Source organism: Equus asinus, chromosome 8 (genome assembly GCF_041296235.1).
Source record: "Equus asinus isolate D_3611 breed Donkey chromosome 8, EquAss-T2T_v2, whole genome shotgun sequence".
In the NCBI taxonomy this organism is placed as follows: domain Eukaryota; kingdom Metazoa; phylum Chordata; class Mammalia; order Perissodactyla; family Equidae; genus Equus; species Equus asinus.
This window is the reverse complement of record NC_091797.1, coordinates 36488923-36561011: the sequence shown is the minus strand read 5'-3', so window position 1 is coordinate 36561011 and position 72089 is coordinate 36488923. Positions and strand designations below refer to the sequence as shown.

General features: G+C 35.6%; 5 protein-coding genes and 1 pseudogene across 5 annotated transcripts; 4 read left to right on the top strand and 2 right to left on the bottom strand.

Moving 5' to 3' along the window:
• Positions 1 to 13557: 13557 nt before the first annotated feature.
• Positions 13558 to 14478, bottom strand: LOC106843507 (olfactory receptor 2G3-like). Its single transcript, XM_014860539.3, has one exon. The coding sequence runs from the start codon at positions 14476 to 14478 to the stop codon at positions 13558 to 13560; it is 921 nt and encodes a 306-aa protein (XP_014716025.3).
• A 12939-nt stretch (positions 14479 to 27417) lies between these two features.
• Positions 27418 to 28380, top strand: LOC106843467 (olfactory receptor 10C1-like). Its single transcript, XM_014860499.3, has one exon. It carries the CDS (start codon positions 27418 to 27420, stop codon positions 28378 to 28380), a length of 963 nt encoding a protein of 320 aa, XP_014715985.3.
• Positions 28381 to 31611: 3231 nt separating this feature from the next.
• Positions 31612 to 32437, top strand: LOC106843466 (putative olfactory receptor 2B8; annotated as a pseudogene).
• A 12182-nt stretch (positions 32438 to 44619) lies between these two features.
• Positions 44620 to 45573, top strand: LOC106843506 (olfactory receptor 10C1-like). Its single transcript, XM_014860537.3, has one exon. It carries the CDS (start codon positions 44620 to 44622, stop codon positions 45571 to 45573), a length of 954 nt encoding a protein of 317 aa, XP_014716023.3.
• A 6365-nt stretch (positions 45574 to 51938) lies between these two features.
• LOC106843505 (olfactory receptor 2H1-like) lies at positions 51939 to 52871 on the bottom strand. Its single transcript, XM_014860536.3, has one exon. It carries the CDS (start codon positions 52869 to 52871, stop codon positions 51939 to 51941), a length of 933 nt encoding a protein of 310 aa, XP_014716022.3.
• An 11511-nt stretch (positions 52872 to 64382) lies between these two features.
• On the top strand, positions 64383 to 65321 carry LOC106843504 (olfactory receptor 10C1-like). Its single transcript, XM_014860535.3, has one exon. The coding sequence runs from the start codon at positions 64383 to 64385 to the stop codon at positions 65319 to 65321; it is 939 nt and encodes a 312-aa protein (XP_014716021.3).
• The last annotated feature ends 6768 nt before the right edge of the window (positions 65322 to 72089 follow it).

Here is a 72089-nt window from a genome sequence, read left to right as displayed (position 1 = left end):
GTTTTTTTCAATGTGCTGCCCAGATAATTTTATCAAAATCAACACTTTTCTGTGTCACTAGCACCTGAGGATAGATGCATCTTACTCACTGTTGTGTGGCCAGTGGCAAAATGTCTTAACATATTGATAAAGCTGTTGACTTAAACTGTAAGTAAGAAATCCTTAAAAAATGGAAGATGACTTCATTGAATAGGAATTATAAGTGAGGAACCTGCAGTTTCCAGAGGTCTATATTTTGATCAGAGAATAAGATATAAATTTAAGCCTGTTGCTAAGTCTTGATTCCTATGTCTTGTTCAATATGCTCCAAATGTAAGTATTTTGGAAAGGATGGTGACAGGTAGGTTAGAAGACAAATAGGTAATGATACCAGAACCTCTCAAAACATAAATTTCATTGCTAAAGATGAAAATTAAAGAAACAGTGAAAAAAAACCTGTATGAAATCAAGAAATAATGTTGGTTTTCACTTGTTCATAGTGTAGCCTTGAGTTGGGTTCATAGTCTTAACTTCTCATATGTATACAAGACATGATATTCCTCCATGTACACAATTCAAACTCTTTACTTGAGGTATATTTATGTTCAGTTAAATTCTCATATACTAAGGGTACCATGCAATAAAATAAATAAAAATAAAATCAGAAAAAAATAAAAATAAAAACAGAAAAAAATTCATATGATCACCTCTGTGGAGGAAGATAAAACATACGATAAAATTTAGTACCTTATGAAAAAATTCGTTTTTAAAATAGAAAAATGCTTTAACACAAATCTGTAGCAAATCATTCAACTCAAAGAAGAAATAGTGAATGCTTTCCTCCTATGTCAGTGAATGGCAAAAGGACCATTAGTATCACCTCTAATCAGTATTCTACCGAAGAACCTGGTCAATTCACTAAGAAAAGAATGTTAAACTAAGAAGAAAGTATTCAAAAGGAAGAAGTAATTTGTCATTTTTTGCAGATAGCATGATAAAATATATATAAAAAATCTAACAGGATCTACGGCTAAATTATTAGAATGGACAAATTAGCTTAGCAAATTTATTTGGTACTAGATGAATATACAAAAAACATATTTTTTATACACTAGTAACAATCAATTAAAAATAAAAAATTAAATTAAAAGTAAAAATTTGAAAAAATACCATTGACAATGGCATCATAAAAATGAAATTCCTAGGAATAAATCTTTATAAAAAGAAAATGTAGGGATTCTACAGAGAAACTACAAGCATTAATGAGAGAAATGGAGGGACATATCATGTTCATGGATTAGAAGACACAATATTGAAAAGATGGTAATGTCAATCTTAAATTCTTATAGTTTATAGAAAAAATAGGGAACTCCACTCATTTTATGAGTCCAACATAACTTAGATATTAAAATATAACATGGAAATCAATAATTACAGGCCATTATCACTCATGAGCTTAGGTGAAAAATTCTCAACAAAATTAATAAAATAAATCCAGAAATGTATAAATTAAGGTAATATATCTGGGTCCAGTCAAGGCTTTTCCGTAAAGTAAAGTTTGTATCACCTTAGAAGCCATCAATAAATGTAATTTAAAACAGAATAAAGCAAAACTGAAAACATCACACAGTCTTCTCGATAGATACAGAAAAGTGTTTCATAAAATTTAATATTTAGTTATGACAAAAAACAAGCAGTCTTGTAATGTAGGAAGCATAAAGAATATACAGCTAGGAAAAAGCAGCAATGTAAAACCTGCCACAGTCATTATGCAGGAATAGTGAAATAATGAATGCTCGCCTATTAGAAACAATGAGCATGCTCACAAATCGATTTTTTTCATTATTCACAGTTTTAGCTAGTATAGGAAGTTAAGTAAAAGAAATAAAATTTATTTAAGTTGAAAAGAAAAAAATAAAACATTTTTACAGATAATGTTGTATAGTCATATGCCACATAATGAGATTTTGGTCAGTGACGAACTGCATATATGACAGTGGTCCCTAAGATTAGTACCATATAACGTAGGTGTGCAGTAGGCTATACCACCTAGGGTTGCATAAGTATGCATGTTTACACAATGATTAAATAATCTAATGATGCATTTCTCAGAATGTATCCTCATCATTAAGCAACACACGACTGCATATATAGACCACTTAGGAAAAAAATCTATGAATAAATTATTACAATTAGTAAATATGTTTGTCAAAACCTTAATATACTGTCAATATGTGAAGTCAATTTCATTTTAGTTCAAAATGAAATAAAAAATTTTAAAGATGTAATTTACAATAGAATAAAAATGTATCAAATATCTAGGAATATGAAATAGAAAATATGAACAGATTGATAGGTAGTAAGGAGATTGAACCAGTAATCAAAAACCTCTCAACAAAGAAAAGTCTGGGACCAGAGGGCTTCACTCGTGAGCTCTACCAAACATTTAAAGAAGAATTAATACTAATCTTTCTAAAACTCTGGAGGCAACTCTTCCAAACTCATTTATGAGACCAGCATTACCCTGACATGCAAAACAGAGAAGGATACCAAAAAAAGAAAAAAAGAAAAAGAAAATTACTGACCAATCCCTGATTAACATAGATACAAAAATCCTCAACAAAATATTAGCAAACTGAATTCAACAATACTTTGAAAGGATCACACACCATGATCAAGTGAGATTTATTCCAGAGATGCAAGTATGGTTTAACAGCTGCAAGTCAGTTAACGTGATACAACACACGTTAGCAAAATGAGCGATAAAAGTCATGATTATCTCAATAGATGCAGAGAAGGAATTTGACAAAATTCAATATCCATTTATGATAAAAACTCTCAACAAAGTGAGTATAGAGGGAATGTACCTCAACATAATAAAGGCCATTTATGACAAGCCCACAACTAACATAATACTCAATGGTGAAAAGCTGAAAGCTTTTTCTAAGATTAGGGACAAGACAAGGATGCCCACTCTCACCATTTTTATTTAACATAGTATCAGAAGTACTAGCCAGAGCAATTAGGCAAGAAGAATAAATAAGAGGCATCCAAATTGGAAAGGAAGAATAAAACCATCAAAATTTGCAGATGACATGAATATATAGAATACCCTAAAGACTTCATCAGAAAACTGTTAGAACTAATAAAAAAAATTCAGTAAAGTTTCAGAATACAAAATCAATGTACCAAAATCTACTGTATTTCTATACACTAATAATGAACTATCAGAAAGAGAAAATAAGAAAACAATCTCATTTACTTTCTCATTGAAAAGAATATAATACCTAGAAATAAATTTAACCAAGGAGATGAAAGACTTATGTATTGAAAACTACAAGACATTAATGAAAGAAATTGAAGAAGACAAATAAATGGAAAAATATTCACGTTCATGATCAGAAGAATTAATATTGTTAAAATGTCCATACTATCCAAAGCAATATACAGATTCAATGCAATCCCTATCAAAATTCCAATGACATTTTCACAGAAAAAGAACAAATAGTTCTAAAATTTGTATGGGATCATAAAAACACTCAAATAGAAAAAGCAATCTTGAAAAAGAAGAACAAAATTGGAGACATCACACTTCCTGATTTCAAACTATATGACAAAGTTATAAGAAAACAGTGTGGCATTGGCATAAAAACAAACATATATGTCAGTCGACCGGAATAGAGAGTCCAGAAATAAACCCAAGCATATATGATCAATTAATTTACAATGAAGGAGCCAAGAATATACAATGGGAAAAGGACAATCTTCAATAAATGGTGTTGGGTACATTGGACAGCCACATGCAAAAGAAGAAAACTGGACTACTATCTTACATTATATACAAAAATGAACTAAATGGATTAAAGACTTGACAGTAAGACCTGAAACCATAAATCTCCCAGAAGAAAACATAGTTGGTAAGCTCCTTGACAAAGGTCTTGGCAATCTCTTTTTGGATCTGACAACAAAAGCAAAAAGAACAAAAGCAAAAATAAACAAATGGGACTAAATAAACTAAAATGCTTCTGCACAGCAAACGAAACTGTCAACAGAGCTAAAAGGCAACATAGTGAATGGAAAAAAAAATTTGCAAATCATATATTTGATAAGGGGCTAATATTCAAAATACGTAAAGAACTCAAACAACTCAATAGCAAAACAACAAACAATCTGACTAAAAAATTCGGAGAAGATCTGAATAGACATTTTTCCAAAGAAGGCATCCAAATCACCAGCATCTGTACATGAAAAGGTACATGAAAAGATGCTCTATGTCATTAATCATCAGGGAAATACAAATCAAAACAACAGTGATATATCACACTTCTGTTAGAATGGCTATTATCAATGAGACTAGAAATAACTAATGTTGCCAAGGATGTGGACAAAAGAGAACTCTTATGTACTATGGTGGGAATGTAAATTGGTGCAGCCAGCATGGAAAACAGTATGGAGGTTCCTCAAAAGATTAAAAATAGAAATACCATATGATCCAGCAATTCCACTTCTGAGTATTTATTCAAAGAAAACAAAAACACTAATTAGAAAAGTTGTATGCACCCCCAAGTTCATTGCAGCATTATTTACAATATCCAAGATATGAAACAGCCTAAGTTTCCATCAATGGATGAATGGATAAAGAAACTGGTACATATGTGTATGTATGTGTGTATATATATACATATATATATATGTATGTATGTATATGAATATACATTTATGAATACTACACAGCCATAAAAAGAAGAACAATATTTTTGCCATTTGCAACAACATGGATGGACCTCAAGGGCATCAGGCTAAGTGAAATAAGTCAGACAGAAAAAGACAAATACCGTATGATCTCTCTTATATGTTAAATCTAAAAAAATATGTTAAAAAGAAAAAACAAGCTCATAGATACAGAGAACAGATTGATGTTTGCCAGAAGCTGGGGTTGAGGGGTAGGGGAAATGGGTAATTATTTTTTTTAGTTTAAATAAATTGAATAAAAAAATAAATCTAGCAATAAATCTCACAAAAGCACTTTGAAACATATATTACACATATATAATTATATATTATTAAAACTGATTTTTATGTCAGCAGAATGGATAAATTATACATGTATATTATGAAATAGTACATTAGTAAAAAAACGAAGTGTTGAAATGTTCATACATGAATGAGTCTTCAAAATGTTTTGTTATCTGAAAGAAGGCAGGCACAACAGAATCCATTTATATAAAATTGTAAAAACATTAAAGTTACTGTGTTATTTAGATGCACATGATTAGGTAAAGCAAAGGGAGAAATTGAAATCCATATATGGAAGAATGATGATTACCACTAGGTAGGAAGGATGAGTATTATAATCAAGAAGGGGCACTTTGGGCACCTCTGAGTAGGTTTTTCTAAAATTTGACCTAGTTGGGTTTCACATTAAAGTTTATTGCACAATAATTTTTTAAACTGTAAATTTATGTTCTTTTGATCTGAAAAATTTCCTTGTATATGTTTAGTAACTTCCTCTCTGCTTTTTTCTCTTCTCTCTTTTTTATTTTTCTGAATACTTATTCTTTGGATGTCGAAATTCCTGGTAAACATGGCATACTTAAAAGCCCTAAAAGTGCTAAATATATACTACAAAATGCTAGATGTCTTTCTACTTTAGAGATTTAGAAAAACTTCTGAAAGCGGTGCCATCAACTGGGAAGCTGGGATGAAAAGAAAAGTCACAGCAGAGTTTAAATAATTACTATAAATATCTCAGAATTCTTAATGTTTCAAAATAGCTATTGAAACTGTTTCACTTTAGCCATTCTAGTTGGAACATCCAGACTTCAGAATTCTATTAAATTCATTTTTCACACTCAAGAACTACTAAAACGACAAAACGAAATATTCTTAATTTTTCACTCTATTTAAGCTTTCAACTTTCTCAAGGGAGAGAGGTGTTTGAGAAATAGAATGAATCATTCTATCCTTTTTTTTTTTGATCTGTTTCATGTGAGAGGCATTGTATGTGAGTGTGATTACCGTGATATGATTAAAGACGGAGCAAGGAAAAGTGGTATTGAGTACTGGACCAGAAATATAAAGCAAGTCATCAAAAAGTCTTAAATTTTTCAAGTTATAGGCTAATAATATAATATAGCTCTGAACTATCCTCTGTGTATCAACATTTATCTTTCGTACTAAATGTGGGGAAGATTATAATTTGACCATAATGATGGAGAAATTATTTAAAAAACCACACTCTAGAGAAAGACAAAAAGAGGCCATTTCAGTGGCCACTAAAATCATCTTTCCATGTGCCAGTTTTTCCCAAGCACTCAGAGTAGGAATTTACTATTTTTCAAGCCAGGCACCATGGTAAGACCTTATGCTCAGACTCACAAGCAGTAAAGATTTGGAAGATGAAGACGAACTGGGAAAAAGAAAAATATTAATATCTTAAAGTTGGTTACCAGAACATGATATAAAATGTTTTTCTTTCTGTGATCACAAGAGTGGAGTTCTTTTTTGAAGAATTATTTGGGCAGAGGGAGATATTAGAGGAAAAAAGTTTTCAATGTGGTCAATTAACATCACATCTTTGTTAACGTGATTAATGACTAGAAGTCTTGATCTTCTTGGTCAACAAGTAGTTTTACTGCATTCATCGTCAAGCTGGAGAAATTAGGCAAGAAAAAGAAATGAAGAATCCAAATTGGAAAGGAAGGTGTGAAACTCTGGCTGTTTGCAGATGACATGATTCTCTATGTAGAAAATCCTAAAAAATCCATCAGAAAACTATTAGAAATAGTCAACAACTGCAGCAAAGTTGCAGGGTACAAAATCAATTTAAAAATCAGTTACATTTCTATACACTACCAATGAACTAGCAGAAAGAGAAATCAAGAATACAGTCCCATTTCCAGTTACAACAAAAAGAATAAAATACCTAGGAATAAACTTAACCAAAGAGGTGAAAGTCCTGTATGTTGAAAACTATAAGAAGTTATTGAAAGAAATTGAAGAAGACATAATGAAATGGAAAGATATTTCATGCCCATCAGCCAGAAGAATAAACATATTTAAAATGTCCATACTACCTAAAGCAATCTACAGATTCAATGCAATCCCAATCAGAATCCCAATGTCATCCTTCACAGAAATAGAACAAAGAACCCTAAAATTTTTGTGAAACAAAAGGCCCTGATAATTCAAAGCAATCTTGAAAGAAAAGAACAAAGCTGGAAGCATCATAAGCCCCCTGACTTGAAAATATACTACAAAGCCATAGTAATCAAAACAGTGTGGTACTGGCGCAAAAACAGACACACAGATCAATGGAACAGAATTGAAAGCCCAGAAATAAAAGCACACATCTATGGGCAGTGAATCTTTGACAAAGGAGCCAAGAATATATAGTGGATAAAGGCAAGTCTCTTCAATAAATTGTGTTGGGAAAACTGGACAGCCACATGAAAAACAATGAATGTAGAACATTATCTTTCACCATACACAAGAATTAACTCAAAAAGGATTAAAAATTTGAATGTAAGACCTGAAACCATGAAACTTCTAGAAGAAAATATAGGCAGTACACTCTTTGACATTAGTCTTAGCAGCATATTCTCGAATACCATGTCTACTAGAGCAAGGGGAACAAAAGAAAAAGTTAACAAATGAGATTACATCAGACTAAAAATCTTCTGCAAAGTAAAGGAAACCGTGAACAAAACAAAAGAAAACCCACCACCTGGGAGAAAATATTTGAAAATGGCTTATCTGACAAGGGGTTGATCTTCAAGATATATAAAAACTCATACAACTCAACAAAAACAAAAAACACACAACCCAATCAAAAAATGTGTAGAGGATAAGAGCAGATCCGTTTCCAAAGAAGATATACAGATGGCCAGCAGGCACATGAAACTATGTTCAATATCACTAATTATTAGGGAAACGCAAATGAAAACTACCATGAGACATCACCTTACACTGGTCAGAATGGCAACAATTACCAAGACAACAAACAATAAATGTTGGAAAGGATATGGAGAAAAGGGAATGCTCATACACTGCTGGTGAGAATGCAAACTGGTGCGGCTGATATGGAAAACAGTATGGAGATTTCTCAAAAAATTAAAAAGTAGAAATACTATACTTGGTATTTATCCAAAGAACTTGAGATCAATGATGCAAAGAGCTTTGGTCACCCCCATGTTCTTTGCAGCATTATTCACAATAGCCAAGACTTGGAAGCATCCTAGGTGCCCATCAAGGGATGAATTTATAAAGAAGATGTGGTGTATATATGCAATGGAATACTACACAGCCATAAAAGCAGACAAAATTGTCCCATTTGCCACAACAGGGACGGAACTTGATGGTATGATATTAAGTGAAATAAGCCAGACAGAGAAAAACCAATACTGCATGATTTCACCCATATGTAGAAGATAACAAATACACGAATAAAGAGAATGATTAGTGGTTACCAGAGGGGAAGGGGGTTAGGGGTGGGCAAAAAGGATAAAGGGGTACATATGTATGGTAATGGACAAAAATTAGACTACTGGGGACAAGCATGATGAAGTGTACTCAGAAATTGCTAAACAATAATGCACACCCAAAATTACACAATGTTTTAAACCATTATGATCTCAAGAAAATTACTTGAAAATAAAAATTTAACATGAGAGGAAAAAGAGAAGGAGGATTTAAAAAGAAATCTAAATCCAAAGTGGGGATTTACTGTCATGATCAAGGATCTTGAACCAAAGGTTTGAGAGAAAGCTATATTTACTTAACTTGCAAAGTCATTTTCTTCATCCATGGAATCTTGAGAGGAAGTAGTGTTCTTCTAGAAGTAATCTGCTTTGGAAGCCCTTTTAGTGAATGTTAAAGTCAGACTTCCACTGGGATTAGATATTCAGATTATAAAATTCTAAACGTGTTTACAACGAGAATCATGTATCCATGTTCTTGGCGTCTAAGAGCCGCATTTGAGACTAATGGTACCTGAAATGATCTTCCAGTATGTTTTCAAGGCTGACCTTTTCGTTAAATGTTTTACTGTGTTTCATCTTTCAGTTCTACAACATGTAGAGATATATCAGGTGACATCCTCTTTGGAACTGTCTCGTGAATCTACTTTGTATATTGCTTTGTATATACTATTAGTTACTTGAAAATATCTGGCAAAATCAGAATGACTGAGATGGAGTCTGTCAGAAGAGAAACCAGGACAAATCTCATGGCTCTTTCAGTAATGATTTCATAAATGAGAGTTTATGAGGATTTAAAGGTACATTCACATCATTGTAGTCATTTGGGCTGGGGCAAAAAGGCAGGCCAGAGATGGTGAAGGGCTCTTAAAAAGTTAGACAATTTAATTTTAACATACTATTAGCACATTTCATCTTATTAGAGCTTTGGGAATATGTTTCTTTTCAATGAAAGTGTCTTTCCTTCAGTGCGTTGAAAGTATTTTACTTAGAAACTATTTTGTTTACAGAAAGCATTGGGGTTCTTCTTAAGTAAGACAAAATCCACAAGCTTTGAAATGAATGAAATTTATTTTTAAGTGATTAAATGGTCCTTGAGGTGGGGATTTGAGCTTTGATCAAGCTTTATCTTTTTTCAGCTTATGATAATTACAGATAAAGTAAGATTTGGTAATTCATTATGTCAAGTAGGTGAAAGAAAATCCCATCAATATTTTTGTAAAATTTGAATAAATTTGATTTGACTTTATTGAGAGTATTTGTCTTGTTGTTCCATGAGTAAAAACTCTGAAAATGATGGGGCCTGGCCCAGTGGCATAGTGGTTAAGTTCGCGTGCTCCACTTCAGCAGCCCAGGGTTGGCTGGTTTGGATCCCTGGCGCGGACCTAACACTACTTATCAAGCCGAGCTATGGCAGGCGTCCTACCTATAAAGTGGAGGAAGATGGGGACACATGTTAGCTGAAAGCTAACCTTCCTCAAACAAAAGAAGTCTGAAAGTGGCGTGCAGCAGCTCCAGGCCCTATGTGGCAGTTTTGAGATAACATTAAGCTTTTCTCGTGGGGAGTAAGTTTCTTGTGTTTGAACAAGCTCTTTCTATTTTGAAATCAGATTAAACACTGTGTTTATAGGATTAGTATAAGTAAAGCCATTAAAACCACTTGTTCGTATAACAGAGTATTTCCTTTAGTATAGGCTTTAGTTTTGATAAATGAGTTGAGTTTTTTCTTTGGAAGTAGCCTTGTTGCCAACAGTCATTGCATTGTTTTCAAAATTTTAATCAAGACCTCTGATTCATAGCTGATACATGATTCATAGCATGTAGAAATCAAGAACAAAACCTAGAGTATATATACATATCAGTGTAGATGTTCACTTTTAAATCTCTAGCAAAGTAATAGCTATTTTCATACAATGAAGCATTGGTGGGACAAAATATTAGAAGTTATGGTAGAGTTGTAAAATATATGCTTTAATTATTAGAATTGTCATCAGATTTGAACATTAGTCTAATTAGAACACGGCATGTTTAGAGTTTGAGTAGCTTTTAGATGGTTGTGATGTGTCTATTATGTAAGAAGAAGGCAATAAAGTATATAGGGGTACAATAAAGAATATCAAATATATATGATTATTTTAGAATTATTTATTTTATAAGGTGAGGTAATGTAGCTTTGTGGTTACTTGGTGGCTATTCAAGAAATCCCAGCCCCAAAGATAGTTTAGATGTAGAAGACAACTTACTATTTTTTTTTTAAGATTTTATTTTTTTCCTTTTTCTCCCCAAAGCCCCCCAGTACATAGTTGTATATTGTTAGCTGTGGATACTTCTAGTTGTGCATGTGGGATGCTGCCTCAGCGTGGCTGGATGAGTGGTGCCATGTCCTCGCCCAGGATTCGAACCGATGAAACACTGGGCCGCCTGCAGTGGAGTGCGCGAACTTAACCACTCGGCCACGGGGCCAGCCCCGACAACTTACTATTTTTGATAGAGAAAATTTGTATTACACTGATACATTAACATTATCTGTAAACTATTGTAAATTTGTTTATGCTGGTAAAAAAGTCATCATTCTATAATTTATAAAAATAAGAGAAAAAAGTAGATTTAAAACCAAGTTTAATTACAAGTGTTCTGCATTCTCTACTTAAAGGTTTTCCAGGTATCCAAAAACTCATCAACATTAGTTTAAACTTTTAAAGTTAATTAAATATCTTTGAAGTCATCAATTAAGCTGATACACTGAATTCATATAATTTGAAGCATTAATACATTCTTTTGTAATTAAAACATTACCTATGATAATTTCAGTTAGTTGAATGCATACTTTTATAATTTTATAAAGTTAAACAAAGTGATATTAGATTAAACTCAATAAAACTAGTAGGTGATATTTACGAAATTCAAAATCTGTAGGCTTTTGACACAAAAATAAACTCAAGATTGTATAAACTAAAACATTATGCTAGCATTTTTACAAGGAGGGAGACAGAGAGAAGTTTCCTTGTTAAAATTATTAAGCAGCCTAATATTTCAAAAGAATCACCTAAGTAATAATAATACATATATGTTTTCTCTTTAATTATATTTATTTCGATTTAATTATATGTCTGTGTCATAAGAAAAACTTTAAAATTATTTGAAAATAGTGTTTTGTTGTGCTTCTTATCTTTAGTCAAAGAATTAAAGCCATTAATTACATTCAGAACATAGTTTTTAACTCTGAGTTATAGTTTGAGCAAAAAAAATTCTTAAGAATCAGTACTTCATTTAAAGTATAAGGATATATGATCTTAGGAATCTAAGTCTTTTTCATTTTAACTTGATCAAGTGAGTATTCAAGAGCTTCATTATATTTTAAGAGAAGTTGTATTTAATTATCTCCCTCTATATGAAGACAAGGAATACTGATTTGTTCGCTAAAAAATATTTACATTGATAAAAATTGAATATGTTATTCTCTTTTGCAAATTAAATAAGTAAATATAATAGATCATGATTTAATTTAGAACCAGACGCATTCATATATATTAAAAAAAATAAAGACATACAGTTAAGTACCATTAGATCTCTTCAGAGGCCTCATTGATGAGAAAACAGTACTATTGTGATTCCCTTTTGAAATGATAGGATATTCTCTTTCTTCAATGTTCACATCCCTTAAGAATAACAATAATGTCTTCCATCTGTTCTTCTTTAACAGATTGTTTTCTCCAGGTTTAGGAAATACTAAATCTTGATTTATACAGCTATGGGAAACTCTTGTTTTCCTGAATCAATTTGTCTAATTTGCAAAAGAATAAGTTTTTTCTCTCTGCTTTACTTAGCCTATTTAAGGAGTTTTGAGGGAAATTGATTTCAAATTCTTCAGTTGTTTAACACTTTTAGTAAACCAGTCAAAGAAGGCTAAGCGTGAGAAGCTAGAGATTCAGTTCTCTTTTATTTTAAGGCACTCCATAAGTATAAAATTTATTAAAGCCAAAATAGCTGTAGGAGAGTATGGTTTGTTAAGATCATCTTTGGTACATAAATTCCATTTTTGCAGACTCTGACAGTTATTAGGACTGCAACAGCTGTAGATTTAAAAGGCCAGAGTGTTGGGAGCAGGAAGAGAGTTCTGACATGTAGAGCTAGGAACACTCATACTGGTGCAAAATGCACTGAGAGGATTCCATTGAAAGGTAGAAAGACAAAAGACCAAAAACCTCTCAACTTTGCATCTCCTATGCCAGAAAATATAATTCTTAGAAACATTAGAATCCTTTAACAAATAAATATGCACACACACACGCTCACCAAATGAATTAGATTCAAATTCCCTGTCACTTTTCACCTGGCAGAGACTGGATTCATAAGAACTGTCACATGACAGAAATCACAATAATCTAAATGTAGAAATCAAAACTGGAAATCCACCACTGCTAGCACTGATGTGGAGGCAGTTGGTTCTGAGCAATCAAAATATCAATGAAAAGCTAACTTGACAAATAATCAGATGTAGAACATAAGAACCAAAAAAAGCTCAACCATGAGACTTACTGGAGCAGCCAAGAGAGGGTGAACTGCAGCCAAGGAGTCCAGTGCGGATGAGGTACACTTTCAGGTGACATGTTTCTGTTGGTCCAAAGGTGGGATCCAGATGAGTAATATCTCAGTGGACCTCCAGGGAGAAACTGCTAAAGGTTAACTCAGAGACGACAAGCTAGTTTGTGGCACGTTGTTTATTTATACAAGAGAGGTAGATCCATAGATTGATTTCATTAAACACAGCAAAGTCAAGATTTATATAAGAGAAAGGGAAGAGAGGGAAGAAATTAACAACAGAGATTTTGGAAACTGTAAGTCGTGTTTGCACTTTATTGGGTAAACCAATCTGCTGACAGATAACAAAGATGTTTGTCTACACAGGCCATCCTTAAGTATGTTAAGTAGGGAGTTGAAAGAAAACAATTTCAGTTTCTTATAGATTCTCCAGAAAGTCTCGTGAGTTTGATTTTGCAGTGCAAATGTCAGGATGTCTTGAATAATGCCTCCTAGTATCTTTTATTTGGCACCTCCACCTTAGTTAAGCTTTACCTCGTTAGAATTTCTCACTCTGCTCTCATCTTCGTACCAGCCTCTTCAAAGCCCCCTTTACATCTTTGTTTCTCAGAGTGTAAATGAGAGGGTTGAGTGTGGGAGTTAGAACAGTATACAAAAGGGTTATGAACTTTCCTTCCCTATGGGCATAGGAGCTGTTGGGCTGGATGTAGACAGCTGTGATAGTGCCATAGAAGAGAGAAACTACCAACAGGTGGGACCCACAAGTGCCAAGGGCTTTTCGCCAGGCTTGAGCTGACCTGATCCTCATTACTGCTTGGACAATGTACCTATAGGAGATCAAGATGAGTGCCAGAGGGAGGAGGAGCAGTACCAAGGAAGCCATGAAGAGCTGGACCTCATTGGCATGAATGTCTACACAGGCCAATTTGATCATGGCAGGCACTTCACAGATGAAGTGGTAAATCCTACGGTTCCCACAACGGGGCAGCCAAAGGGTGATGGTGCCCTGAATTAGGGTGTTGCCCATTCCACTCAACCATGCCATTCCTGCAAGAGACTGGCAAAGTAGTGAGTGCATAACCGTGGCATAATGGAGCGGTCGGCAAACAGCAGCATAATGATCAAATGCCATGACAGCTAGGAGAACACATTCAGTGGATCCCAGTGCCAGCAAAACATAGAGTTGAATGGCACAACCTACGGGAGTAATTGTCTTGGCTGAGCCATGGAGGTTCCACAGCAGCTGGGGAACAATGCTGGTGGTAAAACAGAGATCAACAAAGGAGAGGTTGGTAAGAAAATAATACATGGGTGTGTGGAGCATGGGATCCAGACAGGAGACCAAGATGATTGCTGTGTTGCCTACCAGGGTCAGGAGGTAGGAGATTAACACTCCCACAAAGAGGATCTTCTCAAGCTGCGGCTGGTCAGAGAAGCCCACCAGTATGAAATCACCTGCCAAACTCTCATTAATCATCATAATCACCCTACTCATGCAAAGGAGAGACACACATATGAAAATAAAGATGTTAGATAGTGAGAAGCAATTAAAATCAGAAACACAGAGAAAGTAACCCTGAAGGTATGGAATGAGGGTGTGTGTCATGTGGCAGTGCAGAGGAGAGAGAGAGAGCTGTACGTCTCAAGGAGGAAAGTAAAAGTATGCAGAACATATAGAGAACTGTTAAAACATATGGTGACATAACATATACCATAGAAGAAGCAATTAATAATTAATTATTGCTCAGTTCTTCCAAATTGTTTCTTTTTTTTCTGGAAATCCGCCTTCTTCTTCAACATCATCTTGCGAGATTATAAGTAAAAGAAATAAGGAAGATATTGTTCAATCAACAAACATCTTTTTAGGCTTCTATCAGTTGTCAATAGTAAAATTAACAAATGAGGATCACGTATATTTGTGAAAATAAAATATATGATTATTTCAATCCTCTAGTTGACACACGTTTGTTAATATCATGCTAAAGATACAATGAAAAATACTCAGTCATCATGTTGTTTTAATTAGTTAATAGATACTATTTACATAATAAATAGTTTTCTTTCAACATTTCTCTTGTAATGTAAAAGTGAACAGACTTGCTGCGCCCACTCCCTTTATTATTTAGACAAGAAATTTCAAATTCCCAAGCAAAATTATCAGATCAGTTTTTAAAAATGTAATCCTGTGAAACATACTTCTCAGAAATCTTAAGGGGTTTTCTTAAGGTAACTACTACTAATTAGAGAGAGAAATATATATATGTACCTCCAAGCATTTCTTCTGATACAATTATCTTGTCTGCATATTTTTAAATCACCCCTCAACCCAGTTGCATTCATTCACTTTTCATTCACGTGTTCCTAGGAAAATAGAACCCATGAACATTCTACATTTTTAATTGCATATATTTGAATATGAATAGAGTCTCTTTAATTCTCTACCACTCTTGAGAAAAAAAATGATTCAGAGAGTAAGGGGAAGAAGACACGTACATGCATACATAAACAAACACAACATAAGAATACATAAATGTATGTATTCAAAGTTATAATTACATCAGAAATAATTCTTACCTTCTGTAACTTAACAAACTGTATAATTGGAAAGATTTTAAGAAAGCTAAAAGTGAGACGGGAATTCCCCAAAATATAGAGAAACCATCCTTTTTTTGGGTTTCTATTTCATTTTCCCCTTCCTTAATATACATTCTTCAAAATTAAGGGACGTATACAAATATAGTCCATTTCAAAATGAATTCCTTCCTAAAACAGTAAGAGTCAATTTAGCATGGTTCAGAAATAAAACCCCTTCCTAGAATGTAGATGTGAAAGCTAGGTGAATTAATGGTTGGTGTAGTTTGAAAAGACTGACATGAGCAATTGAAGAAAGCAAGAATGTCTTCTCCATACAGATAATTTGTAGTATACCTAGACAGGTAAGAGAAAAGATGTGGTCGTCATTATTTCCTCACCTCTGAAAATTTTGTTCCTTCACTCTTCTGGTTAGTTTCCTAAGCCAAGAAAGTGATGTTTATGAATGAGCTTTCCAGAACCATGAGGTTCTGAACATGGATTTGTAAATCCAAGATCAAGTTTAGGGTGGAAGTGTTTATTTCTGGAGCCAAAACACACTGAAGTTTGTTACCATAGTAGGAATTGATATCAAGCCCAGAATCGGACCTTGGGGACCCTATATTCCTAATAAGGCAATTATTACCAAGCACAGTTGTGACCAACAGCCAACTTCCTAGTGAAAACACATGGAAATAATGACTTCTGATCACATATATTCAATCTTGAGGATGTATAGATTCTCAGTTCATGTGTTAAAATAAAATCTTGGAAAAGTGAAAATAAAGGTCCAACCCTCAGCATGGTACATCTATACAGGCATGGTTTCCAGGAATTACTACCATTATTTCCATATTTACATAATCACTATATAATCATTACATAATTATCAATACCTCATAAGCCAAATACACACACATGTGTCACAAATCACAGTGTGTCAATAGGCTAGGTTTCCAAGTGTGGGTTCTGTTTTAGGAAGGCTACAACAAAAGATTTGGTAGTCGCATATTTACCTTAGTCAGTATTTCCCAAACTTTCAGTAAGCTTTTCTGGTCAAATAAGTTTGAGAGATTCAGCATAACATTTCTTAGAAATTCACAAAGTACATGGGTGTAGCAGAGGCTATATCTGCTTACTTTAGATTTCTTCCAGAACATCCCCAAGTCATTTGCCCACAAAGCATTTTATTGAGTAACACTTGATAACATCTTGTCTAAATAGGACAATAGAACAAGTTTGAGAGAACTTGTCATAGAAACACATATTTTAAAATAAAAAGGGGAATTAGATATTGACATCACTTATGAATCACTAGTTATAAACGTGAAAGAACATGGATTTTATGGAGAGTAGTCATGAAATTTCTGGAGTCCAAATCAAGGAGGACACAACAAACCTTTCTCTCACTTGTGACTTTGAGAGGATCCTAAAATTGGACCAAGTTCATTATGTCATACCTAAAAACAAACCAAAAGCAGATATTATATACAAAGATGGGAAAATGATGGATAAAAATGAAAAAGAGTGAAGAAAGCCTACATGAACTATGGAATATGGTTAAGAAAAACATCCAAACATTATTGGAGTCCTAGAAAGAGAGAAGAAAGGAGTAAAAGGCAGAAAGATTATTTAAGGAAATATGCCTAAGAGCTTCCCATATCTGAGGAAAGATTTGAACATCCAAGTCCATGAAGCTCATAGCTTCCCTTCAAAATTTCATAACAAAAAGTTCTTCTCCAAGGCACATTATAATAAAACCTAGCTAATATCAAATACAAAGAGAGAATTTTAAAAGCAGAAAGAGAAAAGAGAATTTCTCACCTACAAGAGAACCCCCGTAAGGGTATCAGAAGATTTCTCAAAAGAAATCTTGCAGGCCAGGAGAGAGTGGGATGATATATTCAAAGAACTGTAAGAAAAAAAATAAATGGCTCCCAACCAAGAATACTTTAACTGGCAAAGCTGTGCTTTGAAATGAAGGAGAGATATTTTCCCAAATAAAAACTGAGTGAATTCATCACACTAGAGCTGCCTTCCACAAAATACTGAAAGGACTTCTTCAAGCTTAAATGAAAGGATACTAATTAATAACATTAAAACATATGAAAATGTATAACACGCTGGTAAAGTTAAGTATGTTGTTACATTCAGAATATTCTAATTCTGGAATATGGTGGTATGTCAAGCACTTAACTCGAGTAAAAAGGCTAACCCTACAAAGTACTAAAAATAGCTACAGTTGCAATAATTTGTTAATGGATACACAATACAAAAAGTTGTAAATTGGGACATTAAAGAAATAAAGAGTAAAAGGAGAGTAAAAGGGTAGAATTTTGTATGCAGTTGAAGTTATCATCTTAAAATGAACCTTTATCAGGTTTTTGTTTTTTTTTTTTTTGAGGAAGATCAGTCCTGAGCTAACTACTGCCAATCCTCCTCTTTTTGCTGAGGAAGACTGGCCCTGAGCTAACAGCTGTGCCCATCTTCCTCTACTTTATATGTGGTATGCCTACCACAGCATGGCTTTTCCCAAGCGGTGCCATGTCCGCACCCAGGATCTGAACCACTGAACCCTGGGCCACCGAGAAGTGGAACGTGCACACTTAACTGCTGTGCCACCAGGTCAGCCCCTATAACGTGTTTTATAAAGCCTTATGGTAAACACAGAACAAAAACTAACAGTAAATACACTAAAGATAAAGAGGAAAAATTATAACACTATGGGAAATCATCAGTTCACAAAGGAAAACAGCAAGAGAGTAAGAGAGAAAAAAGGGAACTGCAAAGTAGCCAGAAAACAACAACTCAGGTGGCATTAGTAAGTCCTTGCCTACCATTAATTACCTTAGATGTAAATGCATTAAATTCCCCAATCAAAAGGCAGAGTGGCTGAATGGTTAAAAACATGAGACCCAAGTATATGCTGCCTAGAAAGAATTCACTGCAGCTTTAAAGACAGACATAGACTGAAAGTGAAGGGCTGGAAAAGACATTCCACACAAATGGAAACCAAGAGAGAGAAAGGGCAACTATATTTATTTCAGACAAAATAGACTTGAAGTAAAAAACTGTAATGGGAGAAAAAGATCCCTATACCATGATAAAGTGGTAAACGTTATATCATCTAAATATTATATTATCAGGGGGATATAGCAATTGTAAATATTTATGGATTTAATATTGGATCATCTAAGTATATTAAGTAAATACTAACAGAGCAGAGAAATAACAATGCAATAATTGTAGATAACTTCAATATCCAACTTTCCATAATGTAGAGATCATCCAGACAGAAAATCAATAAGGAACCATTGGATTTGAACTATAAACCAAATGGAAATTTCTACTGTTTTCATGTAGGATTAATAAGGGAAGTTAACTTGGCTCTACAATGTTTCTGTAAAGTGAGGATATACAGACTATGAGAAACACCATGGGTCTAAACATGCATATGTTACATTAAATGGGTCAAACAAATTAGAGGTAAGATTGTACTGATTCTGACCAAAGTTGATCTCTACCCTAAGAGTGAGTAGTATCTGCTATGGCAAATTCTGCACAGAAAATAATAAAGATCTGCCTTAGTACATCAAATGGATCAATAAAAAGAAGATATTCCAAAGCATCCCATGCCCAAATCCTCATAATCTTCCATTTTTCAGACTTGTTTCCTATTTACCGCAAATATATTTAAAAACTAGAGATCATGGAGTAATTCCAAGCAGCTGAGCTTGAAACAGAAATAGCAGGGGCTGCCTGTACAAATCATAAAAATGATTATGTCCACTGCTTTCCTAGAAAGAGACATGAAAGGGTCTTCATCTCATGTGCCCACTGGGGAGGATTCTGAAAGAATGCCCCTATTCAATAAAAGAGAGGGCTGGGATTGGTTAACTAAGAATGCTATAAGTACAGGAGGAGAGAATGCTAGTGGGTGTGCCAGGGGTTCCTTCCTTTTCAGTGGCATATTCCAAAGAGAGTGTGGGGTTAGAGAGCTTCAGATTTTTCCACACTGCCTTTGGCAGGAAAATAAACTTAGTGGAATGACAGAATTTCTAAGATGTTGAAACTTGGCTGTAGTGAATTAATGGACGTCCTTGCTTTTGGAAGTGACAGGCTGTGGCTGAGTACTTGCCCACAAATGCTTATCCAGAAAGGTTAGCATGGTCCCTTGGAGCTATAACTAGCAACATCACAAAATAAACAAATACTCGTTAATTAATAATTTTTTTATGAGTATTGCTCTTTTTCATTGAAAAGTATATTACTTAACAGTTAAAAAACCCTATTATGAGAAAGATTTAAATGCATTATCAAACAAATAAGTGTAAATGGACTCTACCACAACATAATACTCTTAATTGTACTTATCAATGAATGCACCAAAGTATTTTGGGGAAAAAAGACAATGATAGTACTTCTCTTAGCCAGATGTCTCTTAATTAGGCAACTTTGTGGAATGCTCCAACCGCAGGAGCATATTCAGCAGCTCTGAAAATTTGCCTTTATTTTCTTCTCTCATCCTTTTGCTCTCAGTCCTCTGCCCTTCAAGTTAAATTTTCCATATTAACTTGCTACTGACCATTTCCTGAACATTCCTTCAGTACTAAGATAAATCATTTACTATTACATAAATTAATGTACTTGCTTTAGAAAGCCATAACCAACACACTTGTTCTTTGGTGCTGCCTGATGGGAAGAGGTAACTTCCTGTGTCAAAGAAAGAAAGTATGCTCAATCCTGATAGCTTTCCTCAACTTAATTGAACCACTCCCTGAATCTGTAAAGATTAGGTTTGGGGGCATATAATAAAAAGTTCCAAAATACCAATGACTTTTAAAAAATACAAGTTTATATCTCCCACACAACAAAGTCCATTTTCTCTGGAATACAGGCTCCTTCTATCCTTCTGTTACAACATCATTTAGCTTTGGCACTTGTCCTTGTTGTGCAAGCTGCAGACTAGGGCTTCAGTCAGCCATCACATTGAGTTCCAGGGAAGTTGGATGGATGGAGGATGGTGAAAACAGGCATTCTCCTTCCTTTTGAGGAAACATTCTGGATATCTGAACTTACTTCAGTTTACACCCTAGGACAGAATTAGCTGTAGAATACACCTAGCTGCAAGAGAAGCTGAGAAATACATCCTTTAAATGAGAGCATTTGCCACAATAAATATCTTCATTATTGTGCTATTAAGAAGGTGGAGAATGTTGAAGAAGATAACCGTCTTGTCCAGTACTTAAGAACCTAATAAAAATCTGCTTTGCTCCACATCTGATTCAGAGAATGATAACAGTAAGAACTATGTTTCATTCATATTCAAGCAATCAGGTCCTAATCCAGCAGTACTAAAACCAAAAAGTATAAACAGGATATATATATTATTGGGACAATAAGTTCTTTATGTCGAATTCCAAAGAGGACATTGTGCATATTTCATTTAAGGGGAGTATGATAAGATAAATTTTCTAACTGAATGACACCTTCCTCTTCCCTATTCTTTCTCCTTTGCCTTATGTCATGCCTGTGATAGGTATTCAGTATCTTACCCACATTTTCATATCATTTAAATAATAAGCCTTCAGTATCTTATAGCTTTTTGACTATCCTAATATATAATTTTGACTCTCCATTTTGTTGATTACTTTTTTCTTTTTTGCTGAGGAAGATTCACCCTGAGCTAACATCTACAGCCAATCTTCCTCTTTTTGTATGCAAGCTGCCACCACAGCATGGCCACTGACAAAAGAATGGTGTAGGTCCATGCCTGGGAACCGAACCCAGACTGCTGAAGTGTAGCGCACTGTACTTAACCACCAAGCCCCTGGTACTGGCCCTATTGTGACTACTTTTTATAGCAACAAGAAGGTACCTTGCCAAACTCACATGTAGCTAGAAGATTATTATGATTTATTAGTTTGAATCTTTTATAATAATTAACTGCCTCAATATAGTATGACATCAAAGTTTCTTATATAGTTTTCATAATTATTTTTCATGACTTGTTTAATTCAAACAAAAAGTTAAAATCTGAATTACCATATTGTCTTGGATAACAGTTACCTATAATATAGGTTGTTACACTTAACTGTTGATTTATCTTTTACATTTACTTCTTTTGCCTTAAATGTTAACATTTACCAACAAATGGAGACAGACTGGTCCATGACAATTCTTGAGAGGCAGAATCAAACTGCTTCCTACACTCTCCAGTGGGAAGAAAATATGTCTCCTGGGGGAGGGAGGCAGGACAAAGATTTATAACAAGAAGATATGAAATATAGCATATTCATATTCCATTGTTTTTCAGAAAGGAAGAAGTCTCAAATATATTATCATGTAATCACTGCAGCCTTGCATGCTTCTGTTTCTGCTTGTGGGTGCGGGTGTGGAGTGGAGGGCATTTCCAGGAGGGACATGATGCTCTCTCATGAGACACATGATCTTCCTGAGATCAGATGCGATGCTGACTACAACAAAAGCTTCTCAGTGCGTGGTCTTAGAGGTGAGGATCAGGCAGATTTACACCCTCTGGATTTTGGGACACTATAACAAGAGTTTGCAGAGAATATCAAGGAGTGGCTCACCAGAAGCAACAACCATCTACATTTCCCCTCAGATGTTAATGATCAAAGGTGTGTAATATAACTAATGTCTCAGGAAGAGACGGTTGTGGAAGATGGTAGATTAAAGTGTGAAAATGGATAGTCAATACCCAAAGCATTATTCAATTCTGGACATTGTTTTAATTAGTTATTTTCTGCTTATCTGAAGAGAATGGCAATGTACTCAATTTGCCAGTATCCCTGTCATAAAATTGCTGTAAGTTGTTCTAAATTAATTATTTCACAGGAAATAGATATATCTCTATTTTGAGGGAGTGGAAATACCTAGATTATCCCGTACATATTAATCCAATTAACTCATAGAATAGTTTCTGAAGGGTTATATTAAGTCATCACCTTATTTTACTTATTATTATTACTACTTATATTACTACTACTTATTATTACTTATTATTACTCCTTGATGAAGTGATTGTGGGAAAATTGTGGGAAGGAATGGGCAATCATTTATGTAATCTTTAACGATCAAGTTAATAAATAGTATCTATTATTAAAGCATTTTAGAAATGGATATTTCATAATAATGAAGGTTAGTATTTACTGAACGTTTCTTGCATGCAAGGAACTGTATTAAGTGTTTCAGACACAATATCTAATAATGTATAACATGCTTTCCTTTGGTTGATAGGAAATAAGGAAACATTTCTTTATCAAAACAGAGATCAATAAGGGACTGAGTCAGTCAGCCAACATTTCTAATTTGTGGGGCTGACCCAAAATAAATTACTTGTGCTGGATTATTTCCAAAGCAGACTATAGAGTGTGCTTGTCTTAGATCTTGGGGCTGAGAAAGGTGGCACATGAAGCCAAGCCTTTGAACTATTAAAATTATCTTATCTCCTTCATCTGTTTCTTTCATATGTCTAGCTATCACTGAAAGTCCATTTCCTGATTTAAACCTTGAGAATCTTACTAATGTTCAATGGTCACTTAATCTTTTATTACATTAAGTAGGAATCTATACATATAATTTATCATTGGGCATGAAACTCCTTTATCTATGGACTATATCACAGTCTATATTTGCTTGATTATTGATTCTTAATATAGGTTACTTTTTTATTTTATTTTTGTGTACGTGAGGAAGATTGGCCCTGAGCTAACATCTGTTGCCAATCTTCTTCTTTTTGCTTGAGGAAGATGGTCGCTGAGCTAACATGTGTGCCAGTTTTCCTCTATTTAATGTGGGAAGCCACCACAGCAGAACTTGACAAGCAGTGCTAGATCCATGCCTGGGATCTGAACCTGCAAACCCTGGGCAACTGAAGAGGAGTGTGTGAACTTAACTACTATACCACCGGGCCAGCCACTTAATATAGGTTATCTTTAGAAATTGAAAATAATAGAGAATATTCCATACAATGTCCTATGAGTTCATTAACATGAAGCTTTAAAGGGCAAGAGGTTTTGAAGCTGATAAATTGAGTTTTAATGGCTGTCCTTTAGTTTTTATTCATGGCTTGCTTCTACAATATTTGCATTTTTAACTCAAAATAACTCAGCAAGAAAGATAGAAAGGGCTTTGTCATCCTTACATTATACAAAAATGATGGATCAGAAACTTTAAGTCAAGAAAATGTACCAGGTGAGAAACAGAAGCAATATCCATGCCAAATTGTTCTACCGCCTGTGATGCTCCTTTAAGCAGATGCCTGACACCTGCCTTGAGCATCTTCAGTCTCTTTCCAAAGGCAATGATTAAAATTAAATATTCTTGGTATGTACAAAAAGCTGATTTTCACTACATAGATCTCAGGGTCCCCAGATGAAGGCCAACCTGAAAAGAACAGAAAGTGCAAAAAGAAAAAAATCAAATTTTACCTAGTTCAGTATTATTCCAAGTGATAGGGAGAGAGAAGAGAATTTGACTATATATGTTTGTATTCTCACCTCCGGTGTGCCCTATGCATTTATTTTTATATGATTTAGTTTTTATTTCTAAGCAGAGTACTCTTCTTTGCCAGTTTAAATATTTAGAAGCACTGATTCACCTTCACTACTTCTTATATTCTATTTTTTCAATTGTCTCTGAACTTTGTGAGGTTTTCAAATGTATTTCTCATGGGATGGCTGTTCTATTCATCCATTTGAGTCTAAAAGTATCAAATGATTAACAGCATGTGTGAGCCCTTGCGCAGTCAGCCCTCACCCTGTGCCATCCATCAGGAGGTTTCTGCCATTCCCAACAATCTCTGATTCCCATCCCTATTAACAGGCATCTTCATTTGCTGTCTACAGTTTAAATGGGATAAGAGTATTTATGACAGGAAATCATTGGGATGTCACTACTTAAGAAAGAGTCAGACGTGCTCCTTTTCTGGTTGGGATTTCCCCCTTGGTCCCTCCATCAGAGTCACTGAGAAAACTGCAGTTCCTCCCAAATACAAGAAGATGTCACGAGTAAGACACATATTTGTATGTTTAACTGACAAATGGGATGACAACTTCTCCACAGCCAGAGTTTTTGGTGCAAATGCATACACTAATATTAAGAAGTCAGGATATTTAAAAAATATTTTGGGTTAAAAGACAGGTAAGCCATTGTCTCTGTTTTCTTTACCTCAGACTTAACTGAATTATGTTGCCACATAAATATAGATATTAAAATTAATTAAAATACAAGGGAAATGTTTATAAATGTTTTATTATAAGTGTAAATCCTTTCTAAAAGAATACAAGGGAAATGTTTATAAATGTTTTATTATAAGTGTAAATGCTTTCTAAAAGAATACTTAATGTGCAAGCACATTTTCAATAGTAATATGCATTAAGGGTCTCTGTAATTGTACAGAGTTGCTATTTCACATTTAATGAGTTTTGAATCAGTTCACTTGTTTCCATACTTAACTTTTAGGAAATTTGCATAGTTCAGTGGATACCCAAATTAGTAGATTAAAATGATCCATAATACACAACTATTTTTTCCTAGGACACAACATTCAGTTGGCATTTGTAGGTGTGTACGTATGTACGTATTTTTTACTTTTCCTCTCTTTATCATGGCAAATGAGTAGAAAAACAGGAAATGGAGATGAGAATAATGAACAGCAGGAATGATTAGAGATTCTGGTGTAAAATTTCAAAAAAGGGAGCATACAAGAAGATAAATCTATTGTGACAGAACATATGTATACAGGCATTGCTGTAGCTAATATTTATTGAGTGCTTAATCACTTTTCGGGAATTAAACCACTTAATCCTCACGGCAACCCCTTTAAGAAGGTACTACTGTCACTCCTTTCATACTGGGAAAATTGAGGAAGAAGTAGTTTCAGTAAATGTTAATTTTCACCCAACTTTAGATGACTCTACTAGGTTTGAACTTGGATATAATATCTCCTAAATACTCAATTACTATGCTACTCAGTATGCATATGAATGTGTGTTTTTCCAGCTGTGGGTATACAGATGCATATGTACATGCAGACATGTATATTTCTGTACATGTGTTTTTGTGAATGCATCTAATGTTTGTCTATTTATCCTAATTTGGAACCTCAACAAGCATACCCTTTTTAGATATATACTGGTATCAAATGCTAACGTGGAGTAAACAATGATGTGTTATAAACTAATATGGTATAAACATGATCTCAGGTTATGCTAATGAACAGATAGAGTCCAGAGCAATGGAAGTTAAACCTCCACATTCTTCTGCCCTTTTCATGACAAACTTTTAGAATTTTGGTTGACTACATTTGAAGAGAACAATCCAAACTGCAGGACATCCACAAAAAAACCAGGAATATTTTGTCAGGAATTAATAATTATTAGATTGAAAGAAAAATAACTCACATTTGAGATATTTGAGGGAGATTAGATTTATCAAATTAACTCAGAAAACAAAACACGCACCAATGGGCAGAATGTATAGGAAGCCAGAGTAAAGCTTAGCATTCAAACTTTTTTCATTACATGAGAATTTATTCATTGCTAATGATGGTGGATATAATGGTAAGCAAAAGTGAATAAAATTCTGCACTCTGTCTGTGTCTGAGGCTACACTCAGGAAGAAATTAACAACTAATTATCCTTAGAGTGGCGTAAGTGCCCTCACAGCTGTTGTAGAGTCGGGGAAACACACAGTGGAGGGGCATGTAACTGACTAGCACGGGGGTGAGAGAAGTTGGCATCGGGAAGGAGTTTGCAGAGAGAAGAGGAAGCTCTGCTGGGACTTGAACATAGAGAGGCAGATCAGTAGGTGACAATCAAGGAGGCAAATGTCAAACCCCCGTAGGAAAATGAGCACAAAGAAAAGGAAATATCCGCAAGCAATTTATGTACTAAAAGATACAAGTAGTTTGATATGACTGTAACATGAGGTCCATTTGAGTAAAGGGTGAGAAAAAGTTTCTATCAATAGTCAGCAAACCGATCCAAAGGTTTTCACGAATTGTATTAAGAAATGTGAATTTTCATATGAGGCTATGGTTAATTTTCATTTAGTAAAGAACACTCTGATGGAAAAGGTATGGCAGATGAGAAATATTAAAGGTAAAGGAATTTGTTGCAATGACAAATTATCTGAGCAGTACAATCGAGTATGATATGAATGACGATACAGTCTTCACATGGCTGCCTCTTCACATTTACCTCTCAGCTCACGCTTCTCATTGTCAAGAACTCTCTCTGAATGCTGAATATAATTGGTCAGTTTTAGGACATATTGTGGTTTTAATTCTCTGCATTGCAGCAATTATTTATTTATTGAATGATTATATAATTTCTGACTTCTTCCACCAAATAAATTCCATTTAGGAAGAATATTTTTTCATTGTTGAATCCCAGGCCCTACCACAGTAACTGCAAAATACTCTGTGCTCAATAAACACTTGTTGAATGAATGAGTGAAGAAAGCAAGTCAATGGCAACAAAATAGAAAGAAATGGATAGATATGAGAGAATCTTTATTTGGTAGCATTTGACAACTTATTGAAGGAAGGGACGAAGAGAGATTTCAGCAAAATTATCTTTTTCCATTTGATGCTTGGTGACTAGGTATATTTTGGACAAATCTACTGGAATAGTGCACATCGATAGGCATCTGTTTGAAAAGATTTAAGAACGAGTGTAATTTCTGAACTTTTTGAATTTTAGAATTGCAGGTAAGAAGTTTGTGTCTTTGACTTACTAGACCTCATTATCAGTAATAAGAAGATTTCTATTTATATCTGAAAGAATCTTTCTGATGATTTTTCCTTTCTCCTTTTCAGGTAATGAACCTCAATTGCTCCTTGTGGCAGGACAATAGCATGTCTGTCAAACTCTTTGCATTTACCAAATTCTCTGAGGTCACTGAACAATGTTTCCTTTTATTTACCCTCGTCCTACTCATGTTCTTAACATCACTGACAGGCAATGCTCTCATAGCCCTTGCCATCTGGACCAACCCAGTCCTCCACACACCCATGTACTTCTTCCTGACCAACTTGTCTCTCTTGGAGATTGGCTACACTTGCTCAATCATACCCAAAATGCTGCAGAGCCTCGTGAGTGAGGCCCGAGGAATCTCTCAGGAGGGTTGTGCTATGCAGATGTTTTTCTTTTCATTATTTGGTATCAGTGAGTGCTGTCTTTTGGCAGCCATGGCTTATGACCGCTATGTGGCCATATGCTCCCCACTTCACTATGCAGCACGAATGAGTCGTGAAGTGTGCGCTCAGTTGGCAATGGTTTCTTGGGGAGTGGGATGTGTGGTAAGCTTAGGGCAGACCAACAATATTTTCTCCTTGGACTTCTGTGGCCCTTGTGAAATAGACCACTTCTTCTGTGACCTCCCCCCTATCCTGGCACTCGCTTGTGGGGATACATCCCATAATGAAGCTGCAGTCTTTGTCGTGGCTGTCCTTTGCATTTCTAGCCCATTTTTACTAATTGTTGCCTCGTATGGCAGAATTGTAGCTGCTGTGCTGTTCATGCCCTCACCTGAAGGCCGCCAGAAAGCTCTTTCTACCTGTTCTTCCCACCTGGTTGTAGTTACACTGTTCTATGGCTCAGCTTCTGTCACCTACTTGAGGCCCAAGGCTACCCATTCACCAGGAATAGATAAACTCCTAGCCCTCTTCTATACAGTGGTCACATCCATGCTCAACCCCATCATCTATAGTTTAAGGAACAAGGAAGTCAAGGCAGCTCTACAGAGAACCATAGCTGGGAAAAAAGTTTTGACTCCTGAGTAGATACTAGAGATCCATGCAAATCTGCTCTTTGGAAAAGATGCACACACAACTCAAGAGTAAAGCAAGAAAGAAACAAAAAGTGCACTTTCACCTGTCTTGTAATGTGATTCTTTAATAACCATGATTGCAAATTTTGGGGACATCTCTGTACTCAGAGCTAAAGTTCTGACTGCCAAATTCTGGAAGGAAGTTGTTTACAAAAGAGTTTTATAGGTGAGTCCAACACTAGACAGGTTTTCCAAAATATTTTAGTCTAGGCTTAGTGTATAAATTGCCAGATTATATCTCAGAAGCCTGGCAAATTCTGAATCTGTACTTTTAGGAATTTTCTAGCCCCTGAGGAGCCAATCCAACTTCTGCCCTGGTCACTGAGGGTAGTGTTCCCACATATGTCTGTCCCACATGAACCTTAATTCCCTACTAATTCTATGAAGTGCATTGTTTCCTTCCATAAAAAAATATTTTAATACTTCAACATTAATTATTGGTTTGTAGTATGTGGTTAAATTCATTTAGTGAGTATGTGTACTGTTAAAAAATGTAAACATTCAAAAAAACAAACTCATGTTTCCTAGGTGTTTGTTGCAGAATATTAAAAGAAATTTTTATTGAGAATCTCCATGGTGAAAATATTTTTAATAACAAAGAGAAATCATATTTAAATTTAAGAATGGAAGAAGAAAATTAACTAATAATATAAATAATTTTAAAGATTTTTATGTAATTAAAAAAATTTACATATGTGCAGATGAAGCCTGACTCAATATTTTTGGAAATCATCCCAAAACTTGCTCTTAAAAGAAATGAACATGGTTACAACACAATCCAGTAGCCCCTATAGAGACGTTGCCTTGGAATAGAACATCTACTTCTCAGGGAGGGGCTGTGTTAGCACTTGATCTATGAAGGATTAATAACTACTCCTACAGCAGTTGTAATGTGAGAAAGAGTGGAGAACTGTGACTGCTACATGACTTAATATTATCCCCCAAACGCAGAGTTAATCTTCTCTTACTGGTCAAAGGGTAAAAACTTCCAGTTATAAGATAGTAAGTTCTGGAGAGCTAATGTACAGCATGCGACTATAGTTAATTATACTGTATTGTTTACTTGAAATTCACTAAGAGAGTAGATCTTTACTGTTCTCATTACACACACACAAATGATAACTATGAATGTGTCTTTTAACTTGATTGTGGTAATCACTTCACAATGGATATGTATATCAAATCATCGTGTTTTACGCTTTAAATATATGTAATTTTATTTGTTAATTATACCTTAATGAAGCTGAAAAGAAAAAGAAAAGACTGGCATAATTCTACTCTCAGGAGATAGTAATGATGTTCACTAATGACCAAGATGTGTGTTTTGCCAGATATTACTATTTTACCAAAAACTGTTCAGTTCATTCATTTAAACATAATATATTGTGATTTTTATTTACATGTGCATAGTGTAATTAACAATGGAAATAACCTTAATGTGCAAAAATAACTTATTGGTTAAAAATTATGTTACAGGAACAGGCGAGAATTTTAGACAGGCACTAAAGATGATAATTTGTAAGTGTGTTTATTAATCTAGAAGAACTATTTATTAAGTATTAAAGCAATTTAAAAATAATTTGTATACTATGAACACTTTCCTTTAGTTTTATAAGTTTGAAAGGATGAAAATGAAATATTAACAGTATATTCTCTAGGCATTCATATTACCAGCAATTTTTTTATTATCTATTTCTAAGGTTCATGTATTTCATGTGTAATACAAATATTAAAGTATTTAATGGTAAACGTTTTTCTTAAGATAAATATAATACATAGTTTTCACAGAAAATTTATAGAACAGAAGTCTAATTATTAAAATTTAATTTACTTATGTTCTTTCAATCCAGAATAACCAATGAAAATACTTAATTTATTTTATTTTAGCCTTTTTATTTCTGCTAACCATATACACACAGTCACTTCTCCTGACAGATTATGTTATGAAAATATATACTGTTTAGAAAGCAGTTGAATATATGAAAAGCACCAAAAATGCATCTTTTAGAGTATCTTGTTTACTGTATTAAATAAGTACATTACCATTAATCAACTTTCCTTCAATATTTTCTCTATGAAATATTCCTGACTATTGATAATAGTTAGAAATCCCTTACTAACTTTGATCTTCAAACTCTGTCCCCTTTGGTTTCAAAGAGCCTTTGGAGTACATTTTCCTCAACGCTAGTTATAATTACACCAACAACAGTAATGATAAGTACCATTTACTGAATTCTGAATACATAAAAAGGACAGTGCTAGCTCATTAAATGTATTGTCTAATTTGACTTTCAAAACCATTGTACTATTATTGTCTTCATTGTACACACGCAGAAACCAAGGAACAGAAGCCTGGAGCAGCTCATCCCCACTAGTGAAATAGGGACCAGTATTCAGTCTAGGCAATCTGGTTTCCGAACCCAGGATGTGAGGCTCTATTCCATGATTTCTGAGAAGGCTTATTCCTTTAATTCTGATTCCCTGCATTTTTTGTCCTCAAGATAGACAAGACTGAAAAGGAGCAAATTGATCCAGAGAATGTCTCTATTAGGAATATGCATTGCTAGTTTTAGGCTTCTTTCTAACCAGTGAGATTTTTTTGGCTGAGTTTATTTTTCTTTTTGAAAGTCTCTCCTTTGGTTTTACTATCTTTACTTTTATAACCTCTATTTAGTTTTAATTTTTTTTTTTTGAGGAAGATTAGCCCTGAGCTAACTGCTGCCAATCCTCCTCTTTTTGCTGAAGAAGACTGGCCCTGAGTTAACATCCATGCCCATCTTCCTCTACTTTATATGTGGGACGCCTACCACAGCATGGCTTGCCAAGCGGTGCCATGTCTGCACCCGGGATTTGAACCAGCGAACCCCGGGCTGCTGAAGCAGAACCTACACACCTAACCGCTCCGCCACTGGGCCGACCTCTCTACTTAGTTTATTAAACTATGAGTTTACCAAATGAAAATCATGGATTAATATATGGTTGTTAAAATCGAAATACTTAGTTGTTAATTCTCACTTTTCTTGCTAAGGTAATAAAAGGAAATATATTAATGATTTTGTTTCAGCATCCCATATCCAGTTCCTAGGTTGCACACAGGTACTTGAACCAGGATAAGTTCTAAGCACAGGATAATCAGGCTCCCCAAATTCTGACTATGTTGTTTCCTACAAGTAGTGTCACAACAATGAGAAGATTCATTAACACCTTTCATCACCCCAATAGCTTTGTTCTGGTGGGCTTCTCTGAATGGCCCAGGCTAGAAACAGTTCTTTTTCTGGTCATCTCTGTTTTCTATATATTGACTCTCCTTGGGAATTCAGCCATCATTATCTTGTCGCGCCTTGATCCCAGACTCCATACCCCCATGTATTTCTTTCTGGCTAATCTCTCTTTTTTGGATCTCTGCTATACTAACTCCACTGTCCCCCAGATGTTGGTAAATGTACAGAGCCACCAACCACATAGGATGCATAGCTCAATCTTCCTTGGTTTAGGATCCACTGAATGTGTACTTCTCTCAGTAATGGGCTTTGATCGTTATGTAGCTACCTGCCAGCCTCTCCATTACACAGTTATCGTGCATTTTTGGCTATGCCAACAACTGGCAACAGTGGCTTGGGTAACAAGTTTCAGCAACTCCCGGTGCAAACGGGTTGACTTTCTTGTTACCTCATTGTGGTCAGTATCAGGTGGAGAATTTCTTCTGTGAGATAACTGCCATGCTTCAATTATCATGTGTTGACACATGGATCAATGAAGAGGAGATATATGTGGCCGTGCTGGCCATAACAGTTATCCAAGATGGATTAATTCTATTCTCGCACATCAACACTGTCAGAGCAGTAGCAAGGACCAAATCTTCTGAGGGTCGCAGGAAAGCCATCAACACATGTGGGTCTCATCTGCTGGTGGTCATTATGTTCTATGGCTCAGCCATTAGTGGTTATGCATATATGGCACCTAAGAGCAACTCAGCCAAACTGAAGGGCAAGCTTCTTGCACTCTTCTAGGGACCTATAACTCCAATGCTCAACCCCCTTATCTACACCTTGAGAAATAAGGATGTTAACAGAACAGTAAAAAAGCTACTGAGGTGAGAGCAGAGCAAAGATGGAACATGGCTTAGGAGAATGTAGTCCTCTTACAATTCAAATTCCAGACTCTCAGACTGCCTATGGCCAACTGCCATCATTCCTCTCACTCCCAAATAACAATGGTTGATTGTTACTATTATTACCTATGTAATTCATAGGATTTAAAGTATTGATTATTATAGTAACGAAACATTATCTAAAAATAGATAATGAATATTCATAGATTTTAGTAAAATAATTGCATTGTTGTTACTGTTGTCTTTTCTAATGAAGTTTTAAAATTAATGACCAAATAGGATTTCTTGTCACACAGCACATTAAAATTGATGATTCAGGGGCCAGTCCGTGGCCAAGTGGTTAAGTTCTCGTACTCCGCTTCTGCGGCCCAGGGTTTCGCCGGGTCGGATCCTGGGCACAGACGTGGCACCACTGAGGCTTGAAATTGCTCAATTATGCTACAAAATTAGCAAAATGCACTTATAGAGAATCAAAAGGAAACTTCATTTCTTCATTTCACATTTTTTTATGTTGTTAATATAGCTGTTGTAAATCTAATCTAATTTTAATCAATATTGGGAAAAGACATCCTCAGGGAGCCAAGTGCATGCTGTGGTCATCAACAATGTTCTGGAGAAAAAGAAGTTCACGTAGAGAAAGCTCTGAGCAGTACCTCTGCCTATTTGTTCACTTATCCCATCCTTCTAGCAGCCTCTTTTAGCATTTTTCTTTAATTCTGCTCATCATCCTACGGAAGTTTTTCTTTCTGGCTCATATATGGAAAGCATTTATGTCTCCTGGTAACAGCCTTTGATCTAAAAACATCTTGTTGTCCAATCAGTATATATTTTATTCTTGGTGCTCAATCATCTTTATCAGCAGTATCACAGCTGTTCTCACCAGGCCAAATGGAAAAATAGAAATTTTTCTCCAAACGGAATGGCAAGAAATCATATAGTTTCTGTCCACAGGATAGATGTCTTCAATATCATATTTTACAGATTCTACATTATATGTAATGGCTGCTGGATGAGAAGTCTACCTCTAGGGCAAAGTATCTGGGCTTGACACAATTAAGAGTCTCTTGCATATACTGTGAAAATAACTAAATATCTGAGAGAACGTTCCTATCAGTGATATATCTCATTAAATTTTAATCATTCTTTTCTTACCTTCTTGTGCAAATTATGTTGTTCACATTGGGAAAAGAGGGGAAAAAATAGACTGAGGATTCATCTGATGGAATATACAGCAGAAAAATACGAAAAACCATCTACGGTAAAGATTATAAAGCAGTAGGTCATTTTATTACTAGTGACACATTTGTCCTTTCCAAATATATTTGAATAGTGGAAATATAGTTCTTTTTCTCACAAAGAATATGACCTGCTTGAAGATGTGATAAAATGTCTATGATCTTTTTTTCATCAAAGATTTTATTTTTTGAGGAAAATTAGCCCTGAGCTAACATCCACTGCCAATCCTCCTCTTTTTGCTGAGGAAGATTGGCCCTGTGCTAACATCTGTCCCCTTCTTCCTCTACTTTATATGTGAGATGCCTGCCATAGCATGGCCTGATAAGTGTTCCACAGGTTCACGCCCAGGATACAAAGTGGCGAACCCCAGGCCACCGAAGAGGAGCACAGGAACTTAACCACTACACCACAGGGCCAGCCACAAAGATTTTGGTTTTTTAAGAGCAATTTTAGGTTCACAGTAAACTGAGAGAGCAGAGATATCCCATATAGCCCAGCCCTGATACAAGCATAGCCACCTCCGCTATCAACCTCCCACACCAGAGTGGTACATTTGTTATGACTAATGAACCTCCATTGACACATAATCATCACTCCAAGTCCATGGTTTTCATTACAGACTTAGACATGAACCAAGATTCATTCATTATTGTTGTTGTACATTTTATAGGTTTTGTAAATTTACAACAACATGTATCCGCCATTGTAGTATCATACAGAGTATTTTCACTGCCCTAAAAATCCTCCGTGCTCTGGCTTTTCACCCCTCCCTCCATCCTAACCACTGGCAAACACTGGGCTTTGCCAACGAAAATAATCCATAACCAATCTATAAATGAAAATTTGGGAGAGTTTATTCTGAGCTAAAATGTGAAGACCATGGCCCAGGGCCTTTCTTCCTGAAGGAAGAAAGGGCACCAAAGAAGTGGGGTGTACAGAGTGGGTATATACCCCCAAAGAGGATGTTTCACATATGATTGAAATGTCCCTTTTACAATAGTGGCAAGACTGCTCTGTCAGCACAGAGATTGATGGACACAGCAGGTAGGTCTGCTGTCTCTGTGGACACAGCAGGGTGGCAGGTCTGTTGTCCGGAGCTGAGTGGTCACAGGTGAGCTGGGTGGTCAAAGGTGAGCACAGCAATCAGTTCCTAGCCTAAGGAAAGAGGCTTATCCTTAAGGAAATGCCAATGTCGGGGGAAGTTGCACCTTTATCATAAGGTCATTTGTTCTTGCCTTAGGAAATATTTAAAGCAGATATACAATGCATGCTCAACAGCCACATCAGAACCTTTTAGGAAAAAAACAAAGTGAGGCTGAATTAGGTTTACACCAAATGTCTTCCTCATATACTCCAATATATCCTATTGCTTGCCATTTCTATTTGTCAGCTTTTTAGTATTCACAGTTTTGTCTTTTCCAGAATGTCATATAGTTGGAACCGCACCGCATGAAGCCTTTTCAGATTGGTTCCTTTCACTGAATAATATGCATTTAAGATTCCCCCATGTCTTTTCAAAGTTTGATAACTCATGTCTTTTTAGCATTGAATGATATTCCATTGTCAGGATGTATAAAAGTTTATTTGTTCATTCACCTACTGAAGAGCATTTTGGTTGCTTCCAAGTTTTGGCAATTATGAATAAAGTTGCTGTAAACATCTGTATGAGATTGTAAGTAAAAGAAAAAAGGGAGATGTTGTTCAATCAGCAAACATCCTTTTAGCCATTTTATCAGTTGTCAATAGTAAAAGTAGCAAATGAGGATCAGGTATACTTTCAAAAAAAAAGATTATTTCAATGCTCTACCCTGATGTGTGTATTTGTCAATAGTAGACAGACATGGGAAGCAAGAGAATTGCTTAAATTAAGTTAAAGACTTAGATTTATCCAAATTTACCCAAATCTTAAGGGTCAGTCTTTGAGAGGTTTGTAAGCAGATCAAGAAGCAATGCAAGTCAGGAGGGAGCAGGTAATTGACAGGGCATTTGCATTGAAAAAGTACCTCAAATTTCACAATGGGTTGACAAGTAGTAAAGTGAGACATGAGAGTAGTTAGGAGGTGAAGGTAGTACTCTAGGAAACAGATGGCCTGGTGGTAGAAGGGAAGATTTATATTCTTAGACTCTAGAGAGATTTAAGACAAGATGATTGACTAGAGGCAGAAAGTGAGAAGGAAGGATCAGCGATGGGACACAGGTTTATTTCTTGAACAACTGGCTTTATCTACAGAGAAACATGAAAGCAAATAAAATTCTTTTGTAGAGAAAATACTAGATCCACATAACCCTAAGTTTATAATTCTTAAAAAATGTGAATAGATGATAAATGTCAAACACGATTCAATTCTGCTTTTGACTCTTTATTACACATCTTCTTAGTCATCCTCTTGGATGCACCCAGGAAGTCATAATTGTAAATTATCATTATTCTTCCCAAGAAATTTCTTTTACTTTATAATTTCCTATCAATTACATCCATCACTGCATAATTATCCAAACAATGGTTTGGTTTGTTTTTTTGTTTCGGTGGAGAAGATTTGCCCTGGGCTAACATCCATTGCCAATCTTCCTCTCCTTGTTTTGTTTGAGGACGATTAGCCTTGAGCTAACATCTGCGCCAGGATTCCTCCACTTTGTATGTGGGATGCCTCCACAGCACAGCTGATGAGTAGAGTAGGTCCACGTGTGGGATCTGAACCATCAAACAGGGGCTGCCTCAGCAAAGTACTGCAGAACTTTAACCACTAAGCCACAGGACCAGCACCTAAGCTAACTTTGAATGTGATGATGATAGTTTTGTATTCATGCATTTAATCAATCTATCCTTATGTCATTTAATTTTCTAAAAAGACTTTTAATTCATATCATTCTAGATGATAAAGCATTCTAGATGGTCTCTTATCGTTTACTTTGTAGTCTTCATTACCTTTCTGTACACGATTGTCAGAATCATACAAAAATAAAAACATTTCTCAAGATTAAATTTTCATTTCTCAAAATATAAAATTTACAAACCTCAGCATTGAACTTAAAGGTCTACACAATTTAAGCTCCTCTCTTTGTTTTCAGAATTACCTCTCAACATTTATAATTTGTTCTAGCCAAATCAATCCCTATTCTCAAACAAGTTTCATATTTATTCAGATTCTTTGCCAGTCCTATGCCTCCTTCTTTCTATGATGAATCCATTCCTTTTACCTATAACAAAATTCTAATCATTAGTTAATATTCATCTCTAGACCAATATCTTCCAAGATGCAATCAGATCTTCTCTCTACATGACACGTCTTCCAAAATCCTGAATTACTTTGTAATAGAGTGTCAATTTGCATAAAGATGTGTTTCTTTGATCATGACCAGTTTTCTAAAATGGAAAGCAACCTTTTAATGGGTTAAGACATTTATCATAAATGTTGTTAGAATTGTCCATAGCATGTAAGCCTATTTTTTAATATGTGACACCAAATAAATATGTTTTGAATAAAATAATACATTTGCTCATTCTACTAAACCACTTTTCTTCCTATTTCTCCTTTCCTGACAAAAATTGTGTTTGAAACACATATTTAAACATAAAGCAATATAATTAATATAATAATGTTAATTTAAAAGCCAAATGTCTATTTCAAAGGACACACATTATTCCCTGGCTGTACTCACTTCTCTTATTATTTAGTCAAAAAGTTTCAATGTCCCCAGCAAAAATATTCAACCATTTTTTTAAATTATAATGCTATGAAATATACCCTCAAAAATATTAAGAGTTTTTCTTAAGGTAACTACAACTAGTTAGAGATAAATATATATATAAACATATAAATAAATATATATATAAATATATATATATTTCTAAACCTCTAAGCATTTCTTCGATACCATCAGCATATTTCACTTACCCCTCAACCCTGAGGAAAGCGAGACACCAGACTTTCTAGACAAAAGCTTTAAAGCAAATGTCTTAAATATTTCACAGAGCTAAAGAAAAATATGGATAAAGGAATAAAGAAAATCAGAAATACAATGTATAAGCAAAATGGGACATCACCAAAATGGTGAAATAGGGGTTTTCCAGCATCTTTCTTTCAAAGAACAATGATTCTGACAGTCATCCATGAATGAGAATACCTTTGTGGAAATGTGGGAATCCATCTAACACACTGTTGGAGCAAAGAAATTCCAAGATTGGATGCATTAAAGAGGGCAAGAAAATAGTTGCATTTTGCCTGTGTTAACTCTCCCCAAAGAAAACACGCTAAGTGACAAGCAAGCCCTTCTTGGTCTGTGATTTCTCCCAAGAGGGAAAGTGAGAGCATGTGCGTGAACCCCCAGCCGCCTCAGCTGTGCAGGATGCTGCCAAAGAAAAGCACTTCATTCCCATCCCATTCAGAATACTGAGGCGTGTGGCATGACAGGGGAGTGGGGAATAGTTGGAAGAATAGCAGGCAGGGCTCTTGGGGGGCATCAAAGGGATGTGGATCCTACTAGTCACATCCTGGACTCCACCAGGAAGCCTGCCCGTGATTCACTACAGGTGACTTAGATGTGGATCCCCTAACTGATCCACGGGTACCCCAAATGCTCTCTGTACCTCACTCACACGCTTTCCTACCCAGTGGCCAGTTTCTTCTTTGCAACCCAAGGGTCAATAAATGTGAGCCTTTGCAATCAGCTAGTGAATATGTGTGGAAAGCCAGCTGGACTCTTCAGGATTGGGAAAAAACATACAAACTGGAACATTCAGCATCACCCTAGGGAAAGCAAACACGAGGTTCTTGGCACTCAGCCTGGCTTTGTAGAATCAAGAGAAGGCACCACACAAACTTAAGAATCCCTCCCTGCAACAGGGAACAAGAGGTGTGGAGGAGGCATATGTGTAGAAAAGGTCTAAGGAAGTGTCAGAATCCCTGACATGACTGATAAAAAGTATTTCTCTCCCAAAGCCAGTCAATAAGGACTGGAGGGGATGAATCCTTCTTCAAATGCAAAGACAGCAATCCAAGACTTCAAAGAACATGAAAAATATAATATGACATGAAAGTTATTGTAGTTTTTGTAATAATATTCCGTGACTATTTTGCTTAATTCAAACAAAAAATTAAAAGCTGAATTATCATACAGTCTGTGTTAGAAATTACCAGTAATATAGGTTATTCATTATGTTTAACTTTTGTTTCATTTGTGTTTTACATTTACTTCTTTTACTCTGCTAGCATTCATCAACAAATGGAGACAGACCTGTCCATGACAATTCCTGAGAGACAGAATCAAACTGCTTCCTGACTCTCTCTGGTGAGAATAAATCATGTCTCCTGGGGACGGAGGTAGGATAAGGATTCAGAACAAGAATTGAAATAAAACATATTCATAATCCATTGTTTTTCAGGAAGGAGGAAAGCTAAATATATCATCGTGTAATCAGCACAGCCTTGGATAATTCTGTTTGTGTGTGTGTGTGTGTGTGAGTGTGTGTGTTTGTGTGTTTGTGTGTGCATGTGGAGCTTAGGACATTGCTGGGAGGGACATATGGTCACTCACTGAACACATGATCTTCCTGAGATCAGATGAGATGCTGACTACAACAAAAGCTTCTCAGTGCATGGTCTTAGAGGTGAGGATCGGGCGGAATTACATCCTCTGAATTTGGGGATATTATAACAGGGGAATGCAGAGAAAATCAAACAGTGGCTCATCGGCAGCAATAATTATCTACTAGTTTTCTTCAGATGTTAATGACTAAAGGTATGTGACACAACTGATGTCCTAAGAAACTAGGGTTGTAGAAAACGGTGGATTAAAGTGTGAAAATGGATAATCAATAACTGAAGCATTTTTCAGTTCTGACTGCTATTTTAATCAATTATTTTCTCCTTCTCTGAAGAGTATGACAACTTATCAATTTGCCAGTATCCCTGCCAAAAAATTGCTGTAAGTTTTTCCAAATTACTTATTTCACAGGAAATGGATATACTTCTTATTGTTGGGGAATTTAAATACATAGATTTTCATGTACAGGCTAATCCAATCAAATGATAAAATAGTTTCTGCTTGGTTATGTGAAGGCAGCATATTATTACTGTTAGGTCCTCGGTGAAGTGAATATGGTGAAAGTGTGGAAAGCAATGGGTAACCATCTTTATAAAATTTAATGACCAATTAACACAAATTCTATCTACTATTAAAGCATATTAGAAATAACAATTTCATAATGAAAGTTATTTATATTTATTGAGTGTGTTTTGTGTGCCAGGCACTGTACTAAGTGGATTCAGATACAATATTTAATGATGTATAGCATGTTTTCCTTTGGCTGATAGGACATAAAGAAACATTTCATTATGAAAACAGAGATTAATAAGGCATTGATTGTGTCAAGGAACATTTCTAATTGTGTGGAGCTGACCCAAAATGAACCCCTTGTGCTGGATTATTTCCAAAGCTGACTATATACAGTGTGCTTGTCTTGGGTGCTGAGTAAGGTGGCACACGAAGCCCAGCCACTGAGCTATTTAAATTATCTTATCTCCTTCCTCTGTTTCTTTCATAATTCAACTGTCATTGAAAGTCCATCCCATGATTTAAACCTTCAAAATCTTGCCAATGTTGAATGGCCACTTAATCTTTTATTACACTGAGTAGGAATCTATAACGTAACTTATCATTGTGCATGAAACCCCTTTGTCTTTGGATCATACAGCAGTGCCTATTTGCTTGATTACTGACTCCATATAGGTTATTTCTATAGACTGATAACAATAGCGAATATTCTGTGCAATGTCCTATGAGTTCATCAATATGAGGCTTTAAAGAGCGAGAGGTTTTGGTGCTGATAAATTGAGTTTTACTGACCGTTCCTTATTTTTATTCATGGTTTGCCTCTACAATGTTTGCATTTTTAACTCAAGTGAACTCAGAAAGAAAGAGAAAGAGTTCTGTCATTCTTCATTATTCAGAAATGATAGACCAGAAACTTTAAGTCAAGAAAATACATCAGGTGAGAGACGGAAACAATGTCCACGCCAAATTTTTCTACTGCCTGTGATGCTCCTTTCTGCAGGTGCCTGACCCCGGCCTTGACCATCTCCCTCTCTTTCAATGGGCAATAACTAAAAAGAGACATTCTTGGTATGTACATAAAGCTTACCTCTACTACATACATCTCAGGGTCCCCAGATTAAGGTCAACAGAGAGTAAATCCTGAAAACAATAAAAAGTGTAAAAAAATCAGATTTCCCCTGGTTCAGTATTGTTCCAAGTGATAGGGAGAGAGAAGAGAATGTGACCACATTTCTTTGCATTCTTACTTCCAGTGAGTCCTATACATTTATTTTTATATGATTTAGTATTTATTTCTAAACGGAGTACCATTCTTTGCTACTTGAAATATTTAGAAGCACTCACAGATCTTCTCTACTTTTGATATCCATTTTTTTCAGTTGTTTCTGAACTTTGTGAGGTTTTAAAATACACTTGTCATGAGATGGCTTTTTTACTCATTCTATGAGTCTAAAAATATCAAATTTTTTTAGCAGCACACGTTAGTACTTGTGCAGTCAGCCCTCACTGTATGCCATCCACCAAGAGGTTTCTACCATCCTCAACATTCCCTGATTCCCATCCCCAGCACAGGCATCTGCATTTGCTGTCTACAGTCTAAACGAGACAAGGGTATTTATGGTAGGAAATCTTCACAATGTCAGTATTTAAGAAAGAGTCAAATATGCTCCTTTTCTGGTTGGGATTTCTCCTTTCATCTCTCCACCAGTGTCACTGAGAAAACTTCAGTTCCTCCCAAATACAGGGAGACATAATGGGTAAGATATATATTTGTGTATTTAACTGACAAATGGAATAACAACTTCTCCACATCTAGAGTTTTTCTGTAACTGCATAGTCTGTTATTGAGGAGACAGGATATATAACAAAATCTTCTTCTGAGTTAAAAATAAGAAGATAAGTAAGCCTTTATCTCTGTTTTCTTTGCCTCAGCATTAACTGAGTTAAAGACGAATGAATACATGGGAAATGAATGCATGGGAAATACAGATATTAAAATTAATTACAATGCAAGGAAAATGTTTATAAATGCTTCAATGTAAGTGTAAATGCATTCTAATAGACTGTTTAATACGTGAGCAAATTTTCCTATAGTCATATGCATTGAGCGTCCCCATAATCATGCATATTTGCTATTTCATATTTAACAGAGTTTTGAATTAGTCCACTTGTTCCTGTCCTTAATTTTGGGGAACGTTTGTAAAACCCAGTGATGCTCAAATTAGAGATTAAAAAGATATATAATACACACGTATTTTGTCCCAGGACATAAGACCCAGGTGGCATTTTTATGTCTGTATGTATGTTCTTCTATTTTTATTCTCTCCATCATGGCAGATGCATAGAAAAACACGAAATGGAGATGAAGATAATGAACATGAGGCATGATTAGGGACTGTGAGGTAAAATTCCAAAAGAGGGAATATATATGATTGTAAATCTATTGTGACAACATAGATATGTACAGGCACTGCTATAGCTAATACTTATTGAGTACTTAATCACTTTTATTGGAACTAACTCACTTAATCCTCATAACAACCCCAGTAGGAAGGTACTACTAACACCTCCTTCTATAAATGAGGAAAATGAGGAACAGACTGTTTGAGTAAATTTTAACTTTGACCCAGCATTACATGACTCTTCTACGATTTGAATGCAGAGAGACTATACCAGAATACTCTTAATTACTCTGCTACTCAGTATGGCTTTGAATGTGCGTGTTTCTGTCTATGGAGGTACAGAAGCACGTGTATATGAAAAAATGTACACTTTGCACATGTGTTTTTATGAATGCACCTAATATGTTTGTCTATGCATAATGATTTGGAACCTCAAGAAGCATACTTTTGTTTTATATATACTGACAGCAAATGTTAATGTGGAATACACAATGATGTGTTATAAACCAATGTAGTATAAACGTGATTTCAGGTTATACTAATGAACAGATAGAGTCCAGAGCAATGGAAATGAAACCTCATTCTTCTGCCCTTTTCGTGACAAACATTGTTTACAATTTTGTTTGGTGACATTTCAAAAGAACAATCTAAACTGCGGACATCCACAAAAAGAAGGAGGAATATTAGTCAGGAATTGAAAATTATTAGAGAAAGTTAACTGTCACATTTGAGATATTTGTTGGAGAATGGATTTATCACAATTAACTTTATATTATAAAATATACATCAGTGGGCAGAATATATAGGCAGCCAGAGTAAAGCTTAGCATGCAAATTTTTTTTCCTTACATGAGAAAGTACTCATTGTTAATGATGGAGGATATAATGGTAAGCAAAAGTACATAAATAAACTTCTGCACTCTGAGTTATGTCTGAGGCTACACTCAGGAAGAAATTATCAATTTATTGTCCTTTGAGAGGTGTAAGTTCTCTCATAGCTGTTATAGAGTGTTGGGAACACACAGTTGAGGGGGCATGTCACTGATTAGTATGGGGGTGAGGGAAGCAGGAGTCAAGAAGGAGTTTGCAGCGAGGAGAGGAAGCTCTGCTAGAACTTGAACATAGAGAGGCAGATCAGTAGGTGACAATCAAAGAGGCAAATGTCAAACCCCCATGGGAAAATAAGCACAAAGAAAAGGAAATATATGCAAGCAATTTCTGTACTAAAAGATACAAGTAGTTTGAAATGACTATAACATGAGATCTATTTGCGTAAGGAGTGAGATCAAAGTTTCTATTAACAGTGACCCGATTCATAGATTTTCATGAATTATCTTAAGAAAATTGAGCTTTAACTTGAGGCAATGGCAATTTTCATTTACCCAAGAGCACTCTTATGAAGAAAGGATGGCAGATGAGAATTATTGAAGGTAAAGGAATCTATTGCGATGATGAAATTATCTCAGCAGTACAATATCGATATGATATGAATGGCTGTATACCATTCTTTTTTTTTAAAGTATTTATTTTATTTCATTTTATTTTTTGAGGAAGATTAGCCCTGAGCTAACATCTGTGCCTATCTTCCTCTGCTTTATATGTGGGGCGCCTACCACAGCATGGCTTGACAAGCGGTGCATAGGTTCACACCCAGGATCCGAACCAGCAAACCCCAAGCTGCTGAAGTGGAACGTGTGAACTTAACCACTGTGCCACAGGACTGGCCCCTCACGTGGCTGCCCCTTCTTGTCATTCATATCTCAGCTCATGCTTCTCATTGTCAAGAACTCTCTTTGAATACTCAATCTAAACTGATCAGTCACCAGGACATATCTCAGTTTTAATTCTCTGCTTTGTAGCAATTATTTATGTATTGAATGGCTATTGAATGTCAGCTTTCCTTCACTAAATAAGTTCCAATTGGGAAGAATTTATTCTTTTGTTATTGAATCCCAGTATCTACCACAGTAACTGCAAAATACTCTGTGCTCAATGAATACTTTTTGAATGAATGAGTGAACAAAGCAAGTCAGTGGCAACAGAAATGGAAAGAAATGGATAAATATGTAAAGACCTTTATTTGGTAGTATTTGACAACCGAATAGAGGAAGGGATGAAGAGAGAAATGAACTGAAATTAAATTTTTGCTTTTTATGCTTGGCGACTAGGTATATTTTGGATGAGTCAACTAAGATAGTGATAGTACAGTACACTAGGAATTGTTTTGAAAAGGTACGAAGATAATTGTATTTTCCAAACTTTTTGAATTTTAGTATTGAAAGTAAGAAATTTACTTCTCTGACTTACTAGAGCTTCTTGCAAGTAATATAAAAATTTATCTTCATAATTGAAAGAATCTTTCTGATAACTTTTCTTTGCCTTTTCAGGTCATGAACCTCAATTGCTCCTTGTGGCAGGACAACAGCATGTCTGTCAAACTCTTTGCATTTACCAAATTCTCTGAGGTCACTGAACAATGTTTCCTTTTATTTACCCTCATCCTACTCATGTTCTTAACATCACTGACAGGCAATGCTCTCATAGCCCTTGCCATCTGGACCAACCCAGTCCTCCACACACCCATGTACTTCTTCCTGGCCAACTTGTCTCTCTTGGAGATTGGCTACACTTGCTCTGTCATACCCAAAATGCTGCAGAGCCTCGTGAGTGAGACCCGAGGAATCTCTCGAGAGGGGTGTGCTACACAGATGTTTTTCTTCACTTTATTTGGTATCAGTGAGTGCTGTCTTTTGGCCACCATGGCTTATGACCGCTATATGGCCATATGCTCCCCACTGCACTATGCAACACGAATGAGTCGTGAAGTGTGTGCCCAGTTGGCAATGATTTCTTGGGTAGTGGGGTGCATGGTGGGTTTGGGTCAGACCAACTATATTTTCTCCCTGGACTTCTGTGGCCCTTGTGAAATAGACCACTTCTTCTGTGACCTCCCCCCTATCCTGGCACTCGCCTGTGGGGATACATCCCATAATGAGGCTGCGGTCTTTGTTGCAGCCATCCTTTGCATTTCCAGCCCATTTTTACTGATCATTACTTCCTATGGCAGAATTCTGGCAGCTGTGTTGATCATGCCCTCTCTTGAAGGCCGCCAGAAAGCTCTTTCTACATGTTCTTCCCACCTGGTTGTAGTTACACTGTTCTATGGCTCAGCTTCTGTCACCTACTTGAGGCCCAAGGCTAGCCATTCACCAGGAATCGATAAACTCTTAGCCCTCTTCTATACAGTGGTCACATCCATGCTCAACCCCATTATCTACAGTTTGCGGAACAAAGAAGTCAAGGCAGCTCTCCGGAGAACCCTGAGCAAGAGAAAAATGTTTTGACTCATGAGTAGATACTTGAAGACAGTGCAAATCTGTTCTTTGAAGAAGGTGCACACACAATCCAAGAGTAACGGAAGAAAGAAACAAAAACCTGTACTCTTCAACCTGTTTTGTAAGGACCTCCTTTAATAACAGCGCTTTTGATTTTGGAGACATCTCTGTACTCAGAGCTAAAATTTTGTCTGCCAAATTCTGGAAGGAAGTTGATTGCAAAAGAGTTTTATAGGTGGGTCCAACACTGGACACATTTTACAAAATATTTTAGTCTATGCTGAGAATTTGAATTTCCAGATTATATCTCAGAAACCTGGGAAATTCTCACTTGGTACTCTTAGGAATTTTCTAGCGCATCTGATTTCTGCCCTGGTCACTGTGGGGAGTGTTCCTATACATGTCTCTCCTATATCGCTCAATTCTTTACTAACTCTATGAAGTACATTATTTCCTTTCATAAAAAATGTTTTAACATTCTTCAACCTTACTTATTGGTACATGATATAGGGTTGAAGTCTTTATGTGAGTATGTTTACGATAAAAATATGTGAATTTTTGTAAAAAAGCAAACTGTTTTATTTCAGAGGTATTCATTTTAGAATATTAAATGAAAAATATGGGGGGAAATTTTTATCAAGAGTCCCCATGGTGAAACTATTTTTAAGAAGCTAGAGAACTCACAAAATCAAAGATGGAAAAAGAAAACAGAACTAAAAATAATTAGTATAAATAATCTTAAAGATGTGTATGTAATTTACAAAGTTGACTTTTTTGTGGCTGAATCCTGAGTCACTATATTTGGAAATTGTCCAAGAACTGGCCCTTAAGAGAAACGAACATGGTTAAAGCACAATCCAGTAGCATCCACGGAGGCATTGCCTTGGAATTCAACATCTGGTTCTTAGGGACGTGCTGTGTTAGTTCTTGATCTATGAGGGATTAATAACTACTGCTATAGCAGTTGTAATACGACATAGTGGAGAACTGTGACCGTTCCTATGACTTAACTTAAAGTTAGCCTTCAAATAAAGAGATTTAGTTTTTGCTTGTTGGTCAAAGGGTACAAACTTTCAGTTATAAGACGAATAAGTTCTGGAGTTCTAATGTACAGCATATGACTATAGTTAATTACACTGTATTGTGTACTTGTATTTCACTAGGAGAGTAGATCTTAAGGGCTCTCATTACACACACACACACACACACACACACACAAATGATAACTATGTGAGGTGAAGAACGTGTTCTTTAACTTGATTGTGGTAATCATTTCACAATGGATATGTATATCAAATCATCGTGTTAAATAACAAATAAATACAATTATATTTGTCAATTTTGCCTCAATAAAGCTGAAAAGAAAAGAATGTGACAATTGTACTGTCTGGAGATAGTAGTGATGTTCACTAATCACCAAGATGTGTGTTCTGCCAGGTATCATTGTATTCCCAAAAATTGTCTAATTCATTCATTTTAACATAATGCCTGTGGTTTTTATTTACATGTGTGTATAGTAATTAACAATGGAAATAATCTTAACATGCAAAAATAACTTATTGGTTAACTATTACGCTACAAAAATAGGCAAGAATTGTATGTAGCATTGAAGATGATAATTCATAAGTGTGGACAAACTTGGGACCTGTCTCTCTCATCTAACAGGCAAATTTAGCAAATTTAGCTTTTTGTTTTGTTTTGTTTTGTTTATGTGTTAGATTCCACATATAGGTGGAGTCATATGGTATTAGTCTTTCTCTGTCTGACTTATTTCACTTAGCTTAATCAGTTTTTGTTTTAATTGCTAATAGGCATATCCTTTACCAGAGAAGTTCTATTTGTGGTTATCTTATAGACAGGATCACTCTCAATACTAGGATAAATACTAGGATACACATACACAAGGATATTTAAGGCAGCATTGTTTGAAATAATGAAAAATTTGAATTAATACAAATATTCTTAACTAAATGAAATGTGATACATGCATATGAGGAAATAATCTGGATATCTACATGAATAGCTCTCACAAAACGTAATATTGTGAGTGATGCATATAATTTGATATAATTTATGGAAATCTAAAAACAGTAATTTTGTACGTTTAAAAAAAATTTTTAAAGTTTTTGAAAAAATACTAGCAGATAATCATGGATTCCTCTAGTTATGACGACAGAAAATTAAAGTATTAGAGATAATGGTGATTTCAGGTTTACCATGAAGTTTCTTTCTTTTTTAAAAAATAAGACAATGTATTCATATATCATTTATTGGTAAAAAATAAAACATTCAAATAAAATATGCCAAAAATATTAATAAAAAAACAAGCGTGTGCAATAGGCTACACTTTGAGTAAGAAAGTAGATGATGAAATAAGATATTCATAGCTGCTTATTGCAGCAAAAGAAACACAACAAGCAAAAACTAAAAATTAAATAGAGTGATTTCGTACAAGAGATGAGTGGGAAAGGATGAAACAAACGGATGGGAACAGGATCATAGGGATGAGGGGGGACAGTCCTCTGAGTATACTTTTTTGTATAACTCTGATTCTTAGAACCATAGTAATGTTTCACATAGTCACAAGTAAATAATTAACTAAAAGCGAACAGAATGTGAGTGGAATCTAAATGGAATATGAATTGCTATGAAATAAAAAAGTATAAAATAAAAAACAAAATTCATTTAGAGGATGAAAGAAAAAAGGAATCTAATTACACCTAGTGAAAACCACGTTTAAAGGATGAATGAAAAAAGGAACTAATTTTGGAAAACAGTATTTTGTCTGGCTACTATAGGCTATGGGCAAAAAGATCTCTACACATACTGTGCTCTAGTTAGTAAATCTATTTCTCATTGGGGTATGGTTTGCTATTCGGAAACTACTTTATATGTTTACTAGAATTGCAGACAAGTGAATATGTTATAGAAGATGAGAACCAGGTTTTTCACTATCTGAGAAAAAAGATATATAAGAAATGGGAGAAGGCTAGAATGACCCTGGTGATGTTGAATTGTGATTGGTAGTATTGGTATAATCTCATGGTTCCATATATATATGTAATATCTACCTATCTATAAAAATATATATTTATATCATATGTATTTTTATTTATATTATATCTATATACAATACATATTTCTATCTATCTATATAGAGAGAGAAAAAGAGACAAATGGACGTAAACGTGTGTATGCATGAGTTAGTATAATAAATATGTATATTTCTAAATATATAATTTATTAATGTACAAAGAGCAAATGTGCCCACATTTGGTTTCTAAATGTCATTTTCTAATGCAAGGAACCAGGACTCCTTGGAGAAGTGATAGATTCTAGGGCGTAAGCAAGGAAAATACAAAATGAGCTTGGAAAATCTTGTGGTGCCAGATAGTAAGGAAGTGTTTGAGAAAGGATGACGTTGTGTTGAAAGGACGCAGGAGACAACATGAAGGAACTCCAGATGGCTAAAGATGAAAAAATTTGAGCAACAAAATAAATAATAATGGTATTGGCTTCTAACCCATAAAATAAAATAAATATCCATGAGTCCACATTTATATTAAAAAGAATTGAAGAAAGAGACAGAAAGAAAAAAAGAAAGAGTCAACTCTTCCTTACAGAATAAAGATAGAAGGAGTGAAAAAAACACAAAACCATCATTAGTCAAACACCACAGTAATAATTGTTGCAGGCAAAATCCATTGATGGATGCTAAAGTGAGTGGGTGACAGCTTGAGGAGAATCAGAATATTTCCATAGTCTCAAAGTACCCCTCCTAAGTTATTTATTAATTACAAAGGGAAAAACAGTAATATTACAGTGTAGACACCCTGAAGACACCTCCTTAACCAAGTAATCAAGGTTAACATACTGACATCATATACCCTCTGTTATGATGACCTGAAAAGGGCACAACATCTTTTCTGTGATATTTGTGCCAAAAATGCATAACCTCAATCTAATAATGAGAAAACATTAACCAAACTGAAATTAAGAGATATTCTACAAAACAACTGATCACTACTCTTCAAATGTGACAAGATCATAACAGACAAGAAAAGACCAACAAACTGTCATAGACTGGAAGAGATTAAAGAGACATAACTAAATGCAATTTAGGATCCTGGATTGGATCCTGGTTTGGAAAAAGGAAAGTAGAAGGAGTGGAAAAACTAGTGAGATTCTAATTAGGTGTGTGGTTTATGTAACATATAGTATTGTATCCATGATGATTTCCTGGTTTGGATGATTACTACCATGCATATGCAGAATGTTAACATTAGGGAAGCTGGGTGACAGGTCCGTGGGAACTCTCTACTATTTGTGTGGCTTTTCTGAAAATTTGAAATAACGTCTCAATAAAAAGTTTAAACAGCACAGACACAATAAAATGTCTTGCCCAATTAATTATTAGGCATGCTTAGTGCCTGAAAAGATGTAGAGGGAAGGCTTCTACTTTGCGATAATACTGTTTCTTGATGTGGGTGTTGGTAACAAGGGTTTTTTCACTTTGTGAAAATTCGTTGAGCTCTACATGCATGATTTGTGTTCTTCTCTTTACGTGTGCTAGATTTCAATAATAAGTTAGCTAAAAAACTAAAATGCTTATGAAAAATGTAAAAAATATATGGAAAATACTAAAATTTTTCATCTTAGGGTGGGCATAAGAATATAATTTTTATTAGTTTTTTCATTTATTGTGTGTTTGAAATTGTAAGATTTTAAATGATTTGGGTAATCATGTTGCTTATTAGGCAGTTGGTTTTCCTAATCCATCAGTGAAAAATTTAACTTGAATATGACCACTGTTATAATTATTATTGTCAATAAAATTTTATCTAATGAGTAGAGAAATAGAAAGTTTAGGGACTGGCTGGGTGGCATAGTGCTTAAGTTCACGTGCTTTGCTTTGGCAGCCCGGGGTTCACATGTTTGGATCCAGGGCATGGACCTATGCATCGTTTATCAAGCCATACTGTGGCAGGAGTCCCACATATAAAGTAGAGGAAGATGGGTACAGATGGTAGCTCAGGGCCAATCTTCCTCACCACAGAAAAAAAGAAGAAGAAGAAGAAGAAAGAAAGTTTACGTAGGCAACACCTAAGTTATTTTATCTGTCTTCTGATTAGATCAAGTTTTTCTTCTCCAATATGGTTGAATTTTTTTATCGCCCAAGCAATGTCTTACTATATTCAGGTAGAGATACTTAACTTTATTAAAATAACTCTTTGGATTAATCTTTGTTAAAAGCATTTTTTTAGAAAACCATATTTATAAAACTATAACGTGTTGCAAGTATGTCCAAGCAGGCTCTAAAATTAAAGCCATAAAGATCTTGATAATATTTCATAAATAAATAACTACTGTGTAAAATGAAAAACAAAGAGCAATATTTTTATATTTAAAAGATTACCAAAATTAAGTATGTTATTAGAATAGATTAAAAACCTTGATATTAAAAATTGAAGAAAAAAACTTTACAAATTCTATATGATTATGCTATAAATAAAAATGAATACTACAAAAATGATAAACACTTTTATTTGTAAAGAAATCTGTTTACTTTTTTCAAATTTAAATATTGAAATTTAATGACAACTAAAAATTGTGTTTCATATATGTCTCACATTCCAGGTATAGAGCTAGTGTTGCTGGAAAGAGATTGAGGGTTCTTCTATGCTGACAAGAAATGCATGAAAAGGAATATCCAGTCTCATGGCTCACATCCCTAGGAGGCTTCCTCTGTGAGTCAGAGAGATCAGAAAAATCCCTGGGTGTACTTAATCTTGGATGCCTCTATTGAATGAACAAAAGTCAACAATCTCCCAAATAAGCAAACTGTTAGATAATTGTGGGCTTCCCCTTTACACTTTTATGTAAATATGGACAGAGCACCTACTGCCTATAGCACTATTGAAACTGAGCCCTGGAGAGCAATAGGATGCATTCTCAGGTAAACCCCAACTACTGCAGCTGTGACCCGAGCTCTTCCTCCATTAGGTAGATTTACATCTGTGATGAGAAAATAGATGCCATAACTGTCAGCAATGTCTTTAGTTAACAGAGCAATAACTCTAGCATTTGTGAAAGTATAATACATATACGCATGGATGAATCTATAAATATTCATTCATTTACTTACAGAATCTTTACTAAATAGCCAAAAAAGGAGACATAACATTTCCAGAAAGGAAGATAAAAAGGATTTAGAGCAGGTAACTTCAGAATGTCATTGAAAGGAAATTTCACAACTCTTTTTATTTAGGAGATTTAGCTGTGTTCCTTATGAATAAAAAGAAAATCCATAATTAGATGATGCCTGAAAGTCTCCAATCTCTAAGAGATTGCATGAGTATATTTGACACTTCTCCCTACCTTGAGTCTCTTCCCAGCAACCTTTTTAGAGCAAACTTAACATCTTTGTTTCTCAAGGTATAGATCAAAGGATTAAATGAAGGTGTCACTACAGTATAGAAGAAGGTGATGAATTTTCTGTGATTCTGTGTGTACTTGCTTTTGGGTTGAATGTAGACAGAAATTACGGTCCCAAAGAACAAAACTACAACAATTAGGTGGGAACCACAAGTCCCAAATGCTTTTCTCCTACCTTCAGCAGATTTTACCCTCAGCATACTCCTAATAATGCAGCCATAGGAGACCAGAATAAGCCCTAGAGGTGTAACGACATAGAGGACAGTAGCTATGGAGAGCTCATTTTCCAGGAAGGTTGTGTCCCCACAGGCAATTTTAAGCAGGGCAGGCACCTCACACATAAAATCATCCACCCTGTGATGGCTGCAGAGAGGCAACTGGAAAATGAGGACAGTCTGAACTGTAGATTCCACAAAACCACTGGTCCAGGCCACAGCTGCCAGCTGCTGGAGAAGCTTTGGGTGCATGATAACATCATAGTGGAGCGGTCGACAGATAGCACTGAAGCGGTCATAGGCCATAACGGTCAGGAGGACACACTCTGTGGAGCCCAGCCCCAGAACAATGTATAGCTGGATCACACAACCAGCGTAGCTAATAGTCTTCTCAGGGCCCTTGAGATTCCAAAGCATTTGTGGGGCAATACTAGTAGTAAAACAGAGGTCCAGGAAGGAGAGATTAGATAGGAAGAAATACATGGGTGTGTGGAGTTTGGGGTTCAAGTATGAGACCAGTATGATCATTGTGTTCCCCATCAGTGTTAGAATATATATGATAGAGATGACCAGAAGGAGAACCATCTCCAGCTGTGGCTGGTCAGAAAAGCCCAGTAGGGTAAAAGCTGATGGATTGCTAAAATTTGTCCCTTTCATTTCTTCTTAATTGTAAGTCACCTTTCCTGGTCATTCTTGTTTTATTCCTGTGGGAAGAAAATAGATACCATAATCAATAGAAAAATAAGAAACTGAGTAAAACTTGAGCATTTGGACACCAGAATTATATATAGAGAGAAACAACAGACAAAGATAAATAGTGCAAAATAAAAAATATGGTAGGATGGCTCATTATGGAGAAGAGAAATAAACACACTGTGTCACGAAAACAGCAGATGTACTGAAAAGAACTATATAAACAGAATAGACATTAGGATCAATACTAAAATATATTTGAGATATATATCAAACTCTCTGATAATAAAACACGAGTGATCAATATGCATACTGTGCAAAAGCAAAGAAATTGAAAGCAAACGGTTGCTATTTATATAGATACACAATAGACAATAGATACAATAGATAAATTGAAAAATACTCCAAGTGAGTAAGAGTATGAGAAAGAAGGTATACAGAAAAAAATAAGAGCACTTAGAATTTTCAAGAAGAAAAAGTTATACAGGACTATCATTAATATTCATTGTTCTTTTATGAAGCAAATAACTCTAAACTGGTGATTTAGTTAAATAAAACTTCTGTCATCTTCCTACTTGAGTCATTGGTCTTTGTTAATATTGCTCCCTAGAAAAATCTAATTCACAGTCCCCAATAAGTAATCTCTTTCCTCTGGTGGCACCTACAGTCCACATGCTTTAATATGCTTTTATTAAAAGAGGACATGTATTCAGTCACATAATACAATCCATTGACCTTTCACAGAGTAATTGTGTAGAATTTATCAGGGTAATTTAAACTATTAACATTCAGAGATTGAGAAATGTAGCTATGAAAATTCAAAATTCTGAATGGTCAGTTCTGGGGTCTCCAAAATGACTGCCGGAAGTTGGTTACCTGTGGGATTCAGATCTGAACAACTTCCTTAAAAACAAGCAAAGAAGCAAATAAAAACTCCAGTGAAAATTTCTGATTTTTCCTGAAATATTGTGACTAGAAAATAAGAACTTACTTCTAAGAATTCTAGACTATTAGATCCCATCTCAGGAAATTATTATATAGTCCGGTTTAAAGAGAGTAAGTGCCTTATTTTCTTTGGCATTCATGGTAATAATCAATTGCATTTTGAAATTTTGCCGAGATGAAACTATTATGTTTTTTGTGTAAAGGATTATCCTTCTTCCAGAATTATAACAAAAGAAGGAAACTGATACTGGAGATCACACTGTTTACTGTTTATATAACTCGTCAAGTATTTTGGTGGTAAAATAAAAACCCTGAATGATCTGATGACCTGAATTGACATTGTCTTTAGCTGGATAAATTTTCTCTGCTATACAGTAAAGAGAGAAAGAACTGTGCTGATCAAAGATTCCATTCTCCTGGAAGAAACACTATGGATGAGTGGCCTCACTTTGCTTGATTTAACTCTACATTGTCACAACTTTTTCCTTGTGGATTTATATTCCAAAAACAACCAATATTTTCCAAGGAGACTCCACACTGAAACTTCTCTCTCCCTCTTTCACATTCCTGTTAAACAAGATGAAGATAAGGGTATTTATGTCAGCAAAGAAAAACAGGTAGCTGTAGGGGAGGGAGACATTTCCTCTTCCCAAATGTGGGTTCGTCTGGACGGAGAACGAATTAAATTCACATGAGACAGGATAGCAAGAGAAAATTAAACAAAGCTTTATGAGGAACCATGGCCCGGGGCCTTTCTTCCCGAAGGAAGAAAGGGCACCGAAGAAGTGGGGTGCACATAGTGGTTATATACCCCCAAACAGGGTGTTTCACATGTGATTGAAATGTCCCTCCCACAATAGTCACAAGATTGCCCTGTCGGCACAGTGTTTGATGGACACAGCAGGTAGTGGTCTGCTATCTCAGTGGGCGTAGCAGGAGGCAAGTCGATAGTCTGGAGCTGGGCGGTCACAGGTGAGCTCAGCAATCAGTTCCTAGCCTAAGGAAAGATGCTTAATCCTTAAAGAAATGCCAAAGTTGGGAGGGGGAGGGAAGTTAGTTACAGGAGGTTACCAGGCAAGCACAATAAAATGCAGATTTAAGTCCTTGCCTTTGGTATTGACTAAGAGTTTCTAGAGAGAAGGTCATCGCCTTTCTTCTTCCTGGTACAGAGAGGGAGGCACCTTTTACAGATAGAGATTTACCTTACAAATGTAAACGTGTCCTAACAAAGGGCAAGTTCCATTCCTCCTTCCCTGTCCCAGTTTATCAAAAGCAATCAGCCTCATATAATCCTGATGCCAAAGAGACATATCTTGGGGTGGCCAATTCCAGGTACCCACATAGCCAATTTTCCATGACAAAGAATATAGTAAATGTTGGATTATACATGTAAAAAGGCTTCTGTTCACTGCTAAAGGGAACCAGCTCTGGATTTCCCCAACTTTTAAAATAAATTTACCTTTATTTTTTTCCATAACGTGACAAAGAAAAGCCTGCTTTGTAGGAAGACTGACAGTGCAGCTGTAGAGGCTGTTGGTGGATTTGATGGAAAGTTCAATCACAATCCCAGTTCCAGGACAGGCAGGGGAGAAACCACGTGTGGGTAACTTGTAAACTCACTCTCTTCTGTACTCTTTTGGCTCACACTCTCTTCAGATGGATGGTGTTTAGCTTGTTTACTCAGCACACATCTCTGGAGTTCTCCTTCCCAGGCAAGTTCCCATCACTGCATTAGAGAGGGAGATAGGTCTCTGGAGAGAGAAGAGCCACAGAGCCTTGTGCCTCTGTTTCCACTGGAAGATAATCAAGTGTCTACCACCTTCTAAACACACACGTGCACATACACATGCATTCTGCTGTAAAGGTATCCACATCAGATATCTTTATGTTACCATAATAATACATTATCTGTTAAGAAATAACAGAAGGAAGGGCGATTAAAATTCCAGGCAGTGAGAACATCCTTCAGTTCTACTCATAATGAACTCTCAGAGCTAGTTAAGGTCATTCCTCTACTTTCTATCAAATATGCTACCAAAAAAGGTCAATATTATTTTCACAGTTTCTTCAAAGATACATATTTTAAATCAATTCATTAGATTTTTTTCTTTAGTGAACTTCTGTTTTGTATATATGTGTGCAGACATGCATATATCTGTATACACATGCATGAAGTTAATGCATAATTTTTGAAGATTTAAGAACTTGTCTGTAGACTTTGGGGAACTAGGAAATGATAGGGGCTAAGGGAACTCTGTTATCTAGTATAAAAGGAGAGAGAGTATTGCAAATTCACAAATTCTTTATTGCAAATTCATAAATTCTTTTATGACAGTTTATATCCTGTTTTATGTGAAATGATCCCCTGGGGAGCAGTTTATATTTTATAGAGGATATAAATATGTGTATGGAATAATTCACGCATATAATTTGAAAATAAAAATGTTCATTTGTCTTTGGGTTGCCTGTCCAAAAATGTTTCTGATGAGGTACATGAGAGTAAACATTAGAAACAACTGATGTGTAGACTCTTTCATATCCCTCCTTCTGTAACCTGTTCTTTTAACCATAGTGCCAGAAAGGGTTAAAAACATTTGCTAGATGTGCTGGTCCTAGGTTTGCTTGCCCTCAGATGCATTCATTGTCCCTTTCCAACTGTGTTCTGTTATTACAGAAGGGCTTGTGCCTCAAGGCTGCTTTGCGCAGGCTCCCATATCAACTGGCTCTCAAATGAGAGAAACTGGCAAAAGACTAGAATGAAGAGAAAAGAGAAGCTAGGGTATTTCTGCCTTCCACTATACTGTGGGATGCTTTTCTAGCTGTGGCAGCATCTCCTTCATTGGCTGTAGCTCAAGAGGCAGATCTATTGTCTCTGTTTCCACCAGGTGATTCCTGTCCTTTACTACTTCTGTTTCTCTAGCCCAGCAGCAGTAGTGGCTTCCATCTGTTTCTAATACATAGTTAGCTCACATTTCACTGTTCTGCTTCCCAACTACCTTATCACTTGCGGAAGCAACTCATGCATTAAAGTTGCCTTATTGCCAAATAACTGAGCTGGCCACTCACGCTTGCCTTTGCCCTCCATTTCCTTCCAAGAAATATACTTCTTATGAAATATTTAATCCAATTCTTATGGTGTTCTGTTGTTTGACCTATTTTCTATGAAAACTTCTACAAATTTCCACAGAAGAAAAAACATTAATTCAAAGCAATGAATTTCTAAATTGGATTTTGATAGCACTGAAAAAATTGGAGGGTACTGGGACTAGTCAATATCTTTGTCTCCTTTGAAACGTTACTTGAGAAACACTGTGAATATTGAAAATATTGGCTCTTCTTTTGAATCAAGTTCAATAACTCAATTACCGATTCCTGTGATGTTATAGATTATTCCGAGACATTCATATATACATATAACCTAATACACATATACATATAACCTAATCTCACTTAATTCCAAAAATGCCTTTGGAAAATCATTCACTGGAGTTAAGTTTCCTTTACATGCCCAGGATAATTTATCAGTGTTGAATTAAAAGGCCACAATGGCAACCAATATACAGATTGCTATTTCTACCACTGAAGTTGCTACCTGAGAATTAGAATCTCATTCTAATAAACAGTATTTCAACGCTCAGAAAGTACTTCTGGAAATTCACTTCAATACTGTCTATCAATTAAATATATTGTCACTTAATCGTTAATGCTCAACAACAATAATAACAAGAAAATTTATTTGTTTTTGCTGAGGAAGATTCTCTCTGAGCTAACATCTGTGCCAATCTTCCTTTATCTTGTATTCTGTGCCAATCACCACCACAGCATGGCTGCCGATGAGTGGTGCAGGTCTGTGTTTGAGAACTGAACCTGGGCTGCCAAAGTGGAGTGCACTGAACTTAACCACTAGGCCCCCAAAGTATTTTAAATTAGAATAAATTAATATTAATTTTCTTGCTAATCATATTTGATCTTTAAAATCTGGGATATGTTAAGGCAGCATATCCTAGTGTCACTAAATTACGCATGAAGGCATCATTTAATATCTGAGATGATCATTTATTTGCCTAGCTGCAAGAAAAGCTGAGAAATACGTTGTTCAACTGAGTAATTTGCCACAGTAAATGAATTCAGTATTCTGTTACTTAGGAGGTGGAGAATTTTGGAGAAGATAACAGTCTTGTTCAATATTCATAAACCTAATAAAAATCCCCTTGGCCCTATATTTGATTCTAAAATGATAGTTGTAAGAATCACACTTTAATCATATTCAAGCAATGAAGTTCCAGTTTAGCAATACTAAAAGCAAAAACTATCAAAGAGAGTATATAATATTGGGACAATAAATTCTTTATGTAGAATTCCAAAGCGGACATTGTGCTATTTCATTTAATGGAACTGCAATAAGGGGAATTCTCTATCCAACTGACACCTTCCTCTTCCCTACTCTTTCTCCTTTGCCTCTATGTCATGTCAATAATAGGTGTTCAGTGTCTTATCCACTTTTTGTATCACTTAAATAATAAGCATCCATTACTTTTAGTTTTTTCACTATCCTAATATATACGTTTGACTATCCATTTCATTGTGATTACTTTCGATGGCAACAAGTAGGTACTTTGTCAAATTCATGTGTAACTGAAAGATTGTGATTTATTAATTTGTCTTTTATAATAATCATAATAAATATTAACTGCCTCAATATAATATGACATGAAAGTTACTTATGTAGTTTTCATTATTTTTTCATGACAATTTTGTTTAATTCAAACAAAAAACTAAAATCTGAATCATCACACAGTCTGTAATAGCAGTTACCTATAATATAGGTCTTTCATTATACGCAACCGTTGATTTATCTTTTAACATTTGCTTCTTTTGCCCTAATGTAGCATTTACCAACAAATGGAGACAGACCTGTCCATGACAATTCCTGAGAGACGGAATCAAACTACTTCCTACAGTCTCCAGTGAGAAGAAAATATGTCTCCTGGGGGAAGGAGGAAGTATAAGGATTCAGAGCAAGAAGAATTGATATATAACATATTCGTATTCCATGGTTTTTCAGGAAGGAGGAAGGCTCAAATATATCATCATGTGATCAGTACAGCCTTGCATGCTTCTGTGTGTGTGTGTGTGTGTATAGGGCATTTCCAGAAGGAACATGATGCTCTCTCATGAGACATACGATTTTCAGGAGATCAGACACGGTGCTGACTACAACAAAAGCTTCCCAGTACATTGTCATAGAGGTCAGGATTGGACAGATTTACATCCTCTGAATTTTGTGAAGGTTGTAAGGAGAGGGTGCAGTGAAATCAGGGAGTGACTCTTCAGAAGCAATAACCATCTACTTTTCCCCTCAGATGTTAATGATTAAAGGTATGTGACACAACTGACGTCTTAAAAGAAGAGAGGGTTCTGGAAGATTTTGGATTAAAGTGTGAAAATAGATAGTCAACACCCAAAGACTTTTTCAGTTCTGGTCATTATTTTAATCAGTTATTTTCTCCTCCTCTGAAGAGTATCCCAAATTATCAATTTGCCAGTATCCTTATTATACAATTGCTGTAAGTTGTTCTAAATTAAGTGTTTCACATAAATAGGTATATCTCTTATTGTTGGGGAATGGACATACCTGGATTATCCTATACAGGTTAATCCAATCAAATGATAAAATAGCTTCTGCTAGGTTATGTTTAGACATCATCTTACTATTATTAGGTCTTCCATGAAGTGAATACAGGGAAAGTGTGGAAAGCAATGGGTAATCATCTCTCTAACCTTTAATGACCAGGGTTTTTACATAAGTTGGATCTACTATTAAAGCATTTTAGAAATGCCAGTTTCATGATAATGAAGATTCATATTTATTGAATGTGCTTTGTATGCCAGACACTGTACTAAGTACTTCAGATACCATATCTAATAACCTACAACATGTTTTCCTTGGGCTGATAGGAAATAAACATTTCATTCTATAAACAGAGATTAATAAGTCACAGTCAGTCAAGGAACATTTCTAATTATGTGGAGCTGACCCAAAATGAATCACTTGTGCTGGATTATTTCCATAGCAGACTATAGAGCGTGCTTCTCTTGGATCTTGGGGCTGAGTACAGTGGCACGTGAAGCCAAGCCATGGAGCTATGAAAATGATCTTCTCTCCTTCCTCTGTTTGTTTCATACATCCGACTATCACTGATTTAAAACTTCAGAATCTTGCCAGTGTTCAGTGGACACTTAACCTTTTATTATACTGAGTAGGAATCTATTAAATATAATTTATCATTAGGCATGAAACTCCTGTATCTTCAGATTATATCACAGTGCCTATTTGCTTTGTTACTGACTTTTAATATAGGTTATTTTTATATACTGATAATAATAGAGAACTTTTAATGCAGTGTCTAATGAGTTCATTAACATGAGGCTTTAAAGGGCAAGAGGTTTTGATGCTGACAAATTGCATTTTAATGGCTGTCCCTCACTTGTTATTCAAGGTTTCCCACTACAATATTTGCATTTTTAACTCAAAATAACTCAGCAAGAAAGATCGAAAGGGCTTCTTCATCCTTTCATCACACAGAAATGATGATGGATCAGAAACTTTAAATCAAGAAAATGTATCAGGTGAGAAACAAAAGCAATGTTTATGCCAAATTGTTCTACTGCTTGTGATGCTCCTCCGTGCAGATACCTGGTACCCGCCTTGAGCATCTCATTCTATTTCTATATGCCATGATTAAAAAAAATATTCTTGGGGTCGGCCCAGTGGCATAGTGGTTAGGTTTGTGTGTCTGCTTCGGCAGCCAGGGGTTCGTAGGTTCAGATCCCAGGCACTGATCTACATACCACTCCTCAAGCCATGCTGTGGCAGCATCCCACATACGAAGTAGAGGAAAAGTGGCACAGATGTTAGTTCAGCAACAATCTTCCTCAAGCAAAAAGAGGAGGATTGGCAACAAATGTTAGCTCAGGGTAAATCTTCCTCATCAAAAAAAATGATTCTTGGTATATATATAAAGCTGACCTCTACTAGATGGATCTCAGGCTTCCCAGAATAAGGGCCACAGAAAGTAAATCCTGAAAACAATAAAAAGTGTGAAAAAATAAGATTTTTTCTGGTTCATTATTATTCAAAGTGATAGAGAAAGAGAAAAGAATTTGACTACACTCGTTTGTATTCTCACCTCCAGTAATCTTATACATTTATTTTTATTTGATTTAGTATTTATTTCTAGAATACCATTCTTTGCCAATTTAAATATTTAGAAGTATTCGCAACCTTCACTACTTCTGATATTCTATTTTTTTGTCTCTGAACTTTGTGAGATTTTAAAATGTACTTATCACAGGATTTTTTTTTAATTCATCCTTTGAGTCTAAAAACATCAAATGATAGCACGCATCAGCCCTCGTGCGGTCAGCGCTCACTCTGTGCCATCCACCAAGAGGTTTCTCCCATTCCCCAACATTCCCTGACTCCCATTCCCAACACAGACATCTGCATTTGCTGTCTGCGGACCAAAGGGGACAGAGGTATTTATGAAAGGAACTCATTGTATGTCATATCTTAAGGAAGAGACAGATATTCTCCTTTTCTGTTGGGATTTCCCCCTTGGTCTCTTTATCAATGTCACTGAGGAAACTGTTGTCTCTCCCAAATACAGAAAGATATGTTGGGTTAGACACATATTTGTGTATTTAACTAACAAATTGTGTATTTAACTAACAAATTGTGTATTTAACTAACTTCTCAACGTGCAGAGATTTCCGTGCAACTGCATAGACTATTATTAAGGAGGCAGGATATTTTTTAAAAAAAGATAAGTCATTCTCTTGTTTTCTTTGCCTCAACCTTAATGGAATTGTGTTGCTACGTAGGAAGTATAGGTATCAATATTAGTTACAAAGCATGGAAAATGTTTATAAAAGTTTTAATATAATTATAAATGCATTCTAATGGACTTCTTGATATGTGAGCAAATTTTCTAATAGTTACATGCATTGTGATCCATGTAATTGTTCAGAGTTGCTATTTTATATTTAATAGAATTTTGGATCAGTGCACTTGTTTCTATCCTTAACTTCTGGGAACTTTTGCATAGGTCAGTGGGTACCCAAATTAGTAGATTAAATGATCTAAAAAGCACAACTAATTTTTCTCAAGACATAACATTCAGAAGGCATTACTATGTCTGTGTATATGTATGTTTGTATGGACATGTGTAAGTGTGTATTATTGTCTTTTCTTTTCTCCATCGTGGAGGATGGATAGAAAAACAGGAAATGGAGATGGAGATAATGAACAAGAAGCATGGTTAGGGATTGTGATGTAAAATTCCACAAGAGGGAGTATATATGAAGGTAAATCTATTGTGACAGCACACGTGTATGCAGGCACTGCTACAGCTAATACTTATCAAGAAGTTAATCACTTATATGGGAATAAGCTGACTTAATGCTCATCGCCTCCCCATTAGGAAGGTGCAACTATCACTTCTTTTTATAAATGGGGAATTGGGGAACAGATAGTTTAAGTAGATGTTAACATTGATCCAGAAATAGATGACTGTACTAGAGTTTGAACCCTGGTAGAATATCTCCAGAATACTTTTAATTACTATGCTACTCAGTATAGATTTGAATATGTGTGTTTCTGTCTGCGGATATACAGGCCTACACACACATATATATATATAAAAGAATGTACATTTTTGTACATATGTTTTTACGAATGTACCTAATATGTTTTTTTACTCATACTAATTTGAAACCTCAAAAAGCATAGTTTTGTTTTACATATTCTGGCATCAAACGTTAATGTGAAGTAAACAATTATGTGCTATAAACAAATGTGGTATAAACTTGATCTCAGTTTTTGCTAATGAACAGAGTCCGGACCAATGGAAGTGAAACCTCCTTATTCTTCTGCCCTTTTCATGGCAAACATTGTTTAGACTTTTGGTTGATGATATTTCAAAAGAACAATCCAAATTACAGAACATCCACAAAAAGAAAGGAATATTTTGCTAGGAATTAATAATTATTAGATTGAGAGAAAAATAACTCACATTTGAGACATTTGAGTGTGATCAGATTCGTCATAACTAACTTCAGAAAATAAAACATATACCAGTGGGCAGAATATATCAGCAACCGAAGTAAAGCTTAGCATTCAAAATTTTTTTCAATACATGAGAACTTATTCATTGTTCTTAAGGGTGATGGATATGATGGTAAGCAAAAGTAAATAAATAAAATTATGCACTTGTGTATGTCTGAGGCTACACTCAGGAAGAAGTTGGCAATTAATTGTCCTTGGAGAGGTGTAAATGTTCTTTTAGCAGTTATAGATTGATGGAACACGTAGTGGAGGGGGCATGTAACTGACTAGTATAGGGGTGAGGGAAATAGGAGTTGGGAAGAAGTTTGCAGAGAGCAGAGGAAGCTCTGTGGGAACTTGAACATAGACAGGCAGTTCAGTAGGTGGACAATCAAGAAGGCAAATGTCAGGCCCCCATCAGAAAATGAGCACAAAGAAAAGGAAATATATGAAAGCAAGTCACACACTAACAGATGTAATTAGTTTGATATGAATATAACATGAGTTCCATTTGGGTAAAAATAAAAAGTTTCTATCAAACCAAACTTTCTATCAATAGGCAGTGACAAGATCCATAGATTTTCATGAATTATATTAAGAAACTTGAATTTTAATTTGAAGCAATGGTAATTTTCACTTAGCAAACAGCATTTCTGATGCAGAAAATATGGCAGATGAGAAATATCAATGTTAAAGGAATTTATCACAATAATGAAATTATATCAGTGGTACAATATAGATATGATATGAATGACTATGATACAATCTTTACATGGCTGCCATTTCTTTTCATTCACCTCTCAGCTCATGCTTCTCATTGTCAAGAGCCCCATTTGAGGACCCAATCTAAATTGTTCAGTCACCAAGACATACCTTGGTTTTCATTCTCAGGATTGCAACAATGAGCTATTTATTGAATGGTTATTTAATGTCAGCTTTCCTTCACTAAATAAGTTCCATTTGGAAAGAACGTTTTCTTTCATTGTTGAATCCCAGGAACTACCACAGTAACTACAAAATAGTCTGTGCTCAATAAATACTTGTTGAATGAATGACTGAACAAAGCAAGTCAGTGGCGACAGAAATGGAAAGAAATGGACAAATATGAGAGGATCTTTATTCATTAATATTTGACAACTGATTAAAGGAAAGGATGAAGCGAGAAAGGAGCTGAAATTAATTATTTTCCATTTCATACTTGGTGACAAACTATATTTTGGACAAATCAACTGGGATAGTGACCATAAAATAGGAGTTATTTTGAAAAGGTATGAGGATGAATGTAATTTCTGAATTTATTGAATTTTAAAAGATCGGGGGTAAGAATATTATCCCTTTGACTCACTTGAGCATGTTAAGAGTAATATATTTATATTTATATCTGACAGAATCATCGATGACTTTGGCTTTCTCTTCTTCAGGTCATGAACATCAATTGCTCCTTGTGGCAGGACAATAGCATGTCTGTCAAACTCTTTGCATTTGCCAAATTCTCTGAGGTCACTGAACAATGTTTCCTTTTATTTACCCTCATCCTACTCATGTTCTTAACATCACTGACAGGCAATGCTCTCATAGCCCTTGCCATCTGGACCAACCCAGTCCTCCACACACCCATGTACTTCTTCCTGACCAACTTGTCTCTCTTGGAGATTGGTTACACTTGCTCCGTCATACCCAAAATGCTGCAAAACCTCGTGAGTGAGACCCGAGGAATCTCTCGAGAGGGGTGTGCTACACAGATGTTTTTCTTCACTTTATTTGGTATCAGTGAGTGCTGTCTTTTGGCAGCCATGGCTTATGACCGCTATGTGGCCATATGCTCCCCACTGCACTATGCAACACGAATGAGTCGTGGAGTGTGTGCCCAGTTGGCAATGATTTCTTGGGTAGTGGGGTGCATGGTGGGTTTGGGTCAGACCAACTATATTTTCTCCCTGGACTTCTGTGGCCCTTGTGAAATAGACCACTTCTTCTGTGACCTCCCCCCTATCCTGGCACTCGCCTGTGGGGATACATCCCATAATGAGGCTGCGGTCTTTGTTGCAGCCATCCTTTGCATTTCCAGCCCATTTTTATTGATTGTTGCTTCCTATGGCAGAATTCTGGCAGCCGTGCTGATCATGCCCTCACCTCAAGGCCGCCAGAAAGCCCTTTCCACCTGTTCTTCCCACCTCCTTGTAGTAACACTCTTCTATGGCTCAGGATCTGTCACCTATTTGAGACCCAAAGCTAACCATTCACCAGGAATAGACAAACTCCTAGCCCTCTTTTATACAGTGGTCACGTCCATGCTCAACCCCATCATCTATAGTTTGCGGAACAAAGAAGTCAAGGCAGCTCTCCAGAGAACCCTGTGTTAGAAAAACGTTTTGACTCGTGGGTAGATCCTAGCGGACTGTGAAAATCTGCTCTTCGGAAAAGATGCAGCCACAACCAAAGAGTAAAGAAAATAAGAAAATCTTCACACTTCAGTCTGTTTTCTAAGAACCTTGTTTAATGAGAGTGATTGTAATTTTGGAGACATCTCTGTACTTAGAGCTAAAATTCCGACTGTCAAATTCTGGAAGAAAGTTGGCTGCCAAAGATTTGTATATGTGAGTCCAACTCCAGACAAATTTTCCAAAATATTTAGTTTAGCCTTAGAGTATAAATTGCCAGGTTATGTCTCATAAGCCTCGCAAATTTTGACTCTATGTTCTTAAAAATATTCTAACCCTTAGGGGCCCATCTAACTTCTGCCCTGGTCACCAGGGGTGTGTTCCCACATATGTCTGTCCCACAGGACTCTTAATTCTCTACTAACTCTATGAAGTGCATTATTTCTTCTCATAAAAAATGTTTGAAAATTCTTCAACCATAATTACTAGTACATGATATAGGGTTGAATTTTTTTCTATGTGAACTATAAAAGTATATAAACGTGAAAAAAATCCCTCATTTTCAGAGGTATTGTTGCAGAATATTAAAAGAAAGATATGGGAAATTTTTATCAGGAGTCGCCACAGTGAAAATTTTTTTAGAAGAAACAGAAATGATATTTAAAGTCAAGGATGGGAGAAGAAATCTTAACTAGAAATAATTAATATAAATAATTTTAAAGACTTTTATGTAATTTACAAAAATGGCATATGTGCAGACGAATCTAATTCGATATATTTTGATATCATCCAAACACTTGCTCTCAAGAGACATGAACATGGTTACAACACAATCCTGTAGCACCTATAGAAACATCGCCTTGGGTTTGAACATCTGGTTCTCAGGGAGGGTCTGTGTTAGCTCCTGACCTATGAAGGATTAATAACTACTCATATGGTAGTTGTAAATGACGAGGAGTGGAGAACTGTGACTGCTACTATGACTTAAAATTATCCTTCAAATAAAGAGATTTAAATTTCTCTTGTTGGTCATAGGGTGCACAGACTTTCAGTTGTAAGATGAATTAAGTTCTGGGATCTAATGTACAGCATGTAACTATAGTTAACTATACTGTATTGTATACTTGAAATTTGCTAGGAGAATAGATCTTTACTGTTCTGATTACACACACACACACAAATGATAAATGTGTGAGGTGATGAATGTACTAATTAACTCGATTGTGGTAATCATTTCACAATGGATATGTATATCAAGTCATCACATTATATACCTTAAATATACATGATTTTATTTGTCAATTTTACCTCAACAAAACTGAAAGAAAGAAAAGAATGTAATAATTCTACTCTCAGAAGATAGTAGTGATGTTCGCTAATGACCAAGACGTGTATTTTGCCAGATATCCCTATTTTCCCAAGAACCGTCCAATTAATTTGTTTAAAAATAATGCATTGTGTTTTTGGAGCCGGCCCAGTGGCACAGCAGTTAAGTGTGCACTTTCTGCTTTGGTGGCCTGGGGTTCACTGGTTCAGATCCCAGGTGTGGAAATGGCACCACTTAGCAAGCCACGCTGTGGTAGGCGTCCCACATATAAAGTAGAGGAAGATGGGCTTAGATGGTAGTTCAGGGCCAGTCTTCCTCAGCAAAAAGAGGAAGATTGGTAGCAGATTTTAACTCAGGGCTAATCTTCCTCAAAAAAAAAAACTGTTTTTTATTTCCATGAGTGTATAGTAATTAACAATGGAAACAAACTGAACATACAAAAATAACTTACTGCTTAACAATTATACTACATGAATATGTGCAGGCCTTAAAAATGATAATTTATAAGGATATTTATTAATCTAGAAAAATGATTTATTAAGTATTAAAGCAATTTAAAAACAATTGTCTAGTATGATCATTTTTGTTTAGTTTCATAAGTTTGAAAGGATGAAAATGAAATATTAATAGTAGTCCCTCTAGGCATTCATGGTACCGGTAATTTTTTCTTTTCCCTGTTTCTCAGGTTCGTATAGTTCATGTGTAATACAAATATTTGAATAATTAATGATACACCTTTTCTTAAGATAAATATAACACATGCTTTCACAGCAAATTTATAAAACACATGAAAGTATGTAAAAATTAAAATTTAATTCCCTTATATTCCTTCAATTCAACAATAATCAATGTACATGTTAATTTTATTTTAGCCTTTTTCTTTGTGCTAACCACTAACTCACAGAAGCCAGCTCTCATGATAGATTGTTATCCAAACATATAGTGGTTTTTTGTTTGTTTCGTTTTATAAGATTGGCACCTGAGCTAACATCTCTTGCCAGTCTTTCTGTTTTTTCTTCTCCCCAAGCCCCCCAGTACATAGTTGTATATTCTTTCCAGCTGTAGGTCCTTTCGGTTCTGCTACATGGGATGCCACCTCAGCATGGCTTGATGAGCCATACTAGGTCCGTGCCCAGGATCTGAACCAGTGAAGTGCTGGGCCACACAATCGGAACACGGGAACTTAATCACTCAGCCATGGGACCAGCCCCCATATACTGTTTTGAAACCAGTTGAATATATAAAAATCACCAAAAATGTATTTTTTAGAACATCTTAATATTTAATCTTTTAAATATGTACATAATCATTAATTAACATACCTTCAATATTTTCTCTATTAAATATTCCTGACTATTGGTAATAGTTAGCTATCCCTTACTAATTTTGATCTTGAGACTCTGTGCTCTTTGATTCCAAAGAGCATTTGGACTGCATCTTCCTCAGCACCAGCTTTAACTACACAACCACCAACAATAATGATAACTCCCATTTACTGACTTGTGAATATGTAAAAAGGATAGCTCTCACTCATTAAATGTATTATCTAATTAGACCATCAAAACCACCCCTGTACTTTTATTGTCCTCATTCTACACATGTGGAAACCAAGGAGGAGAAGGCTGGAGCAGCTTGTTCCCACAAGTGAAACATGGACCAGTATTCAGTCCAGGCGGTCTGGCTTCAGAACCCGGGATGTGAGGCTCTTCTGCATGATTTCTAAGAAGGCTTATTCAGTTAATTCTGATTAGCTCCATTCTTTGTCCTTGAGATAAATAAGAATGAAAAGGAACAAACGGCTCCAGACAATGTCTCTTCTAGGAAGTTCTAACCCTGGTGTTTAGGCTTCTTTCTAACTTACGGGTTCTTTTCAGCTGATTTTATTTTTCTCTTTGAAATCCTTTCCTTTGGTTTAATCAACATATGTGATGTAAACAGCAACTTTTGATTTATATTTAACAGTAATGCTAAAGCAAACCTACACAATACCAAAAGTGATTATTATTTATTTTTTTACTGAAATACATTTGGCATACAACATTGTGTAAATTTAAGGTGTACAATATGCTGATTTGATGCATTTATATATTGCAATATGGTTGCCACAGTAGTAATAATTAACTCCTCTATCATTTCACATAATTATCATTTCTTTTTTGTGCTTGTAAACTTGTATAAATCCTTTTTTAGGCAATCCATATTTTCTGTTTACTTAAAGAATCCAGTCACAGGTGTGTTTTATCTTAAAGCAAAATTCTCAAAGATATTTTAGAATATACTGTTTATTTGAATCAATAATGGATGAACTAGCAGAGGATAAAGGACAGGTTGTAGGTTATCCAGGACTAAAAAGTAAGGAGATATAGGCAAAGAGTTTGCAAAAGGAATTTATTAAGTTTATAGCTCTTATAGTTATTTTCTGTACCAAGTTATAAAATCATAACATAATATTAGCTTCTTTAGGCTAATTTCTCTCCTTACAGACCTGAAGACCAGGGGTTGTTTTGCAAACTCTAAGCAGTAGGCCATATCTGACCTGCTTCCTGTTTGTATAAATAAAGTTTTATTGGAACACAACCCCAGCACACTCATTTACATATTGTCTAAGGGCTGTTTTCCTGCTATAACTGCAGAGTTGAGTGGTTGCTTCAGAGATCATATACACCACAAGCCCAAAAATATCTGACACTTTACAGAAAATGTTTGCTAACCCCTGTTATAGATTAAACAACATTTAAAAATACCAACACAATGTGAGGTGTGGAACTTTTTTGGATTCTGACTTGAATAAACTAAAGATGTGATACACGTTTTTTTGACAGTATATAAACAATCTGTACACCCCCATTTCTTTGTTTGCTCCATTGCTTTGTGGAAGGATGCTCCCACACTATGTGGTCCTCAGAGCTGACTCAATAAACTCACTCCAATTTTGATTTATAGATTGTTCATGAATTATTTGCTTCTACACATGGAGGCTTTCATTTTTCTTCTTCTTGTTGCAGTATTCTCAAGAAGCTACTGGGGCCTACACTCCACCAACAGGAAGGAGAAAACTAAGAAAGTCAAAAGCACCCCAGGGATTCAGTGCCAGAAAGAAACGGAGAAAATGCCTAGTAAGGGAGTTTAGAACATGCCACCCAAAATATGCCACACTGGAATACTGACTATTTTGCGTTAAAGGCACTTGAAAAACAGAAAACAGAAAATATAAGAAAAATACTCTGACCTTCCTTCACTTTCTTAAAAGCAGGAGATGCAATTCGCATATGAAAGATGTCCTCCCTATACTAGAAGGAAAGCAACATTCTTATCATCAAGGTCAAGGATAAGAGGAGGTGAGACGGAGAGAATTCCATACAGACTTTGTTAAAATTATTCTTATCTTCCTTTAGCCTCCTCATACAGCCTCATACAGTTTAGTCACTTTTCCACAATTGCCTCTCTTTTTTCAACCTAATATAAAAGCAATTTGCTTTTCTCATTTCCCTGGGTCTTCATTCCTTAAGAGGGCTCCCTTGTCATGTAAAACTTGTATTAAATAAATTTGTCTGCTTTTCTCCTGTTGATCTGTTTTATGTCAATTTAATTCTGAGGCTGAGCTGAAAAGAACCCTAAGGGGGTAAAGGTAAAAGTTTGCCTCCTCTGTGCTAGGCCGTTGTGAAGGCAAATTCCAGGAAGATGTGCATGGAGAGAATCCAGTTTGGAACATCAAAGCTTTAGCAAAACCCATCAAGAAAAATGAGCTGATAGGCTACCTGAGGTGTTCAATCATTCTGAGATGAGCTTTACAGTCTTGTGGACTATGTTAATGAAAACTACAGAGAAAAAGTACACACACACATAAAACATTTATTAACTCAATGAACAGCACAAAGCTATGTGAGAAAAGAAATTTAATCACAGTGCACCCATAGGTGTGAAAACTATCTTCATTATCTCTATAATATAATACAAAATTATTTAAAAACTAAAGTGTAGGGGCCGGCCTGGTAGTGCAGCAGTTAAGTTTGCATGTTCTGCTGCTTGGCGGCCCGGGGTTCACCGGTTTGGGGCTTGCCCATCCGGATCCCGGGTGCGGAAATGGCACCACTTGGCACGCCATGCTGTGGTAGGCATCTACTTTCTATAAAGTAGAGGAAGATGGGCATGGATGTTAGCTCAGGGTCAGACTTCCTCAGCAAAAAGAGGAGGATTGGTGGCAGTTAGCTCAGGGCCAATCTTCCTCAAAAAAAAAGAAATTAAAGTATAATTATACTGTAGAGTTTGAGGAACAGGTGTGTGCGTGTGTGTGTTTGTGTGTTTGTGTGTAAGGAAGAATAAAATATTATGCAAAAGAAAAGCTGGATTCTTATGTCCCATATCAGGAAGCTAATTGATAAAGACGAAATGAAAAATATAATGAAGACATAGCAGCCTACATCCAATCCCTCAGGAAATCTTGTTATCTCTACCCTCAAAATATATCCAGAATTTTACCACTTCTCTTGCTAAGACCCAGCTCTGAGTCCCCATCCTCTCTCACCTAGATCACTGTTTTAGTGTCTTTTGGATCTAGTCGCTTCCGTTATTCCAGGGAATTCTAAATACAACAGAGGATTTCTTCTAAACTCAAGGCAGATCATGTCACTTCTCATTCCTCTGCTTAAAGCCCTGAATGTCCATTTCATGCCCAGGAAAAGCCTAAATCCTTACAATGGCCTGCAAAGACCCACATGACTCTCTCCTCTCCTGACCCCATCTCCTACAACTCCCCTCTTGACTCACTCTGCAGCGTCCTCCTGGACTCTGTGTTGTTATTAAATCACACCAGCTATCCTCCTGCTGTACAGCTTCTGCTGCTCTCCGGCTGGAATGCTTTATCCTGGATACCTGCTTGGCTAGCTTCTTCCTCTCCTTCAGATTTTCAAATCTCACCTTGGCAAGGAGAGCTCTCCTGACCACTGGGTTTAATTCTGCCATCTGCCCATCTCACCCACCTGAGACTCCTTACCCTACTCTATGGTTTCCTTCATCCATAACACTTATCATCTTCTAACACACTACACATACCTAAGAATTTATTAGGCTTATTATTTATTATCTACCCCTTTCCCTAGAATTTTAACTTCTGAGAGACAGGGATCTTTGTTTGGTTCACTGGTGCATCCCAAGTGCACGGCACAGTACCTGGCACTTGTAAGCACTGAAAGAGTAATTTTGCAAATGTTGAATTAAATTAGAGATATTCAAGAAAATTCCAGATAAATATCAGAAAGAGCTTAAAGTGCTTAGCTTGTGAGAATAGGCAATGGAAGCAGAGCAGGACCAGGATACTTGCCACTACTAGTGTTTTTTAATTCATGTAGAACCATTTGATTTTAAATTATTTATATATATTACTTTGAGAAATCAACTTGAACTTAAAAAATTAAGTTTAAAAA

Coding starts and splice junctions, on each gene's coding strand:
- LOC106843507 (XM_014860539.3), bottom strand. CDS start 14,478: ATGATGATTAATGAGAGTTTGGCAGGTGATTTCATACTGGTGGGCTTC.
- LOC106843467 (XM_014860499.3), top strand. CDS start 27,418: ATGAACCTCAATTGCTCCTTGTGGCAGGACAATAGCATGTCTGTCAAA.
- LOC106843506 (XM_014860537.3), top strand. CDS start 44,620: ATGAACCTCAATTGCTCCTTGTGGCAGGACAACAGCATGTCTGTCAAA.
- LOC106843505 (XM_014860536.3), bottom strand. CDS start 52,871: ATGAAAGGGACAAATTTTAGCAATCCATCAGCTTTTACCCTACTGGGC.
- LOC106843504 (XM_014860535.3), top strand. CDS start 64,383: ATGAACATCAATTGCTCCTTGTGGCAGGACAATAGCATGTCTGTCAAA.